This window comes from Rhinolophus sinicus, chromosome 1 (genome assembly GCF_057876585.1).
Source record: "Rhinolophus sinicus isolate RSI-liver-muscle chromosome 1, RSI-T2T, whole genome shotgun sequence".
Classification (NCBI taxonomy): Eukaryota; Metazoa; Chordata; class Mammalia; order Chiroptera; family Rhinolophidae; genus Rhinolophus; species Rhinolophus sinicus.
The window spans coordinates 193,000,348-193,072,436 of NC_142501.1; the positions used below are offsets into that span (position 1 = coordinate 193,000,348).

At 33.4% G+C, this 72,089-nt stretch overlaps 1 long non-coding RNA gene across 3 annotated transcripts; it reads right to left on the bottom strand.

Annotated features, from left to right (window-relative positions):
• Positions 1-48,595: 48,595 nt before the first annotated feature.
• On the bottom strand, positions 48,596-58,497 carry LOC109448487 (uncharacterized). Of its 3 annotated transcripts, XR_016019054.1 has the most exons (5): positions 58,274-58,497; positions 54,384-54,516; positions 49,416-49,600; positions 48,791-48,833; positions 48,596-48,698 (listed from the first exon to the last, which is right to left on the bottom strand). It is a non-coding gene; the product is annotated as an uncharacterized LOC109448487 (long non-coding RNA). The 3 variants fall into 3 exon arrangements; XR_016019053.1 differs by having other exon boundaries at positions 48,596-48,833; positions 58,274-58,495; XR_016019052.1 differs by having other exon boundaries at positions 48,596-49,600; positions 58,274-58,491.
• Positions 58,498-72,089: the final 13,592 nt, after the last annotated feature.

Below are 72,089 nucleotides of genomic sequence, written 5' to 3' on the forward strand. Positions count from 1 at the left end.
TAAAATTAAAAGCATATTTTAATTTTCAAATATATACAGGCTATATTTGAGAGTTTTAATATCATTGAGATTAATTTCATTGAGATTTAATGAAATTTAATTTAAATGAAATTCAATTTAATGAAATTTAAATTTCATTTTATTTCATTTCATTGAGATTTCAATGAAATTAATGATATTTCATTTCATTAAGATTAAGTATCCTCCACTTTCAAATTTGAAGGGGTTAAGTTTGTGTGTGATTCAGAACTAGGAAATTTAATGGTATTTATACTACTTACTATATTAATTATACTTTAAATTACAATATATGTTTTTAATTTTAGCATATAAGGACTGACTAAATTACATATATATGGAGTATAAACTTTAAATTTACATAAATACAGTTATTAATCAAATAAAACAATATGAAAATTTTAATTCTTATTACTCCCTTTTTATCCTTAAAGTTGTACCTAGCACTTTTCTTCATACTTTATCTTCCTTCAAATCTCATAGGAAATTTGATACAATGAAGATAATGAATTAGCATTGACAATAATACTAGTTTTCTTGTTGGAGCACCAATTAGAGACACATGAAATATTTCTAGAATCTTCATAAATTCCCATTGTGAGTGACATTATCAAACTGATTTAATAAAATAAGAAGACTTCAGAGAAATTTAATAATTATTTCAAATCTTAGCGACAAAAAGGGTCAAAGAAGGAATTTGAACACTGTGCTCTATCGCTAAACAGCATATATCCTTTCTATAACACCACGTTAATAATTATGCCTAAATTTCACAATCAAAGTGAACATACTTTCTATTATGAACTTCTTATTAAATGTTGGTGCAAGTATTCAGGCAATGGAAATGTCTAGATTTTTGCCTTGATTTAAAAAAAAAAACGGTTGTTGTTGTTTTTTTTTGTTTTGTTTTTTCAGTTCTAGGTATGCATTTGCTTTCAGTCAAATTTTGAAACAATTTGAAATGGGAAAATGAAACAAATATTTAGACACCAAAGCAAAATGTTTAAGAAGGGAAAAGTCTATCAGATTATCAATTAACAACAAAAGTAACCATTGCCCTGTTTCTCCGAAAATAAGAACTAGCCAGACAATCAGCTCTAATGCATCTTTTGGAGCAAAAATTAATATAAGACCCAGTCTTATATTATGTAAGACCGAGTATTATATTATATTATATTATATTATATTATATTATATTATATTATATTATATTATAGACCTGGATTATATTATAGTAAAATAAAATCAGGTCTTATATTAATTTTTGCTCCAAAACACGCATGCGAGCTGATTATCTGGCTAGGTCTTATTTTCAGGGAAACACGGAATGGAATATGGAATTTATTTTTTCTAATAGGGCAACACAATCCCTTTTCTGAAAGTGTACATTGGCTAAAGCATTTCAATTACAAATATCAAGATAAAAGCCAATTACATGTGGGTAATTACGTATAATGCACAGTTTGATATTCATGTTTCTAGCTATACTACTGAATAATAAAATCATAGAATTTAGAGATTCTAAAACAAATATAGTGTATTAAATAAAGCATACGCTATTCAGTTAGATGGCTTACAACCAACATAATATATCAAAATTTACTTCAACAACATGAAAAAAAATATTTTAAGAAGGTAGGTTCTTGTGACATTGGTCAGAGATTGTTTTTTCCTTTGTTTCTGCTGCTTAACTACTTACTTCAAGATCTTTGATAACTAAGAGGCTAAGTTTTAGAAATTTACTATTAACTAAAGGAATACATTGCATGACAGGAAATTGTTTAAAACGCCTTATAATTTTTCAAACATGCAACTCAAACTAGCTTGGGTTGTGTTTATTTCCTTTCCAACTCCCTGAAAATTCAATGTTTCTATATATAAAGAGATGATAAAAACTATCTTTCTGTTCATGCTCTTTCCCAGGTAAGGAAAGAATTTGTCAAACCACAGATTTAAGGCTTCAATTATCATCAAAATCTTGATAACTGCTGTCAAAAGTAGTCCCCATCTATGGGGGGAAAAAAAAAAGCATGTGACTGCTCTGTATGCCAGAGTGCTCAGCAGATAATTGTGGTAGAATTTTATGACATATTTGGCCCAGTGGAAGGCAGGACGATGAAGTTGATATTCAGTCAATACAATGTGATTTTTTTGGTTTGTTTTGTTTCTTCAGCAAGATGTATATTCATTCTGTAAAATGCTGTCCTCTGCTTATTTTTCATGCCAAATTGTAACACTCCCATATTCTCTCTTGATGTTCTAGGAAATTAAATGTAAATCAATGATTGCATAAATTTTTCATGTATTTTTTAAGCTATAATTGGTACAATACCAATGGAGCTTTAAAATATGTAGGGAATAGTGTATATTACTAAGATATCACATTTACTTTAGTTCTGACTTGGCTCCTCTGTGAAAGTTTACATTTAATCCCATATTTTTTCATGCTTCTAGTTTTCAATCTTTCTAATATTTTAGGGCATTAATTAACTAAAAATATTTTTTTTCCAGACAGAGTTGTTTTTACTAGATTACCAATGTGTATACTAATTTAATTTAGGTTTCCTTTTAATAGATACATTTTTCATAGAATTATCCAGGGGATGAAATAAGAATTCTGAAGTGGAAATAACAGACTCTTGCTTAAAGAAACTTTGCTTGCAATCCATACATATAAAAAGAATACAACATCAAGTGCTGAATAGACAAAAAACTTTCAAAGTTATCTGATTATTCTTATATGGGTTATGACATCATTGGGAAAGTGTCTGAACATATGCTAATTTGGGTGCCTGATAGTTAAGCTCAAAAAATCCCCTTGAGTTTTATCATAATCTATTGTTAAAATCTCAAAGCTATCTAATCACTGTGTTGTTTTGTCCACCTGAAACTAATACAAAAATAAATGAACAAATAATTTTTAAAAATCCCAACACTAATTGCTTTATGAACTATAAGCTTAACATGTGTGTGGGTGTAAGAAGCCTATACATACAAACATATACAAGTAAAAATAATGGCTATAGAAACACAGTTTATTTAGAGAAATAAATAGATTTAGGACTTGCTCTTTCATTATTGACCTTAGTAAACATTATACATCTCTTTTTATGCTAAAGGTTTTATGTTGTATGCACATGAGCATCTGCAACCACTGACTGGAAAACTACATGACTTGTGACTGTGTGGTTGTGATATCCATTGACATCCCCTCATGGAAGTTAACTACTCAGTTTCATGTCAGACCTCACCAATTATTAGCCCTATGAATAAGTATAATGACGAAGCGACACATAGCCTTTTCATCACAAGTGACACAGTGATTTGAATTTCTCCAAGATACACCATCTATATATTTTTTAATGTTCTGTGTATATATATATATATACACATACACATATATATGTATGTATATATATTTAAAGAAGTTGCCAGTATAAATCCCTCTGGTGCTTCCTTTGGCAACAGACCAAGAAACAACTTTAAGTGCTGAAACACTGAACGATGTTGACAAGGACACTTCAAAGAAGCTCAAGGGATTTTAAAAAATATGGTAATTTTTTTTCCCTTCTAGGTTCTGAAAACATGTTAAAAATAAAATGTACTGGCCTATTTTGTAATACTTATTTTGTAGGTAGAACACAAGAACGCAAAGTAAAGAGAATCTAAATCACTTCACAATAACTCAATGCATGAGGTAGAGTAGATTCAAACATTATTTTCTAGGACTTTTGTAAGACTGTATTAATAAGAAAACCGACTTATAAGGAAATGTCTTCCAAGAGCATCTTGCATACATTTTACAATTATTCAATGGATACTTCATGAATTGCAGACATTTTTTAGATTCTGAAACTAAGAACATAAGCATGTTTTCTCCTCTCAGGGAACTTACGGAACTAAATAGAGATGCATATTTAAAAAGGAAGTGCCAAGCTACATATATAATTACAAATTGTGGAAAGTCGGACTGAGGAAACACTGGAGGAAAAGAATATTGAGTGGGGTGTTGGTTGAATGAGATTAGTTGAAAAGCTCTTTTTGAGAAATGTGAACTAGGCTGAGCCTTTACAGACGAAAAGGATGAGCCAGAGAATGCGAGAGTGTGTATGGAATGTGGATACTCTATATCCAGGTAGAAAGAACAGCCTGATTGAGCCTAAAGTAGGAAATGCCTGTCCTGTTTAAGCAACTGTATGTAGACCAACATGTATATGCATACAAAGTAAAGTGAATAAGAGTGGTGGGATAATGTTATTATTTTTACATTAAGCAGCCAATTATCTTTAAAATATTTTAAAGATAAAAACATTTTTTAAAAATGTATCCACATATTTGCAATGTTCACTGCTCTTCATTTTCTTGTGCAGATCCAGATGTCCATCTGGAAGCATGTTCCTTCTTCCTGAAGTACTTCTTTTAACAATAGTACAAAAGCTGGAAGAAGAAAAGTGACTATCTAGTGCTCTCAGGTTCTTACATTATGCTTGAAGTGCAATAATACTCCTTAAAGGAATATGGTGATAAGTGAAAGATGTATATGATAAAACCTAAGGCAGATTTATAACACTGATAAGTATAGCTAATAATAAACAAAAAGACACAATAGAATCATAAAAAATTGCTCAGTTAATTTGAAATAAGGTCTAATAAGAGGGACAGACTACAAAGTTATTGACATAAGCAGACAAATAATGCAGGGTACTAGTCTTACAAATAGTTTGGATTTTATTGTAAGTGAGAATGGAAGGTCCTGATCACTTTTCAGTACAGAAGTAATAAAATATGATTTACTCTACCACAAATGATACAGAAAGACAGAAAAGAAACAGCATTTGGTGACTGCCTGAAAGAATACTAAGTTTTGGTGGCTGCCCAAAGACTGGATATTGAGAAGAGGCACTTTGATTTTGGGAGATGTGTTAGCTGGCTACGATTGTAATAAATAGACTAGGTTAAAACGTCTCCACTAACAACTCAGCTAACATAATAAATGTAGCATGCTGGTCCTTGCTGTGTCTGCACATTTTCTATCTAAATTAAAGAATAATTTAATTCAGAGTATTCTCAAACTAGCAGAGCTGCTCCGGGGCATTTGCAAACTCTCTCCTACAGATTTGAGCTAGGAACATTTACCTTTCACACAAACTGTGGTGAAAATTCCTTGCATATCTGTTAGGTATCTGAGGCTGAAGATCTCTCCTCCCCAACCCCACCCCTGCCTTACCCCCTTTTAAGTAATCAACTCACCCCTGCTAAAGGAATCAACTCCTTTAATACATATAATATTTTAACTTTAATTAATGGAAAATAAAATGACAGACAAACTTTAGTAAATCATTGCCTCAAAGTGCCTTTTCACATCTATCTCGTTACAAATATAAATATAATTGCCGTTTCAGACTTTGTTTCCAGGCCATAATGAAGAAAGAGGGCTGGATTTAAACTCCTGCCTTAAACATATCAACAAATAGACACAATATATGAAAACAAAAAAAATAGATTCAGACACTGGATAATTGGCAACACAGGACAGTGACTGTGAAAGAGTAAAAATAAATAAGGTGAGCCCTACAATTTTCCATTTACTACCTGGAGATAGTTTCTAATCTATAGAACTGGCAGGGCTAATCCAAACAGAAGCCAGATATCTCCTTGAACTGCGGAGATAGAACTGAGATTTTCAGGTGACCAGGCATTCAGAGTACACAGGGCAAATCCCTGTGAACTGTGAGAAGAGAGTTGCACAGAAAGCAAGCTCAGAACATCTGCAGAGCATTCCTTTCTAGACTTCAGGTGAGTCTTGGTCAGTGTTTATTTGTGAATATGCATTCTCAAGGTCAGGAAGAGAATGTTGAAAGGATACACCAGAAAGGAGAAAGAAGAATCATCAGAGCTCAGGGGCTAGAAGTAGTCTCTCCCCCACTAGCAAGGGTAAAAAAACATGCCGTGAATACATGGGACATCAGAGTACTAAGAAGGCTCTTGCCTCATTAGCAGACAGAAAAAAAAAAAAAAGAAAAAAAAAATGAACCTCAGACTAAAGATTTCTCTTGCCCTGGCTATCCAAGGATTAAAAATAAGCCTTGAAAGGAGTAATAAGCCCTGCTTCTGAGTAACTAACCTGTGTCCCAAAACAAAGATCAAGGGTACTTAACAGAATACAGAAGCATCTAGCACTCAAAACCTTAAATGTTGAAATATATTTGACATTTTTAAATGTTACATTTGTACTTAAAATATGATGATTTTATCCTCAGCTGTTTTCTTTCTCCATGTACTACCTATCCCTCTCCATTGTGACATGTTATATGTTCTCTTCATAGTTCCTTAATGTATCAATAACACTCACATTCTGTCTCAGCCAAACAGCCATTGTATATACCTCTATATGAAGCTTTTTTGTTTTATTTGAGACTTTCTAAAGTTTATTGAATTTTCCTCTAGAATTCCCTAGCATAGATTCCGCTTCCATAGTAATAGATTAAACTCCTAGTTAGAACAAACCCCCATAGATAATTGCTATAAACTTGGAACAAATTACCAAAAAAAATTTACATGGAGGCAGTCACGACTGAACAAAAACTAGGCAGTTGGCAGAAATGAGATGGCTAAATCTCTGATAGAAATTCACTATCATGTAAGCACAGGAAAGTGGGTGGGGATACTGAAAATATGAGGGCCAAAGAAATGGAGCCCAATTTCTGTGTATAAACTCTGCCCAAATCTCTGGCTGTGACAGCCATTCATTTGCAGGAGGATAACAGTTAAAGTTAAAAAACCTGAAGGGAAATTAGAGATGTCACTCAGTAAAGAGGATGCAGTGTGAGTCTAATCACATGTATTGTCTTCTTTTAAACAAAATGATTGGCATTCTTCCAAGGAATTCAATAGAATCTACCATGTAACATTCAAAATGTTCAAGATATTAGACAAAAGTACTCAGTATATTAAAAATCAGGAATACATAATCCACTTACACAAGAAAAGCCAATCAATGGGGAAAACCCAAGATGACCCAGATGTCGATATTAACAGAAAAAATATTTTCAAGCAGCTATAACAACTATGCTCAATGAAGTAAAGGGGAAAATAGACATAAGAAATCACAGCACAAAAATACAAACTATTAAAACAAACAAATGGAAAAACTTAAAACTAAAATATACAATCTTTGAAATGTCCTTGTTAATGAAGAACTATGAAAGCACATATTGAATTAGCCTATTTTATGTCTGTAGGTTATTTATACCTCGATATATTAATGGAACCTAAATACAAAGTTATTTTTAAATACTTCTCTTAAGAAAGACACAACAGATTATGTGTTATATAAGTTCCTTAGTAAGGTAGAAGAATTTTCATTACAAATATTTCAATTTTTGAAACAGCTCTGTTATTTGCCAATAATAAGCACTGTATCATTCTATAATATGGTACTTATTAAATGTCAAATCACCTCTTGTTTAGGTATAAGGGGATAAAATGTTTTCAATCTGCCCAGAAATGATTTATGCAGTAATATCTGTATGGTAATCGCTCAATAAATGATGAATAAGTGAATGAGTGAGTGAATAATTCTGTCTGTTATTAAGAGGAGTATAAAATGTAGAAATATGATCTGTGATTTAATCCTCTATTCTAGATATTGAAAAAAATGAATCACATATTGAATTTTATAAAAGCAATATATAAACATAAAGGTTGAAAACAGAGCAAAGTTGAATTGATGTTCTGTCATTCTTTCTACTGAGAAATAGAAATTATGTAAATGAAATAATTAGTAAAATATGTTATTAAACAAAATGAAAAGGAGATTCATAGAGGTGTTATCAACAAGCTACAATATCTAGTACATTAATACATACTACTTTTTAAAGTAAAAATAAGGTGCTTTAAAGTGCCAAATAAATACCCTAAAACTGTCTTCTATCCACCCTGTAGGAAAAGGTTTGTAGAGTTAGGTATAGAATGATATTAAATTAAATCTTAATATAAATATTCCCATTTGTTAAAATCCACATACAAGGACATTAATAATAGTGATCCCTATAGTGACACTATGAAAATGACTGAAATTACTTTTTAAGTCACCGGAAAATATAATCATAATTCAGTAAAATATATGTGTTCAGTTTTTTTCAAATTTGTATAATTTCTGTCAACCTGGGAGGCATTATTTTCTGAAAAGCTCAATCATTTGTTGCAAATTGCCTAAAACACAAACCCAACTCATTTTTGGCTTTGGTTAGTTAAACTGCAATAGCTAATGAAATGCTAATCCCAAAGCTTTCATCAGGCCAATTTCCGTGTAACTCCCTGATTTGAAAAATTGGCATACTAAAGCTGCACCATAGGGAAAAATTATATAATGAAGATTAAAGAACGGTCATTTTCACTGTTCCATTTTGGACTTAATTTCTTCATATAATATATAACATTATATATATATATATATGTATTTAAATTTACAAACATGTTTACTTATTTGTCAGAGTTATTTAGCAACTACTAGGTGTTGGGCATTATTCTGGGACTACAGTCTTTGACCTCAAGTACCATACATTGTAATAGTAAGAGAACAATAAAGAGCAAACAAGCTCTAGCTAGCTATCACATCACATAATGACGCATGTTATGGAGGAAAACAAAGCTTAAAGAAAAGTAATTCATTTGTTGGAGGTGTATGGGCAAAACCTTGTGTGGCACCTTAGACATTATTCCTTTTTCTTAGTCAAGACCTCACTTGCAGTAGGCAGTCCCACCTCCACTTTTGAACTTGGCTGAAATATCATACCATGAGGTAAAGGAGCAGAATTTCTGAGACCACTAATGGGTCAGATGAGGATACTCAAATCCATGAATGAGAGCTGTCTATGAGGGTGAGAACTGACCAACTTTGAAGATAATCCCTCTTCCTATGTCTCTTAAAATTAGTTTCCTCCTTGCAGCCTTTCATGAAAGACTGGTGCCTTGTGAATGTATTTCAGAGTAATTTGTTGACCGTAAGTCCATGCAGTAAATGTGGTAAAGGATCTTATCTCATTGCTTTTCTTTTCTTGCTTTCTTCATTTCCTGCTATTTCTCAAACTCCCCATGACTTAGAACTCCAAGCAACATGTTGGCACTTTAATCATTGTTGCAGGTACTGCTTTGCAGGAATACCTACTGCAGATATGAATAAGGAACAATATGACCTAGGTACTTCTTGGAAGTGCAGAATCTCTGGCCTTGCAGCATGCCTCCTAAAATAGACTCTGATTTTTTACATAATCCCCAGCTAATATGGATGCACATTTTGGGACACAACACTGGTTGATCCTCAAATGTATATGGAATTACAAGGGCCTCTAATGAGCAAAATAATCTAAACACACACACACACACACACACACACAGGAACACAACCACTAGAGAAAATAAATGAATTTAGCAAAGTGACAGTGTACCAGATCAACTCAGAAAAATCAGATTGGTTTCTACACACCAGCAATCAACAATTAAAATAGGATATTAAGGAAATGATCCAATATATAATAACAGAAAGAATAAAATACAAGGGATATATTTAACGAAGTTTAATCAAGGGGATTTATACACTGAAAAACTGTAAAATATTGATGAAAAAAATTAAAGAAAAGCCACTTTCATAGATTAGAAAACTTAATATTGTTAAGATGGCGCTACTGCACAAAACAACCTACAGATCCAATGCAATTCCTATCAAATGCCAACAGTACTTTTTGCAGCAATGGAAAAATTGATCTGCAAATTCATATGGAATTTCTTTTTATTATTGTTATTAAATTTATTGGGGTGACATTGGTTAGTAAAATTATATAGATTTCAAGTGTACAATTCTGCAATACATCATCTGTATATCACATTGTGTGTTCACCGATCATTTTGTATTTGACCCCCTTTACAACCTCCTCACTCCTTACACTCTGATAACCAATAAACTGTTGTATTTGTCTATGAGTTTTTGTTTATTTGTTTGTTTGTCTTATTCCTTTGTTGCTCTCAGTTTTATCCCACATATGAGTGAAGTCATATGGTTCCGAGCTTTTTCTGTCTTACTTATTTCACTTATCATAATAAACTAATGATCCATCCATGTTGTCGCAAATAGCAGTACTTTATCTATGGCAGAGTAGTATCCCACTGTGTATATATACCACATTTTCTTTATCCAATCATGTATCAAAGGACACTTTGGTTGTTTCCATGTCTTGGGCACTGTAAATAATGCTGCAGTGAACATTGGAGTACATATATCCTTATGATAAAATGTTTTCAGGTTTTTTTGCTGGATACCCAGGAGAGGGATTGCTGGGTCATATGGTAATTCTATTCTTAATTTTTTTAGGAAACTCCTTATTGTTTTCCATAGTGGCTGTACCAATTCACATCCCCAAGAACAGTGTATACAGGTTCCTTTTTCTCCACAGTCTGTACAACACTTATTATTTGTCTTGTTGATGACAGTCATTCTAATAAGCATGAGGTGATATCTCATTGTTGTTTTGATTTGCATTTCCATAATAGCTAGTGAAGTTGAACATTTTTTCATACATCTGTTGGCCGTTTGTATGCCTCCTTGGGAGAAGTGTCTGTTCAGGTCCTCTGCCCATTTTTTAATTGGATTGTTTTTTTTTTGTTGTTGTTGAGTCGTACAAGTTCTTTATATATTTTGGATATTAGCGCATTATTGGAAGGGTTGTTTGCAAATATCTTCTCCTGTTCATTGGCTGCCTCTTTGTTTTGTTGATGGCTTCTTTTGCTTTGCAGAGGCTTTTTAGTTTGATATAGTCCCATTCATTTATTTTAGCTTTTACTTCCCTTGTCTTTGAGGTCAAATTCATGGAATCCTCTTTGAACCCAAGGTCCATAAGTTTAGTACCCATGTTTTCTTCTATGCAGTTTATTGTTTCAGGTCTTATGTTTAGGTCTTTGATCCATTTTGAGTTAACTTTGGTACATGGTGACAGACAGCAGTTTAGTTTCATTGTTTTGTATGTGGCTTTCCAGTTTTCCCAGTACCATTTATTGAAAAGGCTTTTTTTTCTCCATTGTATGTTTCTGGCTTCTTATCAGATTTTGTTATCAGGGTAATGTTGGCCTCATAAAATGAGTTAGAAAGTATTGCCTCTTCTTCAGTTTTTGGAAGAGCTTGACAAAAAGGTAGCCATTTCTAATTACTGTACAGTAAGTCCTCACTAAGTTGTCTTGCAATAATGTGGAACGAAAATTATTTTTGTAATTTATCTCTAACTTACTCGATCTTTCTCATAGATTTCCACCAGTTTGCTACACAAGGTATAAATGAAAAGTAAACACATTATGTTGACTTTGTACATTTAGGCAAAATTAGCAAAGTCAACATAATGTGTTTATATATGTATATATATATATATATATATATATATGTGCTGCATCTATATATATGCTGTATATACAAATGCTACATTTATGCCATATATGTATGTGTATATATATATATATAAATGCCATATATATACACACACACATATATGTATGCTGTATCTATCTATCTATATATATATATATATATATATGCTATATATGTATATGTGTGTGTGTGTGTATATATGTGTGTGTGTATAATATATATACATGCTTTGAAATCTTAACTGCCATGGAAGAGCATCCAGAATGGGTTTCACCTTGTGCCCTGAGCTGCCAGGAGAGGCCCTGGCACCCGCCACGCTGAGCTGGAATAAGAGGGTTGTAAAAGAGTCACCTTACTTGCTTCTATTAATCTTACTCAGATGTATATAGAGCTGACATTTATTTCAATGTTTAATATTAGAAGTGTTTAAGTCTTTATTTAAAATTTTGGTGATATTTTTGTGACCAGAAATATACTGTAGTAACTTAACTATTGTTTATATCAATTAACCTATGGTAACACTGGTTTTGTTATGTGTTGTTTCACTTAAAATCAAAGTTTCTAAGCATCTATTGATGACATTAAGTGAGGGCTTACTGTACAGTAATTAAAAATGTCTACCTGTTTGTCAGTCAGGAGGATATTGGCGACTCTGGACAGCAGAGTTTCACTGGTGTGGTAGAGGAAGATGTCAGTGTGGACTGAGAATGGAAACATTAAGAAAACTAAGCTAGAAAGAGAAGTAGAAAAGTGGATTTAAGTTGCATGTCAAGAGGACTGGCTAAAGAAGGAAGGAGAGAGACAGCATACAAATTAGAGAAGATACAGGTTCGTTGAAAGATTTTTGTTAGACTTCTCATTGTTTGTTTGTTTGTTTTTTTATTTATTTAAAATAAGTTCACTGAAACATTTGTACTGGTTTAGAAGATCAGTGCAGATAAAGACACTCTTCAGTAACAGAGAGAAGAGAAAATGGAGGGAGATACTGACCTGTATCTATTCACCGAAATAAGACCTAGCTGGACAATCAGCTGTAATGCATCTTTTGGAGCAAAAATTAATATAAGAATGGTATATTATATTATACCTGGTATTATATTGTATTATATTATATTACATTATAACTGGTATTATATTATATTATTATATTATATTATATTATATTATATTATATTATATTATATTATATTATACTGGTCTTATAGTAAAATAAGACCAGGCCTTGTATTAGTTTTTGCTTCAAAAGACGCGTTAGAGCTGATTGTCCGGCTAGGTCTTATTTTGGGGAAAACACGGTAGTATGAATGAGAATTGCAGTTGAACAATGAGAAAACTTTTCATCCTAAATATTAAAAGGCTGTTTGTATTACTTGTCTGACTTGTCAAAGAGCAACAGTTCATTTATAATTAAGGTTAAATATTTTATTTAGTGTTGAATGCATCGTATGTAAATGCCAAATTCACCAAAAGCAACCATATTATATCCCCGTTTGAGGAACAGTAAATGAACACTAAGAACACACTTTTTTTTTTTCAAGAAAATTTGAGGAATTCCAAATTTGAAAAGTGTTACCATGAATCAATATTTTTATTGATGAGACTGCATGATTGTAATATGAGATTAAAATAGTGAGTTAGTGGGTAATGTAGTATTTAGCAACTAAGCAGTTCAGCTAGTAAAAACCTGAATTTTGTTGTTTTAACTAGAACTTATTAACTTTGCAGATTGCATTACTTACAAAATTGTTCTCTGTTTCATTTTAATATAAGCATAGTAACATTTATTTGCTTACTTCATGTCACTCACTGTCATTACTCACCTGAGAATCAAATAACCAAGTGGATTCTGTTACTCTAAATCTTATAGTATTTAAAGTATGTATTGACATTGAATGGTCACCCAGAGAATGAAATGTGTATAAAATGCTTATATTATGTTACCTTCAGTCTCACGTGGGAGACCCAAGAAAGCCACTGAGCAAATTCTTGTCTTCATTACAAACTCACGATTGTGATTCCAACCAAAATAATAATAATAATAATAATAATAACAGTAACAACAACAACAACAATATAGTTGATAGAACAATGTTCATCTATTCCAATTTAATTTTTTCAGTCATGACAAAAGAAGAAAATGATCGTATTAAAGAGAAAGTTGTTTTAGCAGATAGTTTACTCATGAATAGTAGATAAATGGGAGGAAAAATTTTAATTAAACTTCCCCTAGCCTCATCAGATTAACAGTGTTTAAAGCTGGTTTATTTATTGGGAAGGTCTGTCCTAGCTTTTCTGGATTAATCTCAATCATTTTCATTAGTGAAATCTTTAATCCATTCTTCATTACAAATGGAAGGGGAGCGATTGACATTTATTGGATCTAAGATATAATCTTGGGTTTTAAGCTGCTTTATGAATTATTTAGGCACAAGTATATTTGAAAATTTAAAGACCCAGAGTCCTGGAACAATAATATATCTGTTCTGATTTAACATTTTTTATAACATTCTGTGTAATATTATAACATCCATAGGGAGAGTGGTGTGTGTATATATGTATGTGTGTAAATATGTCTGTGGGTGTACATTCTTGTACTGTGTTTGCCAAGTCTATGTGTTTATACATATTTATAAATCAAATATAAAGGATTACCTTTCCAGAATTCACTAAACTGGGGAAATATTTGGCATATTTTTGTTATTTGTACTTATAGTTCAAACATTATTGAGCTCTTTCATTTAAATATCCCCTGAGGAAATGATGCAGTCTAGTGTCTGTTTTTGCAAATCCTAAGTTATAATTCACTATAGAATACACCTTGCATCCATCCCTCTTGTAATAAGCACTTCTTAAATGATAAATTTTCCAAAAGTTTATGCAGCCTACTGAAAACAATTATGGTATCAGTTTCCATGGCTGAAGCAGATACTTTTTCATCAGAAGAATTAAATGTAAAACATTCTGGATTAAACATGAAATCAAGAATCATGTATTTGGGTCCTTTCGTTGTTTTTTTTCTTTTGTTTTGCATGATTTGGGGAAGCCACTTAATCTAAGTTTGCAATTTATCACTTTTAAATGAATACAAAAGACTAGCTTTACTTAAAGGAGTGTTTCAAGTAGTCAATAACTGTAGATAAAATGGCTTAGAACTATTGAAAATAATGCCTTATAAATATCCCTGAGAGAATTTTCATAATTTTATTTGATGTGTTGAACAGCATGTATTTTAATAGATATGTGGCGAGGAAATTTATTTTTATTTCAGTTTTGAAAGGTGTTTGGTACATATAAAATGATGATACCATTATAAAGAAATTACATTAGTTATTATTTATGTCAGTTGATTTGGCTGGACTCATAAATAAAGGACATGTAAAAACACAAATATCTACAAAATACTGAAACACCTACTTAACATATTTCTTAAGTTTTTCTGATTTTTCATGAAAGTCTAAGAGAGCTTAAAAAAAATTCCCCTTTCTCTCTCATCTCACTATACTTTTATCAAGCATGTTCTTTTTCTTTCCTCTGTCATCATTTCTTTGTTGTTCCACATGCAATTTGTGCAACCTTGGGCAAAATAGTTTATCTTTTTGTGTTTCACTATTTTCATGTGTGCAGTAGGGATGAGAATTTTACTTCATAGGGTTGCTTTGAGCAATATGTAAGTTAGTATTAAAAAGCAGTTAGAAAAGCACTGGTAAGAATGAGTTCTTAATAATTTTCAGATAAATATTGGAAATCAACTATCGCATATTGCATTTTATATTGTTAGCACTTTCATACTAATTATATGAAAGGAATAATTTTATTTTTCAGAGAGATATGAGAAATTTTGTTCAAAAAAATGTACATGCATGTCTTACTTTAACAAGATGTTTTATTCTATTTCCTTAGGCATTCATCACATATTTATGTACTTTACTATGTATGCTACTTATTTGCCTATAATAAGTTATCCTGTGTCCTGAGCAGTACAGATACCAGAATATTCATGTAGTACATGATTTATCCAAATTCTAATCTCCCTTTCCCATAGTTCTGAATGGGATATCATCAACATAGTAGATTCTGGAATCTTGCCTGTAATTATAATTTTGAATGAGATTATATGTGTAAATAAATTAGTGCATTTATTTTAATGACAAAAAAATAATATCAGGATCATATTTTGTTCTCATTTTTTTCAAAATAGGTTGTCAGCAAAAAATATTAATAAGCAATATTCTACCTCAACTTCATTCATTTTTCTTTTGAGGGCCCCATAAAGAAAAACAAATTTAACCCAAATTTCCAAGTCAAATAGAGTTTATTATTTAACCTGTTGAGAAGCTCAAAGTCATGATTATATTCTGCTTTATTTCGATGGATTTTCACTTTTTTTTTTTTTTTGGATAGCTTAAGTTCTTTTAACATGCTATAATGGGAATTTGTCAATGAGCTATTTAAGAGTTTATTAATATTTTTCTTTCTGTTTTTACTTACTAATAAAATTATTGATTCTTTTTCTTCTATATTCCTATGACCTAATGTATAGTTAAAGGCTTATCAAAGTTGGCATTGGCTTTCTCACTTTATCATAAGAATTTAATTTATAATCTCCATAAGCCAGGAACATAGTCATTCAATATATAATCATTGAGAAAATTATTGTGCAAAGACTGAGACCATTGAATTCTCAATAAATTATACATCATGAGCTATAAGAGAAAATACTTTATAATCATTCCAGAAAAAGTTCCCAGTTTTCTTTTCCACAATACTTTCCTCTGAGAAGCTTCTACAGGCCATCAGGTAGAACCAAGAGCTAGGATTACACTGAGAAGCTCTATACCTGCATCATTCAGCCAGAATGGCGGAGGAGCAGGGTTCTTACTCCAGGGAGAAGCTTAAAGTTAAATATTCAAATATATGTGATTGCCCCAACTCCTTCTAAAAAGGGCAAGTCGCTCAACAAAATTAGTCTTATCTCAAATAATCAAGATGTAGAGGAAAATTCGAGAATGCTGTGCAAGTCTCCTTACTTCCCCAAATACTGTTAGTCTTCTGGAGATGAGAAGATAGGCAAGGTTTGTAATCACTTTTTCAGGTTCAACACTGTCATATTTAATTAATCATCATACTCACCCTTTTTTTCTTTTGTCCATTATCAAACAGGACACACGAGGCGAAACAGAGCCACAAATAATTCCATTTGTTTCTAATGAATATAAATCACGTCAGTGAGATTTTCATCAGTTTTGTAACTGCGCAGCAAATTCATTATTCAAGATCATGCTCAGTGATCTCATGTTTTGCTGTACACACTTATCCGAAATTCATTTCTAGATTTTCTTCCATGTTTTAAGATAGCTAAATCATATGTTGCTTCTTCTGTAATTATGATTGATTTTATATGCTTTTTCTCATTATGTTGTCATGAATAGAAGGTGAGGAAGGCTCCGGTAACTGAAATAATCAGGAATTGGTCCTTGATTCAATGACTGTTAGAACCTCTCTATCTGTCCAACCTTAACTGTGTTCTGGGGTTACCTCACTGTTACAGTTGCAGGAATGTAAATGTTCTACAGCCCTCTCCATCGTGTTTGCTTCCCTGATTTCTCTTCATAGTCTGGCTGACAAATAGATATTTCCTAAATTTATTAACACAACTCATTTTTTTACTGCTAACTAAAATTCTTCCAGCAGTAAAATATATGTACCTTTCTGCTATATACACCCTGTAGTGGACTGAATTATGATCCCCCAATGGTTATTTCCACTATGAACCTGTGAATGTAACTTTATTTATAAAAAATGATCTTTGCATATGTACCCAAATTACAGTACTTGAAGTGAGATAACCCTGGACTTAGGGTAGGCCCTAAGTCCAATGACAGGTATTCTTATCAGAGAAAGGCAGAGGGAAACTTGAGATCCAGAGACAAAGGGAAGAAGGTCAGGTGAAGACAGAAGCAGAGATTAAGTTTAATGCCACCACAAGCCAACGAAAATGTGCAGCTATCAGAAGCTGGAAAGGCAAAGAAGTATCCCCCCCCCCCCCGCCCGACCCTAGGCCTTTGGACAGAGTGTGGTCCTGAAAACACCTTTAATTTGGACTTTTGTCCTCCTTCCGAATTGTAAGAGAATACAGTTCTGTTGTTTTAAGCCACCACATCTGTGGTAATGGTACAGCAGCCCTAGAATACTAATACACTGATACTCAATGTACATATTCTTTGAATGATTATGATTGAATATATATGTTAAAGATAATAAGGAAAATGACCAAAATTCACACCGTGATTCTTGGCAAAGAGCTGTTTCTGAAATTACTTTTGTATTTTAATATTCAATTATTTGACAATTGTAACAGTAAAAATGCATGTATTTAAATATTCATTGAATAATTTTAGTGGAAAATGTATAATTATGTGAATTCAGAAACTAGATAGGAAATCAGAACACAGTAGGCTTTTATGGTTCATGATATAAAACTTATTGAAAATACAATTGCAAAAATCATTACTCGATAGTTTACCCAGCAATTATATGTTGAGTAACTATGCTCCTGGTCCATAGATCTTTATGACCAAATTCTTATGATAGTCAGATAAAAAAGAAAAAGCCAATTCTAAGTTTCAGAAAGAAGAATAGTTCCACAAAGTATGCATTGGTTTATCATCATTTTATCAGTGAGTTATGCATGTGGAACAGAGAGATGCCCTTAAAAATATACATGCTATTACAATACAACTAAATATCCCAACATAAATTAGCACTACACATCTAAGCAAAAGAATAACCCACCACGTATTCTAAAGTATATTTTTATGCTTGCTCTTTGTAGCCAAATGCCTTCTGAATACACATAAGCCACTTTCAGAGCCATCACAATTGGTGTTTTGAGGTTTGGGTTTTTGCTTTTATGCATGTGTGTGTGTGTGTGTGTGTGTGTGTGTGTGTGTGTGTGTATGTGTATATATATATATACATACATATATACATATATATGCACATATATGTATATATATGTGTGTGTGTGTGTGTGTGTATATATATATATATATATATATATATATATATATATATATATATATCACTGATTTAAAATGACAAATGTTTTAGATTTATACATCGTATACATGGTCTTGAATTCAATGAGAAATCTATTGCTTCATGGATTGGGATGCAAACAAGGTCTTTTAGTTTGTTTTCCAAATGAGTGAAAAGGTTCTTTTACACTGTAAAACAGTACTTGGAGTTTTCTGCACTGCCCTGTGTTTTGACTGTACAATGTTAATCTCTTTGCTGTTGATGCAGATTACAGTAGGGAGAGCCAGGACAGTTACAGTGAGGTCCTGACACCCTGGCAGGCAGCCTGGCTGCATATTGCAGGGCTCTAAATCTGCCTGTCAGGAGATGGGACACAAAGGTAACAACTGCCAGTTAAATCCAATTGCTTAAAGTAAATTGGACAAAATTTTGTTAGCCTCTTGCCTACCCTGGCCCAGAGCCACATCAGCAAGGGCAATGATGTTAAGTTTGGGATTGAACTTGTGGCTGAACAAAACTAATTCAGTAGTTGCTTCCAGCAACTGTGTTAGGCTGATTAAAAGCAGCTCCTTGGTCAACTCAAATTGTTTTATATATTGATGTTTTGTTGTTGCCAAATGAGTTGTAGTTTCCTGGAGAAGGGGATAGAGGTTCAAACAGCGATGTTTCATTCAGGGTGTTGAACAGAATGCCAGGCACCTGAAAGTGCACAATTTATATGGTTTGAACCAAACTGAATTAAATTGATTCTTTAATTCAAGCAAGCTTTGTTGACTCAGGCTTTCTCTTTAATTACAGAAACAAACTAAATAATATGTTAAAGATATGCTTTCTTAATTTACAGTCATGTAGCAATCTGGCATACCCTTTATCAGTTAAGCTGCCTAACTCCTAAAAACAGAAACTATGACAGGAAATTCAACTCCATTAATAATTTTTTGATTTAGGGATCTACGTGTATTCCTATTGTTGTGATGCAGTTCCTTCTGGCAAGAAGACAATAGGGCTAAAATGTGCTTGTTCTTCTCCATTGCTAGGCCACCGTAGGTTAGATATGTCAGTTTATATTCCTGGTATATGAAAAGCTCTACTAATGGGGCAGTTAGTAATGGAAGTGGTAGGTTCAATGTCACATCTTCATATCTTCATTTACTTCTACAGAAATTACCAAACTTCTAAAATGTATTTATATTTCTCATAATTCTTTTTTAAAACTAGTTACATAACAGGAGACAAAATTCATTCTTTTCATCAATCCCTACCCTCTCCTTTCAATCAGTCCATGTAGTCAGAAATGAAATTTAAACAGAGCCACTAATGGTGAGAAAGTATATTCACTCACACACACACACACACACACACACACACACACACACACACAGAAGCACAAAAAACAACAAAAATTGAATAATGCATGAAACAATACCACAACAACTCAAGTTAATTTCTTCAAAAAATGCTGTAAAATGTTTTCTTTTAGGATTTTAGAGAAAGCTTCCTTCCCTTGATAACTTTCACAGCCATGCTATTAATTGGATACTATTAATCTGCTATTTTGTTTTAATGTTTTTCACATTTTGTTATACTTAGTAGATATTTTTTTTTTAAATTAGTAAACCCCAAATCCAGCACTTAGTAAAAAGTCTTGTTGAATGAAAGAATACAGAATAATATCTATTAGATATGACATCAGAAAAGTCATTCCAGACATGGGAAGAGTATTCCCCAAAGCATAAATAACTCAAAGTGGTTTTGGAGAAATGGTGGTATCACCATGTCTATTAGGCAAACATACTGAGATTGTTCAAGTTATCAATTCTCTGTTTTGCAATTTTGGAAAATAATAGATCATTCTTAGAGCTAATATCTATGTATGTAGCTAAGTGAAGATGTTGACTAAGCCATTGTTTATAATGATCCTTTGTAATGCAACATAATTATTTCAAGCAAATCACCTAAAGATGTATTCCTTCATCTTCTTTGATGAATATTGACATAGACTTATACTGGTGGCTGGAGAATTAATATTGTACATAGAAGAGGCACTACTTTCAATGCATTTGAATTTCCAAATGTGAGTTTATGTGTGTGAGTGTGTATGCACACTGAAATAAAGGGTGGAGAATAGCTCGTTGTAAATCTTCCAAAGAGCAGAGTTGGTCACAAAAAGGTGATATTCATCTGACTGGCATTTGAAGCAGTGCAAATAGAAACAATTGGTTAAATTCAAGCACATACATTTGTTTTATATTGCTGTAATTTCCCTTGATAAAAACTCAGAGGAGTAAATAGAAGAGCAAAGTTAGGGTTCTCAGTGCCTAATAGGATAATGGCAACACTTTTACTGTTATCACAACAAGTTGAGTAGTGGGGACATGAAGGGGACAAAAAGTGTACAGCTGCTTTGTGGAAAAATTATTCGCAGTATTAACTCAGAGTTTTAACTTTACTTTCAGGTTTGACAGTCAATCTTGTTATGAGAATAACCTTATTGTTCCTCTGGCTCCTGTGGGTGCTTTGCTCAAAATAATTTGCTTAGAAGGCACAGCGACAGAATATAGTTTTACTCGTTCTTAATCAGCACGCCACAACACAAAAGTATTTACAGACTTGGAGGGACTTGTTAGCTGGTTGTCAGTCTCCAGTGAGATTTTCTTCTGTTTTGTTTTCCAACTTATACAGACCTTCTTCTTTGTTCTCGTCCTGTTTTTATTATGATAGCATATGTCAAATTCTTATGAGAAATATCTGGTAGATAATTTTATACAAATTATTTCTATGTTTAAAACTCAGAGGTGATTACAGTGCATACAATGGCATATACATTTATACAGTCAGGGGCTTGATGAAGGGGAGGGTTTTATCATTACTTAAAGTTATACTCAAACAAATAAGTCAAGTAAGACCAACTAAAAGCACGTAGGAGTTTGAAGTTACTTAAGAAGTTGACACATGGGGAAATCATTTCTCTATGTGATAGGAGCTTCCTAGTTTTTGAAGGGTTGGCTAGACCGACAACACTTGCCAAGTAGGAGATCTAAAAATTGTCAAATGGGCAGAGTTCTAAAATTTGTATTCAAAGAACTTCTGAACTGTGATACAGAAAAGAAGTCAGAGCCAGACACAAAAACAGATGACAGTTATGGATCAGTCAGAATGCAGGCAAAAAATTGCAAACTCCTATAAACACACAGATCTTGAACCATATGAAAACAAAAGTTAATTAATCAGACCCCATAGCTTGAAAACACAACCAAGAACAGTGGAACATATAGGACCATGGAGAACACTGTCTTTTTCTTTTTTAAAAAGCAGCTTTTTTGAAATATAATTCACTTGCAGTACAGTTCACCCACTTAAATATACAATTCAATGGTATTTAGGAGATTCACCAAGTTGTGTAACCATCACCATTAGCAGTCACTCCCCATTAGACCCAACCTTCCTCAGCCCCAGGCAACCACTGATCTATTTTCTATTTCTATAGATGCCTATTCTGCACAATCATATGGACAGAATTATACAATATGTGGTCCTCTGTGTCTGGCTTCTTTCACTTACAATGTTTTCATGGTTCACCCTGTTGTAGCAAGTATCAAATAGTTTACTTTTATTGACAAATAATATTCCATTGTAGAAATATATACATTTTGTGTATCCAGTCATCTGTTGATTGTTGTTTGGGTTGTTTCTACTTGTAGGCTATTATAAATAATGCTGCTAGGAACATTTATGTATAAGTTTTTGCGTGGTCATATGTTTTCAGTTTTCTTGGGTTTATACCTATAAGTAGAATTTCTGGGTCATACGGTAATTTGTATGTAACTATTTGAGGAGCTACCAAACTGTTTTTAAAAATGACTGCACTATTTTATATTTTCAATAGCAATCTGTGGGTTTTTCAGTTTCTCTACATTCTCCCCGACACTTTTTATTTGCTTTTTGACAATAGCTCTCTTTCGTGGGTGTGAAGTCATATCTTACTGTGGTTTTGATTTGTACTTCCCTGATGATTAACAAAGCTGAGTGTCTTTTCATGTGCTTATTTGTATATCTTCTGCAGAGAAATGTCTATTCACATCTATGTTCATTTTTAAATTGGGTTATTTATTTTATTTTTGAGTTTTAAAAGTTCTCTATATATTTACATCTTCCCTCATTTTTTAAGTAACTTTTTTAGAGCAGTTTTTAGGCTCATAACAAAAATAAGAGGAAGATAGAGAGATTGCCCATATACATCCTGCCCCCACACAGGACTATCCTCCCCCATTATCAACATCCCTTACCAGAATGGAGCATGTGTTACCACTGGTGAACCTACACTGACACATCATAATCACCCTAAGTCCATTGTTTACATTAGAGGTTACTTTTGGTTGTAAATTCAGTGGCTTATCAAATGTGTAATGACATGTACTGTGTTTCCCCGAAAATAAGACCTAGCCAGACCATTAGCTCTAATGCATCCTTTGGAGCAAAAATTAACATAAAACCCAGGATTATATTATATTGTATTATATCATTATATTATTATTATACTATATTGTATTATATTTATTATATTATATTATATTATATTATATTATATTATATTATATTATATTATATTATATTAAGACCAGGTTTTATATTATAGCAAAATAAAACCCAGTCTTATGTTATGTTATATAAGATTGGGTCTTATATTAAAATAAGACTGGTTCTTACATTAATTTTTGCTTCAAAAGATGCATTAGAACTGATGGTCCAGTTAGGTCTTATTTTCGGGGAAACAAGGTATCCATCATTAAAATATCATACAGAATATTTTCACTACCCTAAAAATTCTATGTGCAAACCCTTGATTTTGACTTGAGGTAATTACTGGGTGCTCCACATATTAAAGACATAAAAAGAATTAAATGATGCATTATTTATCACAGTGATTCAATTTAGCAACAGCCTTAAAATGCTAGATGTAAACAAAATTTTGACATTTAAACTATGCAACTCAAATTATATTAAAGTAAATTCTAAAACAATCCTTTTTCTCATTTTTTTATAAGATCAGGAATTATTTTTTTAAACATACAGTCCTATTTTATCTTTTCCAAGAAGAGCTACATTTGCATATTTGTTTTGCTTAAAGCACCTGCATGTATATTTAGATTGAGACAAATGATAAATACTTAAATATAATGCCTACTATTAAAAAGCAAGAAATTGTGTACTAACATTTACACATTATCTTTGCAGAGAAAATGTTAGGAAATAATTCTATAAAGTTCATTAAATTCTCTACCCAAGACATTGTATTATAATTAAATTAATACATCTATTTTTACTCTACATTGGCTAAAATGAACTTGTAGGGGATCTTTATTAAAACGAATAATCACAAGTTATTTTTCTGTCTTCCAAATGTGTCTTTACACACATAGGTAGACTTCTACTTTAACAAAGGCCATGATAATTTCAAGACATATCCTACCAAAGGCATTTCTGTGATCAGCAATTAGGCAAGCAACATTATATAAAAATTTCCTATATTAAAAAAAAAAGATATAAAAATGTAAACATTAGCTTTCATATTTAGATCCAACACTTCTATAATATATAAAAACTGTATTAGTATTTATTTCATGTTAATTAAAAAATGTTGACATATTTACAAAGCATCAAATTGATACTATTTTAGAGATATTTTGTCTGTTTGTAACATGTCCTGTCTGGATGTGAAGCTACAGAAACAAATCTTACATAATCTACAAATCTTCCAGGACAGTCCCAGGTCTTGAGTTAAATGATGTAAATTATTGTTTGATTTAGTTTATTCACAATTTGTTTTATCTTTATATGTATTGACTAACAAAAGCAAATATTGCTTTACACTTTGAGGGGAGTGAGAGTTGGAGATATGTAAAAAGACATATTCCTTAACCTTAAATTGCTGATAATGTAGCGGATCATTTGAGACTGCTAACTAACCACTCTGGGTCTGTTGCTAGGCAGTGTGGAAAAGAAGAATTGTGTTTGGAAATTATAATTCACTGAAGGGCCTCTCAGAACTTCCACATAGATAATGAAAGGAAAAGGTAAACTTCTTGATAAAAGCAAGAAAACTAATATTGAGTTTGTGTGAGAAGGCCTTTTTAGATTACACTCTCAGGTAAAGAAACCTGCTTCACGGCAAATGCTAAAAGAACAGAGCAGCGCTAGTAGTGGAAGGAAGTTATGGTGATCAACCTCAGTTCTGAGACCAATTACTAATGCAGAGAATATAGCAGCTCTGCATATTTTATAATAATTGATTCCCCGACTCCTTTTCTTCTACCTGTATTTGGTGGTGACTAATTTTGCAATTTAATTCCAAGTGGGAATAGGCGTGAATTGACATTTACAATATGGCGGCTGATAGGAGTTTGTGTTTATCTTATGTTAGCAATGAGCATGTCTTTATCTTTGTAAAGGAAATGATTGGATTTCAAATAGCCAAGGTAGTGTACTGTGCTTGTTAGTCTTAGTTTTCTTCATTCTTACTCATTCTCTATTCTTTTTTTAATTTTTTTTTATCCTGTTCTATACCCTAGGAGCTGACCTTCACAAAGTTTATCACCTGGGCTTCCTTTCTAACAGGCTTCAAACTGGATTCAGCCAATGAGAAGCATTCTAAGATATCAAAAAGCAAAAGGAGAGAGAAGTCAGGATATGTCTTCCTCACTTTCCTCCCTGCTTTAGTTGTGCCTCTGAAAGTGGCTTTAATCCTCTCTGATTACAGCTCCTGCAGTGTGGCCCCTCCTTCACTGAGCTCTAATGAGTAACAGTGACATGTTTCTTTCCCTTTGGCTCTAGGAATGGCCATGACTTTCCATTGTTAACAGTCACAGGGGGCCTCAACATTTATTGTTTCCACAGGTCTATACACACATGGCTAAAAGTTCCTTAGAAGTATATAGATAACTATTCCCTAATAGTTTCTTAAATAACTATTCCCAAAGTAGATCAATAAAATCTCATTATTTGAACCATCTGAGGTCTATGCTGGGCCTCTGAATATAGGGTACATGTAGGGGTGATGTCTTGCTAGGAGAAAGAATACGTTCTCCATCATATCTGGAAAAAAAGTACAAAATGATGTGTTCAAAAGTTACTGGTTTTGTAGATATGTGAGTGATTAAATGAGAGAACTAACATTTGATGGATTCTATTTTCTCAGTGATATAAAATAGGTCATCAGATCATAGTTGGTAGAGTGCAAGATAGAATAGCAGCTTTAATGAGAAAGAATATTTACTTTGGAAATTGAAAAAAAATGTCTAACCACTACAGGATCATGGTAGAATTTTCAGTCATAAATGAATGTCCAGATATGATCAGAGTCATAGATCTTTGGATGGAGAGTTTTCTGGAGTATCTGGATAGGCCCAATCTAATCATACAAGTCCTTAAAAACAGAGAATGTTCCCATCTATAGTTAGAGAGAAAGATGTGATTGCAGAAGAAGAATCAGGAAGAAGTGACATATGAAGGTTGCTGGAATTAAAAATGAAAGAAGGAGACTATGAGTCATGAAATGAGGCAGCCTGTAGAAACCCTAAATGACCTTCAGCTTAACAGCTAGAAAAAAAAATGAGGATGTTGTTTTCAAAAACACAAGGAACTAAATTCTGCCAACAACCTGTATGAGCCAGAATAGATTCTCCCCTAGAACCTCCTTGATTTTCAGCCCAGTAAACTCTATTATCAGTCTTCTGACCTACAGAACTATGAGATGATACATCTCATTTTTAAACCACTAAATGTATGGCAATTTTCTTATAGCAGTAATAGAAAACTAGTACATACTTCTTCCTGCAAGTCCCTCCATGGCCTCACAGATTGCCTTTTCCACCATGATAGCATTTTACACAGCATTGCTTGTGGTCAATTATGTGTTTTACAACAAAGAAAGTACAATGATGGGAACATGTCTATGGGATTAAGCAGTTTTGCTTCCAGTCCCATAACCAGAATTTGATGGATTATCACAAATACTTAGTGACTTATTTAAAAACTCAGTCATGGCACCAGTTGGAAGATGAGACCTTGAAAAAATGAGGCTCTATCATATAGGTACATTACATACTTTTGAGTCAGAGATGATTACATGGGCTGTCTCACCTGTAGTCAAATAAACAAGTACAGAAATCAAGGATGAAAGTAGAAGTGGTTTCTCTGTTAAACTATCTAACTATTAAACATAAAACTATTAGAGTGGTTTATCTATTAAATTGAAGTGGTTTCTCTAAAGTGAGACTGCCACCTGGCCATTTGGGGATCCAATGTTACTAAACCAACACACACACACACACATACACACACACACATACACACGCACACACACACGACTACTCTACTGGCTGGAGTGATTGATCACAATTACCAAAGGATGTTAAGTTGTTTGTTTGAAAACACAGACAAAAGAAGGCAATGTCTGGAACCCAAGGAATGTTATGGACTTCCTCTTAGTACTTCAGTTCCTAATAATTACAATTTTTGGAAAACTACGTCATCCCAAATTCAGGATTATAAAAGACTCAAACCCTTTGGGAATGCAGGATTGATCCAAGCTGAGGGTCTGACTGAGGGTAAGAGAAATAGGGAATGGAGAGTACAAGAAGTCAGACACAAAGACTAACAGTTTAGTTTATTTTCTCTTATCTTGTTGTGTGTGCATATTTGTAAATTAACTATTTTTTTCCTCTTCTCTTTTCTCCTCTTATTATTTATAGACAAGTCATTAGAGGTTAACTTATTGGAGATTAAAATAGTCAATGGGACTGTGATTGGATTTGAAGGGTAATTAATATAGTCAGAGAGACTCAATGACTGTTGGGACTGTCTCCACATTTTGGGAAAGGAAGTGTGAGAGCTTCTTCACCTGAATGAAAAATAGTAGAATCTTAAGTAGAAGTTAAGTGGGTTTAGAAGGGTGCATAAAGTAAGTAAAGGAGTGATCTGTGCAAACTTTCAATTTATTTCCTCACAGCTCCGAATCCACTCCTCTTTGCCGTACTTGTGCAATGTTAGGTTTTGTCAACAGAGGGCACTGAAAGGACACGACAAGGTTAGAGCAAATGAGGGGCTTGTGCCCTTTTTGTTTGGGTGCTGCTGTGGGCAGAAGAGTGTGCAGGAGGCCAAGTGGTCCTTACCTCAGCATAAACAGTGAAAAGTCTTATAGCCTGCTAGCCACCTCCACTGAGTTTCTCTGCCTCCAGTGGGACACTGTGGACCCTCTCATCACACCCTCTGGCAAGTTTCTTCATCGCTGGTAGGCTGCATGTTCCTGGGTTAGTATAGCCTTCTAAACTGAAGTCTAATACCTTATTTTTTTCCAGTTCTAAGTTTCTTCCATATTCACTTGTTCTTAGCCCATGAAGCAGCAGCTGCCACATGTATTGACTATTAATCTATTCCTAAGAGTCTTCTTTTATCCCTTTAATAGCTAGCCATTTTTTATTGTTAAGCACTCTTTATGTTAAATTTTAAATTTAAATTACTTGCATACTTTTATCTCCTAGCTGGACACTGATTGATACACATGTGTACTGGCTAAGAAAGACAAATTTTGATAACATAACCTAGAAAAATTTTTTACAACTTTAATAATTTAAAATGATCTAATCAAGACTAACAATTGTTGCAATAATGAATAATTTAAAATTTAATAATTAAGCATGATCATATATAAATTAAAGATAACACTTATATAATAAAACAGGCATGGGAATACCACACATATGTAGATTATAAATCCTAATATTCCTGTCATGTCCTGATAAAATTTAAGAATTCGGAGAAGTCATAAGGCACTTTAAACCAATGCGAATAAACCAATGTTCTATAAATTATAAAACATGCTATTATATTCAATTACCCTCCTTTTGATTTTGTTTCATTTTTTGAATTTCAGATATCTCCAAATATTATTTGATTAAAATGAGTGTGTGCTATGTAATGTACATTGTCAATCAAACTATGTCACATGTAAAGATCAAAAAATGTAAAATGATAAAGACTTGTCAGAGATGACATGGCATTGAAAGTCCATGGAACAATATGAATGTCCCTTGGAGTATCCAGGACAAAGCTCCTTTTAGTCTAAATTTTCATTATGTTTCATTTGTATATTTCTTTCTTTTATAAGATTTTTTTTCCCTTTTTAGTCTTATCAGGGTTACATATAAACATTAGTAGGACAAGGGCTTGATCCTCTCTTCAGATGACATGAGACAGCTTTACAGATACCACAGAAATCTGAGTCAATAATATGACAGTACAGACTATCAGTCTGAATAAAAAGGAATCATCAAGATCTGTACCATTTTACTGGATAGTTGAACCATCCATTAACACGGAAATACATTCATTTTCCTAAAGGAGATTATGGTCTAATTAGGAATACAAGAGAGCTCAGTAATCAACACAAATGTGTTCATGTAAAAACAAGTTATGACAAGGGTTAGTTGCAAGGGATCTAGGGATTATGCTGGCAGGCTGAGGAAAGAGGAAAAAATGTCAAGAAGAATGAATACAATACTGTGGAATATATTTTCATAGCTGATCAGATGCATAAGTTTAAGTGTCATCCATAGGCATTGTATACCCCAAAATCCTGTAAAAGCAAAAATGATGATATACATGGTTCAAATGTAGATGCTGCAAGAATTTATTCAAAGCACATCTGCTTCCTAAATTTCTTGTTGTAGGACAAAATAATAACAGAAAAACACAAGGATGAAAGGACAGTTGAGTTTTTAGGGTTTTCACAAAAATAGATCTTGCAAGTTAATGATTTCACATTTTAATGAGCAATCCATATCCCTTCATTATGGCAAACCTCTCTCTGCAACCTGATCTTCCTATATCAAGCCATATCTGCTCCCCAGGAAATGACCAATCTGAAATTCTCTAGTTAACAATTCACTTGTGTCTCTTGGGTAAACAACACATAGCTTGTTTCCAGGGATTACTTCATTTTGGGTCATTATACTCTAAAATTTATAGTTTAATTCATTTAAAGCCTGTATTTTGTCATTTTATTCTGAAAAAGTCTATCTCACATCTCACACTCCTAATAGGATGGGTATGGTTACTCTACAGAGTAATAACCATAGGCATTATTTCCTCATAACCACAAATTCAGCAATACTAATTATATTTAACACTTTTTTAAAGATAATACCAATAATTAATAATGGCATAGGTTTAATTTAACACAAACCAAATATGGTACCTCATCATCATTATTATCATTATTGTTATTACAGTTATACAAATCGTTATGTGGCAGAGAGTCCTAGCTGTTCATGACGTCCTCCTCTTCCTGGGCATGGAGTCAGTCTGTTTTTCCCAGCCTCCCTTGAACTGTCACAATCCGTGGGGTTGGGAGTTGATGTCGCATCTACCACTGATTGGAATGGATCATATAAGCTTCCCAGCTGTGCTGTTCCATCCTTTGTTGTCTCTTATCGTTGAAGTCTAGAGCAATCCCGGGAGCCGTGTACTGAAGATGATCAGTCAGCCGAGGTCCTGAGTATCTGCACAGAGTAAACGGCCCTGCTCCTGCCACCTCACCTTCTAAGAACACACAGATTCAGGAGCCTATTTTTTACAGAATATAGTATTGTTCTAACAACTTTCACTTATTACTAAACAACACACACACACACACTCACATTCAACTTCTGTATTTTGATACATCTTGTCTTACATAAAATGAGTGTGAATTTCAACTTACATGGATCTCAATTTGATCTGAATGGATCTTATATTCATATGCATATCAGATCACTGAACCTCAGTTTTCACTCCAGACCTGGCTAATTTCATCACATTGCAGATCTCCTTCCTCAGACTGAACCTTAGTCATTCCTTTCTTTTAAAAAAAAAATATTTAGCGCAACATTGCCTTCTTGAACTAGCAGGATGTCCCAGGCACACCCTCTTCACTGCCCCAAAATCCAGGACTTGCTACTCCCCAGAAGGCCCTGGGCTTCTTTAGTGAGGAATAGTATAATACCTGAATTATGGGCACAGGGGATATTAGGCAAAGAGAAGCTCTCAGGCTTCTAGCATTTCAGATGCTCCTGGTTAAACACCTGGCATTCGGAGACCATGTTACCATAAGGCAAAATTTTCTGTGATTCAGATTTATCCACATCAAGCAGGACTATTTCAAAGCCATGTGTTAGGAAATATCAGTGCTCCAGAACAGAGAGAATTCTTCAATTGTGGATAATTAATTTTTTGCTAATCTCAGTTTCATTAAAACTTTCCCTTTGTATATCACATTTTTAAATAGAAAACAAAGCACTTGTATTTATAAGTGATTTCATTTGGATAACACTTCAAAACTGTACACAACTTCTATGTTACATACAGATACTGAGACCTAGAAAAGCAAATGACAATTTCAGCAGTCTACAGTTGAACTCAGATCATCTCACCCCATATCCAGTCCTGTTTCTAACCTGTGTTATGTCTTATATTGCCCCACTCAAATATGAAAAGTTGTAGGGAGCCGGAGCATTAAGGGTTAAGAAAATGTAACTTCAAGCAGAGTTTGGGAGGATCACTAAGGGGAACTCCGATAAGCATGAAGAACAAACAGACACCTGCTACCCTGGGAATGGGAAAATATCTAAAGGTCTAAGAATAGTCAAGGCCAAACTTTTAAAAAACATAACTAATCTGTACTTGCTGCCTTAGCTGCTTTATGTAACCTTCTTGTTTTTGTGTGTATAAAAGAAAGCTGAAAAATAAAGTAGGCGCTGCAGTCTAATTAGAACTGCTCGCCCTCCCGATCCCATCTTTGTCTCTTGTCTATTTTTTTCTCAATCCTCACTCCCCACTTCAGGAACCGTTCGTCTCGTCGGCAGGCTCCGACAAAAAGTGATCTTCCTTTGTATTTAGAGAGTTATATCGGATCTCCATTGATGTAGTTGCCCTTGTAATATCTCCAAGGCAGTGCCCTTTCGACGTCACTCTGACTTGGACTGCTATCATTTCACCAACAATCCAGTTGTCTTTCTCTTGAGCTTCCGATTACATTTCCAGCCTCTCTTGCACTTACGTGTGACCATATAATTGGATTCTGCCAGGGAATTATGAGGAGTGTAGTGTGCTTTTTCCTGGCCAAGATTTGTAAGAAGCAGATGTCACTCCATGTATTCTTTGTCCTTCCATGGGCTGGATTGGATACTGATAATAACAAAACTCTAAAGGACAATAGCCACTCAAGATGAAAGAATCTGTTGTTCTTGGATAACACAAAGAGGAGAATCAATTGCCAACAAACATTCAAAGATTATGTTTAGGACCTATTAGATGAGCAACATTGTATTTGAGACATCATGCAATTTTTAATGTATTTGCTACCATTTCCTGCACATTATAGGATATCCAGTACAAAGAGTTTTCCTATTTTCTATTTTATGCTACATGTGTTCTTAAGTCTAAGATTGTCCTTCTACCTGCTTTATATAACTTTTATCATCTATTTCTGTGAGGATCTCTCCTTTTGTTTTCCCCTTATGTTCTTAGCTTCCAGCCTCACTTCTCTTGCATATGACGTACCGCATATCATCACATACAACATACTATTTTCATCATGTTTTTCATTAACTATAATATGTGCAGAAAGCAATCCAGAATACAATTGTTTCCAAATGTTTTGTTACTATGACCACAGTCAACTCTGTAGTTGAGATATAAAAGAGTACAAATCTGTGTCCCAATGGACAAATTTCATATGGAATATATCAAAGTGCATGGTCCTTTTCTTTACTAGCATGGTGATCCACAGCTTCAGAAATTCCAACTCTAGAACATTTATGCAACCATTGTGTACCTACTCCAACTTCATATTAAAATCATAACCCAAATAGTCACAATATTGTCCAAATAGATTAACATCAATTAGTTATATACTTTTCATGTCTAAATCCAAAAGCAGAATCTTACAGATCAAATGATTTTGAGTGCAAAAGTCCGAATTTCTCATATATATATTTTATATCTATTTTTCCCAATTTTTCATTCCATGGTGACTGCACTCCAAGTCAACATAGAAAAAGCTATAGTAACCAAAACATAACCCCTTTGAGTAAGGGTTGCATTATTTTTTATCTGTGGCTGTCCATAATAATCCAATAAACCATAGATAAATGTATTGATCCCCACATAATAAATAATGGGTAAAGGCAAAAATGTTTTTGAAGTTATTTGAATTTACATGTTAGACGTCTTCCAGTATTTGGTTAATTTATGTTGTTTCACTGAGGTGTTAAACTGATATAATTGGCCAATGCTATGTTCCACATTTCTTTCTTTTTATCTTTGTTTGGAGTCATAATGTGTCCATCTCTTGCAATTTCCTTTTGAGTCATAATTTACTGGATCATTCAGAAATACAAAATTAATTTGGAAGCAATATATTGGTATAGTACAATATTAGACAGAAAGTTTATTTTCTTCAAGTCAGTTCTTTAGCACCTGTGAATTTAAACTCACAGACTAATAATTAAGTTATGCCTCATTTGTAAGATGCATATTTCTGTGTATCGGAACAAGTCGCATCAAGTTATCTACTATATGGTATAAGCACAGAAAAATGTTCTTTGGATAAGTATTTGATTGGTAGATAATTTACCAGGTGTTGCTTGTTCTCGAGCAAGATTATGTGATGAGTCCCCCTGCCCCCACATCATTTTATAGTTTCCATTATCTTCCTATCCTTTAATTCTTCTGTTATACATACATTTTCTTTTCTTTTGTTCTTTTCTTTGTTTTTACATAAATTTTCTTAAATAGACTTATTTCTCTTTGAATCCACCTTTCCTTCCTCCTTAATTACCCACTACCCAGCATGTTTAACCAACATTACCAAACCTCACCTTTTCTCTTCTGATCGTCCAGTAACATCCAGTATCCTGGATACTGGATCCCACTTCCCAAGGCACATCATAATTTGAGGAAGAATCTGAAAATTCCTCTATTATATATTCACACATGTATAATAACAGTCTTGGGTCATACCCCTGCACCCACACACCTGCAAAACAGGCTTGCACTTACCCTTAGTTCTTAAAATCAGTGTTTGCAAATCTGTGTATTTCGACCTCTTGACCAGAGCATGTGAACCCTGTTATATTTTACCCCAACTGACCATAATGTAGGATAATGTGGATAAACATATACAGTAAGTGCATATTTATTAGATTTGACCACCTACTAGAATTTTTCTATTCCTATATTTGTCATTTTTACTGAGGGTGGTGCTGGAAACACCAAGACGCCCCATATGCACATGACAAGAATACTTTGCTAGCCTGAGTTTATAATTATACTAGATTCCCCACTATGATCGTTCATGAAACAACATATATCACCCTAAACCTGCATTTATAATTTAATCTTTTTTTTAAAGAATATTGTAAGCAATGTGAATTTGCTTTGTGAAGTACCCCTTTCCTGTTAAAATTTTATTTTTTATTCTAAGTAGCTTTGGATAAAGCAGAAATTTCATCTTTCCTTAATTTAAACAACTAGTTATCTTGAAAGCTGCAAATTCTTTCAAAGATATACTTTGGCACTATGGCTGTAGGATTCCTTAATACCTTAAAGTGAGAATGCTATTTTCACCACATTTTGATTAACATACACATATCTGTGTGCGTTCAAATAATGATCCTTGCTTTTGTCAATTTTGGGATATTCTCATATTATTCTTTAACAAATATTTTCACTAGCAAATAAATTTTCCTGAAATTTCTATTAACTAAATAATAATAACTGGAAAATGTTGATGACCTACATGCAAATAATATCTAATTCCTACACAATTTAGAAAGGCACATATTATGCATATTTTTCGGTTAAAGAAACTGAGTCTCCAAGAGTTGAAATATTTAAACCATGATGCCATAGCAAATGAATGGTAGACACAGGTTTGCAATCCATATTTGTTTGACTCCAAAGGTCACTTCCACTCCTAAATATTTAAACTCTTATCTATGAAAAGAAAAACTTGTAATCACATTTAATTCTATTTATCATTTTTGTCCGCTTATTATTAACGTACTCTATGTATCACTAAGAGCTAAATATCAGTTGGTATTTTTTAAGCTAACACATGCTGATGTACTCTGAAATGTTTAGAAATGAGTTGCTCTGAAACTTAACACAACATTCCTGTATAAGTTTTCTCCAAGTACAAGGTTATTCTGACATTTACTATCCATTTTACAAGAAAAAAATTTAAAGAGGCAATTAGCATATTTTCTGATTTACCTGAGAGTTAGAAGTTCCCTACTGTTCGTCATTTAGAAAGTAGGTGTACCTATTTGAAGTGACACTTTTTTTCTCCCGAATATTTTCTGGTATACACTTCCTGGCATTTCATTAAGGGTGAATTACCTTCTCATTACACATTTCAGTGGATAAAATGAAGATCTGTAACATGGGGCATGCACAGGGAAAGGCAATGTGGCTGTGCTTTAAAGCAGGTCATTCTTCCCTCTAAGGAAAGTTATGTAAATTTTTTCACCTAATTTGATTGAGAATTTAAGTTGCAGTAGATATTTTATATACATCACTATAATTAGTGTAACATTCTCTAAAAATAATGAAGAACATATAAATTATAAAATGGCATTTATTAAATTCCTAATGATTTTACTTTGTTTTCTTAATTTATTAATCTGGAATAGATAACCAATGCTAGTACAGAGAGGCAAGAACATGAGTTGACCAGTGACTTGCCATGAATATCATTAACTTATCTGAGTCATTATCAACAAATATAGCCTCTTCTGATTTTACCTAATGTGCAATATACAGCAGGTCCTTGAATAATGTGGTTTCGTTCAAGGACATTTTATTATAATGTTGATGAGGAGAAAAAAAAAAAAAAATCCTGCCAGGCCCACTGTCTGTGTGGAGTCTGCACATTCTCCCCATGCCTGCCTAGGTTTTCTACATGGAGTCTGGTGTCTTTCCACATCCCAAAGATGTGCATGTGAGTTGAATTGGTATGTCTAAATTGCCCCAGTCTGAGTGTGTGTGTGTGTGTGTGTGAGTGGCCCTGTGATGGCAGATCATCCTGTGCAGGGTGGGTCCTGCCTTGCACCCTGAGCTACCTGGATAGGCTCTGGCCCCCCAGGGCCCTGAATTGGAATAAGCAATTTAGAAAATAATGCCTTACTTGTTTCTATTAATCTTTCTTAAATGTATGTATAGCTCACATTTATTTCAATGTTTAATATTAGAAGTGTTTCGGATCTTTATGTAGAAGTTTGGTGATGTTTCTGTATTCAGAAATCTGTAGTAGAATTTAACACTTGTTTATATCAATTGTCCTATGATAAATTTAGTTTATTTATATGTCATTACATTTAAAGTCAGTTTCCAAGAACCTATCAATGACTTTCAATGAGGATTTACTCTACTCAGCCATTGTGCTATTTTATCACTAGAACTTCATAATTATGAACAGTAGCAATTCGTATTAAATGACAAAGTCAAAAATATCTGATTCTTTAACCCTATTAAATCAAGAAAATATCCATGAAAAGATTATATGTTCTATTAACTTTAAAGAGGAGGAATATTGGTTATAATGTTTGCGAGAAAGAAGAATAAAGGAAAAATGTAACCCAATCTAATAATATATTCATCACTCTAATCAATTATTAAACACACTAATTCCTAATAAGTTAAAGACATAGGTGATGGAAATAAGAAAGTGCATTTTAGGAAAAGGAACTAATGAGAACAAGGAAAGGACTACATTGTGGAAATAATAAACTAGGAAGATAAATTGCATTTTTAAACTAATGCAAATGACTGTAAGAGTAAAAAGAACACTTAGGGATGAGGCAACAATTAGAATTAAAATAAGACTATTTGGGAATAGCAATGTTGGATAGAGACTGAAAAGTAACAGAAAAATTGAAGAATTAGAAGACCAGTAATGCTCGTCAATTTTGATTTTAGATTAAGAGGCTGCCCAAATTGGTCAAGTGTTTAAAAAAGGTCATGTCAGATGTGAAATATGTGTTAAATTTGGCAATTAAGATCTGATTGGCAATATTTTAAAGCAAATGAGAATGATGAGAGGAAGCCATATTTCAGAGGGATAATGAATAAATGGGAAGTGAAAGAAAGAAAGAAATCCTAGATAGTATAAATACTGCTATTTCTTTCAAAAGTCTAGAATTGATGAGAAAGAGGAAAAAGACGTAGTAGCTATTACATGCTAAAGGAAAATTAAGAGTAGTTTTTCGTTTTGCTTTTTTATTGTGTATGTTTTTTTAAAAAAAAAATAGGTGAAAAGAGTGTGTTTTTAAGTTGAAAGGAATGAGTCAAGGAATAGGGAGTGCTTAGCCTCTTAAAAAGGCCAGAAAAGGGCATATTTAATAGAAGAGGGTCTGAAGAAGTGAGAGGGAATGGAGTCAAGACAGGTAGGTAAAGAAGACTTAATCCTTGTGACAGAAAGTGGCAATTGTGGTAGGAACTCCCTAGACATGTATGTGGATAGTCAATAGGAAGCTGAAAGAAGCAGATGAATATGATCAGATTTGTTTTAGGAAATAACTTTAATTGAATACACATAATTCTTTGACACTGTGTAGGTGGGCTAAAGGAGATACAGTGGTACCTCGGTTTTCGAATGTAATCCATTCCAGAAGACTGTTCGAGTTCTGAAATGTTCGAAAACAGCTGACAGCTAGGCCTCAGGATCTTGCACTCAGTGGAAGCGCGTGACATATCGACTTCCAAGGCATATCTTACCAAAGCATTTACTTCCAGGTTTACAGCATTCGTAAACCGAAATGTTCATCGACAGAGACGTTTGAAAATCGAGGTACTACTGTAATTTCTTGGAATTTGGTAGATATGGCAGGAGGCTATCGGCTAGACATCATGTCCGACACCTCAGAAAGAGCTGACATCTCTTTCACTATTACTCCCCTTCGTAGGTAATGTGTATTTGTACTTACTCTAAGAAATTGTTGTACCTATTTTTATGAGTGTGACAAAATTTATGTTTTATAAATATCTGAGATATTTAGTTTGTAAATAATAGTCACCTTTATATCAGTGATACACAGGAGGCCAAATAATCAAAAGAAAATTTCTCTTTTGAAATTTTCTCATCAAAAGGAAAAAATCAAAAGATAAATGTCTCATTAAGGTTATTTGAATAGATCTCTGAAATTCTACATCTCCTTATAATACCTCATTATTTTCTCTTCAAAGAAAGTTTTGTGTTAGATTTTCTATGAAGAATGGTTATTTTTATTGAGATACCTACTCGTTTTTTTTTTATTTTTGTTATATAATATGTTCAATTCATATTTCACATTTTTAAGAGGTATCTACATTCTTTAAAACAACAACAACAGCAACAACAACAAAACCTAAGATAGTTTCACATACATTTCAACAAATGGAAAAGAAAGAAATAAAGCAATCCCTAAGGAATTTGATATACCTCTATTACATGGATCAAATTCCTATCCAGATGTATTGTGAAATGCTCTGGTAGGTACTTGAGTTTGTATTAAATATAAAAATTTGAATAGAAATGTACTGTTTAAAAGAAAAACCGACATTCGTTTTTACCCCCCATTTGGAACCTCACTACAGATAATGTCATAGAGAATTTGATTTCACAGGTTTCCATAGCTGATAGCAGTGGCTAAGTTCCAGAATCAGACTTGAACCCCTTAGTTTATTTCCAAAGTCATTGCTATAAAGCAAAGTGTGCTCATAGTCTCTATTAAACATTATAGTGTCATTGAACAGACAAGATTTACACTCAGGAAACTTGTTTTTAAAATGTATAAATATATGTAAAGAATGAGATTTTGAAAGTATTACATAGAGATACAGAAAATAAGTTGAAAATTAGGACCTGAGTTTTTCATTTGGTAAAGAAAGACTTCACAGAGTGTCCCAAATTGAACTGAGATGAATAAAGAGTGGGTTTTGATTAGGTAGAAATTACTAGTTGGATAAAGAGGAGAAAGGCCAGAAAACAAGAGAAGGAGAATAAGCACAAGAGCAGGACGAGTGTAGGTGTGTGTGCATGCGCACTACTCGCAGGATATCTGAAGGTGACCCTTAGCTGTGTAAAATATTTGGCAGCTAAGAATCTATAACTTGATCCCTTCCATTGTGCTTCCCACCTGAAAAGTCCTGACCTGCCCTTGTGTCCATCTCTGAGGCCACCTCTAAATGAGACCCTTCCAGCTAAAGATCAACCACTTCTGGTAAAAGAGGACTCACGGGAGTATTTCCCATAGAGAGACAGGCAGCTTCAAGAGTGGCACTTCAACAAGTAATTTCCTTTTATAAACAGTAGAAATGTGCAAATATTTAATTGGTAAATATTTTTTCTAGGAATAATCTTTGATGATTCATTTATTTTAAAGAAATCTTTGAAGATATTCTTTTTTTCTTTTTCTCCAAGTGGTACATTTTGCTTCGAATTATTTGTGGGACAAAACAAGGTATGCATAAGTAAATAAAACACTAAGAAGTTCGGCCTTATGAAGAGAATTTTGCTGTCAAAACTGTCAGTTTCACAAAAAGCATACTGATTTACTGGATGAGGATGTTGAATTATGTCATTTAAGCTCCAGACATTTCAGGTAGGCAGGGACATTTTCTTCCATGTATTTATAATTAGTATCATAAATGTGAATTAGAAAAATGTGTAAGTGTGGACAGTATGAAAGAATGTGTGTATCTATCTATCTATCTATCTATCTATCTATCTATCCATTATCAGGAAAAGAAAGATATAATAGAGTGAATAGGGTTATGTTACTTCCCCTTTCATTTCCTAATCCAAGGTCTCAGTCATTCATTAAATAGGGTTTCAAGTACATTTTCTTTTCCTTAGGAAGAATAATCATAGCTTTTATCCAGTTCTCAAAAGGATTTTCCACTAGGCTAAAAATTACTGTCTCAGTGTTATTAAAGTCATAAAGATCAATTATATTAGCTAGGAGAAATTATGCCATTTTGTTTCTGATGACTCAACTAAAATGATGATTAGAAAATATGGTAGGTATTCTCATCATAGAAGAGAAGTAAGTGCAGGAAAATTATTTGTAAATTTAAAATGAATTATTCTCCGAATTACAATAACCTATTAGAATATTCCAATAGCAATTGTTTCTTACCCCAAACTGAAAGGTCGGGGTGGGAGGAATAAAAGAAGTACACTTCCTCTCTGTTGGCAAACTGGTTCCAAACTCCTGTCAGATGATATTTTTGTTCTTTGGAACTGAAACATAAAGGACCGCATTATCCAGCTATTTACAGAAAAGCAGCCGCCTGGGTACACTATTCGGAATCGGTTTTAATAAAAGAGGTGATTTCCATTAGGTTTGATTCTTACTACAAGGTCTCCCTCTATTCTCAAATCAGATTGACTCTCCCCTTAGAAAGCAAAGCTTTTTAACCTTGCAAATCTCATCCGTGGGCTAAAGATCAATCGGTACCAATAAAAGAGGATTCACAGGAGTACTTCCCCATAGAGATCCAGACAGCTTCAAGAGTAGTACTTCAAACAAGTAATTTACTGTTATAAACAGTATAAATAAGACAGAAATAGGAAGAAGTTCACAGACTCACAGCATTTCGCTTTTTTACAGCACTCTGGATATTTTATTTTATGCAGGAGGTCTGCAAGCTGCTGCAGTTGCTTAACTATGGGAGGTCTCCAAGATGTTCAGATGTAATTCAGATAAGTCAAGTGTCCCTCCTCATTGGAGCTTTATTTAAGATACTATAGCCTCAAGGTGGTACTTTGCTATCTTAATAGCTATAAATTGGTAGCTGCTGTTTCTGGGACATCTATTTTTTAAATAATAGAATACTAATGATTTCTTAATAAATATCATAATTTACTATTGACCCAAAGTTGCATTATTTGTCTTTTTTATCTATAGTAGCACTTCCCAAGTGCATTGCAACAATGTACTGAATGACTTCAGTGAACCCTTAATATGATAATACATATTTAAATCTTCAAGTGAGATAGCATACGAGGTGTGACAATTAAGTTTGCGAACTTGTTGCAGTGATGTTGCTAACCTTTTTTTATATCAGAGGGAGTATTCATTATGAATTTGTACGAACTAGACAAACAGTTAACCAAGTTTACTATTTGCAAGTGCTGAAAAGGTTGTGTGAAAAAGTTAAATGACCTGAACTTTTTGCCAACAATTCTTGGCTCTTGCATCACAACAATGTACCAGCTCACATGGCACTGTCTGTGAGGGAGTTTTTAGCCAGTAAACAAATAACTATATTGGAACACCCTCCCTACTCACATGATCTGACCCCAAGGACTTCTTTCTTTACCTGAAGATAAAGGACATACTGAAAGTAATACATTTGATGACATTCAGGACATCAAGAATAATATGATGACAGCTTTGAAGGCCATTTCAGAAAAAGAGTTCCAAAATTGCTTTGAAGGGTGGTCTAGGCACTGGCATTGGTGAATAACTTCCCAGGGCGAAGGTGACCATAGTGATATTCAGCAATGAGGTATGTAGCACTTTTTCTTGGATGAGTTCGCGAACTTAATTGGCATACCTTGTATATTGTCTGTTAAACTCATTGAGGACAAACATTTTTTTTTTCCTCTTTTTGGAGAGCATCTCTCAGGACTTACATTAATCTGATAAAACTGTTGGAAATACTGATCTCCATCATGTTATTGGATAATTCATGCCACATAACTTTCTTCAAGTAAAAATGGAAAAAAAATACCAAGAACAATCCATTCACTTACTTACCCCGTCTCTGATATATTGTTGATAGTAGAGTCCCGACTAGAATTAGGATCCAAATTGAAAATCCTTCTTATAATGCTTTGCCTTTAGGGAATAATTTCAACTCCCAATGATGTTCTCCAGAGTGGAAGATATAACTAAAATTTCCAATCATTACTAAATTCCCCCAACAGAAATGGTCAATGATTTTTATCTCCTCTTTTTAATTCCAGAGTCTCATGTTATGTAAAACTGTAATGCCTAATTATGCTGTAACAGCAGTATAGCCACCTGATGTTAAGCAATTAAATCCAAACTGAAAAAAAATTAGTAAAATAAACAGCTATTTTCAAAAGCATGTACTTTTATACCAAGTAATAAAAATCCTGATAAATTAACTAGCTTTGCAGTATTACTCTGAATAATCAGGATCTTTGTCACTACATAGACATCTTTTAAAGTAGTATTAAATTTCAGTTTACCTGTTTCTTGTTTTTTTTTTCATTCAGCACAAATTACTTAAATATCTGTACGTGGTAATCGCTTCTCGGCCTTTTGGCTAAGATCAAGTGTACGTGGTATGTGACACATCCTGTCCACAGAAAACTTTCAGAGGATTGAGTCCAAATGACCTGTCAGCTTTTTTTCCAGCAGTCCAGCATAAAACCAACATTTTAAATGTGTCCTCTAAATGAATATATTAATATCTACTTGTATCTCAAATGAATCTAATCTTTTTGACCTCCATTAATGTATTTCCTTCTTTAAGAACTGCCATTGTAAGTATCTAGCCAAACAGAATATTGCATTTACACTATGTATTTCAATGAGAATAAAAAGGTGCTTATTTAAACTGAAAATAAACTTGTGTAACATGAAGTAGCTGAATAGTTTCCCTAAATGAATTAACTTGCACTTTTCATTAGCATATAAGTCACACATCTATCAAATATCAGCATAGGTAGAGCTTGGTGAACTTAAGAAAAACTGATGATAGATATGGCCCATACAGCAAAACTCAGTTTTGAACACTAGTTCACATTCAAACTGACTTCAACAAACTTCCTTAAGGAAAGAGTTAGATTAGTTCTTTGTGACCTAATGTATGATTAAATTTTTGTCATAATTTGATAAGCCCTTAATTACATTTGCAGAAACATTAACTGAAAATATCACCACACCTGGATAGTTACTCTTTCTTAACATCAAGAAAAAAGCTTCTGGCATTTCAACTTTTCAGTTCACAACATCAAATTTATATTGACACCTATAATTTTATGATGAATCTAGATACAGACTACAATTTCATCATGCTTAATAAATCATTTCTTTTTGCTAGTTTAAAAATGATAGGTAGTTATGTTTCACAAAGAAACCAATGCCAGGTGCTAAAACCAGGTGTGATGTAAGTGGTTTAAATACAACTTAACAGATAAATAGATGCAAAATGTCCATCTTCAATAAGATATTTTTTAAGTCTAAATGCCTTTATTCTATCTAAAAGCATCAATTCCTAAAGCAAGGTACACTTCATATATTGTATGCTCCTAAAATAGTATTAAATCTAGAATAATTCACTACAATTTATAAATATTATCTATTTTATACATATTAATCTTTATATTTCAGCATACTATATAACATATATACACTGTATTTTGTATGTTCATAATGCATTTAATTCTTATGGAAATGTAGTAGCATATTCAAACTGTCAATAAAATTAAAATCAAAGTCAATCTGATTTCTACTTGAACTGGTCAATATAAATCTGGTCAATATACTCTTAAAAAGGCAATCTGCACAATTTTGGTGACAATCTTTTCTTGCTATCCAAGAAATGATTCACCTAGACAATTCCACATTTCTCAACTTGACAAGTAAGTGAAGATACAGATTCTTACAAATACTCAGCATTTTTAAACCTGCTTTAAAATTGCTTCTAATATATACACACACACACATATATATATATATACATATACATGTATATATGTACACATATATATACATATGTGTATACATACATATATATATATACATATATATACATATGTGTATACATACACATATATATATATATATATATATATATATATACACATATATATATATTTCATTGTAATCATGTTTCTATTGTAATCATGTTGTGATGGCAGCCATGATAATTTTAGACACTTCAGATTCAGAACTAGGTAAACAAGAATACTGTGATAGAGTTGTTTTACTTTAAATATACTAAAAATACCATTTTTCCCATCTTGGAAGTTCAATATGGTGAAATGAATTAAACTAAATCACAAATTTCCTGTACAATTTTCTTTGTTTTTAAACTCGTGACAGCACATATCTCATGAATCTGTTTTAATTGGAGACAATTTTATTTTTTAAATTTACAATATGTATTTAACCTTTTGCCTACTTCATGTCGTATATAAGGGTTGCCCGTATAAAATTAACAGCTTTCTTAACAATATCCTGTAATGAGATTGATCTCAGATGCTCTGAAGCCCAATCTTTGGATTCTTTATTCATCAACATCTATTCATTTTAGCCAGGAGAAGAGTACATGCTCAACTGTAAAGGAAACCGCTTGTCAGTAAGAATTAGGTACATGTGATATATTTGATGAAATGGAAACTTAAATCTAAAATATCTTCTGTTTTTGAAGGGAAGGCATTAATATTCAGGGGAAGGAATTATTTTGTTTAAAATATGTCTGCAGACAAATATTTAGGCTTATATTTAAATATTCTTATGTAGTCAATTCTTGAGATTCTGCAATTGTTGAGGAAATTATTCACATGAAAAAGTCTGAAACATAGGCTGATTTTCCAAAACTATGTAAGTAACAACAAAGTTGAATAATGTCGTTATCAAGAGATGCTATTGTGCTATTCGGTTGGTACAAAAGCAATTGCGTTTTTTTTCAAAAAAAATTTTTCACCTTTTAAACTACAATTACTTTTGCACCACCCGAATAGTTAAGTGCACAATAGTGGGTACATTTTCATGTGGCTCTTAATGCCAGGCAACCTGCATAGCTTCAGTTCCATGTCAAGTGAGGGAATAACTGTAGAAATAATTATTCCAGAGAACTGACTTCTTAGGTAAACACATTTTTAAATTTTGCTGAGTTAGTAATATAACATATTCAGGATAGATATTAAGTAAGAATGAAATAAAATGATCTGCTAAGATTTTTTTGTACAGTCTGTGATCTTCATCTATTTTAGGACATACTCATGAAATCTCTAGTGAAAAATATATATCCTTTAAGATTAGTTCTCCACATAATCCCTTATTCAGAAGAGTAATTATATTTATTATTTTAAATTAAATAACCTTAATGAAATCAATGAAATTTATGCAGCAGCCACTATGTACAGAGTTCTAGGATTCAAGGAGCAGGATGTGACTTGTAAGTTACTAAAATGTCCTGAATTACCCTAATGTGTTCCTGACATCACTTCAGCTTTTCAGTATGATTTTCCCCCAAGCAGGGCAGCTTTGGTTGATTTCGGCCTAAGGTAAAAGTGTGTTTCCATCAATGTTGACAGATTCACCAGCTGTCATTAATGTTTACTGGAACATTTACCAAACTTCTAAGTGTACTTTTGGGGTCTCAGAAAGAGAATATATCAGCAAAAGAAGTTTGAGGATTTTTGGTGAAACAAAAGCAGGAGGTTTGTTTACTGCAAGTCATGCATATAACCATAACTAAACTATTATTATATACAGTTATAGATATATAGTTATAGTGACGACTATAACTATAAATAACTACGCCTATAGTTGGATGTGTATGTATGCATGCTTAGATTTCCAAAAGGAGGATGGAGTATAAATATCTCTCAAATTTCTTATAAACTGTTTTATTTGATTTTTGTGTGTGTGTGTGTGTAGAACATGAAAAAGAAAAACATGTTGAAAAATGCTGGATTGGATAAATTATTTTGAGAAGGTAAAATAAACAGAAGTACTCTTCTGCTTGTGGATTCATGAAGCCTGGAACTAGAGTAATGTGGGCGTTTCAGTCTGGTCACCAGAGTCAGCTTATAAAATGGCACATTGCTTCTGCCATAAGTAATTTTCTATGCAAGCAAAAGATACCTATTGCTTATGATGTAATATCTACTGTTATCATCTCCAAAATATTGTTATGTTCATTGCTGAGATGTCAATGTCACTGAGAAAATATACCATTTGTCTCTGATATCTGGTTTAATGGTTGTTCCAAATACACATATTCTTGTTCCCTCAATGGAGAATTTTCTACACACAAAACAAGGAAATCATCAGTATTTAACATGATTATCGTTTTATTTCTTATGTGGCAAAATATGTATTTTGTCCCTGAATTAATGCTTATGATAATATTCTGCTACTAAATGCACATGAAGTATTTAACCAGTGATATAATTTACTTTGCTCTTTGTACATAGCAGCTTCATATTTGCATATATTTTGCCTGTACAAGCAAAGTGAAACAAACCACCAAGCAATTATATGATTTGTTCATTCATTCAAAACAGAAAGGGAGGGGAGATAATTCCCATAAAATAAATTTGGCATATTCACTTAGATAACAGGATGGCTTTGATTATCCAATGAGATTGCTGCTTTTGTCTCTCAGATGCAGCACTTATCCCAAAATGTCTTCCTTCATATTTTTTTATAAATAGATATGTTTTGCTCTCTCTAATGATTTTATACTTGTTTGTATCTCTATTACTATTTATGTAACAAAATATATTTCCCTATCCCTAGATATAGTCAGATAAATATTATTAAATTAGATGATCATATTTTATCAGAGTAAAATGCAGCTGCTGAATTGATAAGTGTAAATATTTATCATTGTTATTTTAATTTTTATGAAAGTTTTTAAAAAGTGAACATGTCATTTTGTACGTGTATAGATTCACCACTTTAAGACTAAACTCCACTCTATGTATCATATGATACATATATACACATATATTAATATGTCTATATACATATATGTATATATAAAATCTTCAAGATGTATTTTCTTTTTATGATAGGTTTATTAAATAAACTCTAAATTCACAGATTATGATAATTGTATGTTTTTTGAAATTAAGGATGAAGTACAACCTTTGTAATCATTTTCATTGTGTTTCTACCTTTTTGCAGTCATGCTTTTAGAATTTATACTAACCTCTTGTAAAATTAGTAGTCCTCTTTCTGCTTACCTTGTGGATCTAAAATAGTGTTATAAAACCAGCAGTACACATAAGGACATTCCGTTTAATCCCTTCCACTCTTATCACTCCTCCACATCCCATCCAGTCCCCATCCTGCGCCACTTCCCAAAGTTTTCTTCACTGTCGTTATTTCACAGTTTTGAAACCAAAAGTATGCATAGCTACCGAGAAAACTTCAATACTTTTTCTTTTGGTTTGTCTTGTGGCAGTTCTTTTTTTTTTTTTTTTTTTTGTACATTGCCACTTTTCCAATTCAAATTTAATCACCTTTTTACAATTCAAATTTCTCCTTAAGGCATCAGAAAGTTCATCATTCCCTTAAAAAAAAAAATGTGTTTTTTCAATAAAACCAACATTACTGGAAAAAATAAAGGTAAATCAAGAAAATCTGCATGGAAGGGCCAACTTGAATTGAGAATGAGTAAACAAGTCAAATGAGTTACAAGATACACCCTTATTCCCAAATCACTCTGCATTCTTAACAAGTCAGTCTAAATATACATACTAAATTATACGTACAGATATTCCCTTCTAAGAAGCAACTTTCTAAAAATCTTCAATTATAGCCACACCATAGTAATTGCCTCACCATACTGATGGAAATGCAATCTCATTTATTTTGTTATGTGATCTGGAACTCAGACTTCATTACATTTAGTATTCAAAGATGCCTGAAAAATTATGTTATAGCTATTTTTATTTTATATCTAGAAATAAATTTGCTAATATTATTTTCTTCTTTTTTTCCTTTCTCCCTTATATAGTCAGCCATCAAATTCTACTGATATGGTTCCTATAACAAATTAATCTTTTAAATCCTCATTCATATATGTTTCCTCTCCATAAAACTAATTATGGTATTTAAATAAGAATATAACCTTGACAGAGTGTCCCAATGATAACATTGTAATAAAAATCTCAATACAAAGGGCAGTTTAAGTAATTTGACAAGATAACACAGTGACAGACCAGGTTCTCACCACACACCTTCAGATTCCAATGAAAGTGTTTTTGTTTTAATTTTTTAATTCTCCTAGTTTCTAACTATTGTCACTTAACATATTTGCCTCTGACAGATTAGTCTGAATGAAATTTCAAATTTTAGTTTTCTAATGCCCTAGACATGGTCACATTCTTCAACAAGAACTCACTGAACTTAGTTTAAAAGGAAGATTCCCCCCAGGCTTTAAGGTTTTCATAATGTGGCCCAAGCTTGCTTTAATATGTATTCCTCCACCACTACTCTACACAAACCAAATAACAACTTTATAATTAGTTCTTCAACTACTTCAGAAATAATTTTGAGACTTACATTAAAGGGCTAGTTAAAAATAAATCTCCCAAAACCTTTGAAATTATCTCCAGAAACATGATTTAAATTGTTTAATTTTGAAGTATACCTAAATCTTTCTCCACAATGGACTTACTTGTATTCAACATTTCCAAATAGTAGATTTAAATACCATATATTTTATTTTTCAATTCATTATTTTATTTTATTTTTTTATTAAATTCTGTCCACTGGGCAAAAGTTTTCTTCTGCAGTGGCAGTTCATTTTTATACTCAGGATCATTTGATTAGTATTCCAACATTTTGCAATTTTTGATAAGTCTGTCAAAATTATCAGTGGATATACACTGAGAAGATAAAATAAGATGTATGATGGTTTTTGTCTTAAAATATTTACTGTGGACACTAAGTGGGAAAGCATATGTTAGTCAAACCATTTGATTTTCAAATTGTATTTATTAATTTTGTTTGCCCTGAATAAAGTAAAATCAAGATAGTTTACAAAATTATAAACAGTTAAATATAATTATTTTGGAGATGAAAAATAATATTTGGGTAAACTGAAACCATCAATTGATATGTAAATTATATGAATCATGAGAGATTTCAGTGGAAACTCATGTTATATCATACTGCACAATATTTTTTGAGCTGAAAAATAAGCTGGATGTGAGCCTCCCTCTGGAGCAAAATAAATATACTTATATGACAATGTCTTGAATAACAATGCTGAAACATGTAGTTTTAGTTTTATGGATATTATAACAATTCTGTATCAGAAAGAGGATGACTTTTGCAACAAGTAGGTTTATTTAAAATGATTCATATTTGAGGAAGAACTAAAAAAGAACCCAACCAATAATATAATTATCGGGAGGTCCACTTAGATCCTGCAAGAAAAATTAGACAATTGTGGGAATGGATGCATTACATATGCCTCAGTTCATTCTTTATGAGCATTACTTATCAGATAGGAGCTTACCATATGATTTGGGTAGTTCCAGATGATATTCCCTTGAAAGAGCCTAGAGTAGGGCACAAGCAACATAAATAATTTGGGGAGCACCCATATATATCAAAGATCAACTAAAGTAAGTTAACATTTACTTTTGAAAACTAAGGGGTTTATTAAATGCAACTAGACTAGATTGTTGTGTGTTATGTGCTGAGTTAAAATAAATAAGTAAAATGTGTATTTGATTTATAAATTATAAATTGTAGGACCCTGTGGAAATACGTTATCTTTAGGTTATTTTCTGCTGAATATTATTTAACTCATGAGACCGTTCAACAATTTATATCTAGGAAAAATGATAACATACAATTCAATGCCAGGCAATTTGGTTGTCAACATCAGGTTATAGGAGATCAAGTGTTTGTTATCAATCAAAAAAGTTCATTATCTCTAGAGAGCAGACAACTGCCTGTCATGTCTTTGTTTTTGAGTAGTGTGGAATTTTTTTTTTAAAAAGGCAAAAAATTCTTCTTTTCTAAAATATACTTTTTTGACTCCTTTTATAAGCCTGAGTTATTTAATTTAAAAGATTATTGTGACACTAAACATAATCTTACTATATGATTCAGCAATTGCACTTTTTGGTACTTACCCAAAAGAGTTGAAAACCTAAGTTCACACAAAACCTGCACCTGGATGTTTATAGCAGCTTGATTCACAGTTCCCAAAACTTGGAAGCAATCAAGATGTCTTCAGCAGGTGAATGGATAAGTAAACTGTGGTACATCCAAATGATGGAATATTATTCAGCACTAAAAAGACATGAGCTATCAAGCCCTAAAAAGACATGGAATAAGCATAAATATATATTACTAAGTGAAAGAAGCCAATTTGAAAGGCTATATACTGTATGATTCCAACTAGTCATGTGCAACTTAAAAATGGGGATACATTCTGAGAAAATCCTTTGGCGATTTTTTCTTTGTACGGACATCATAGAGTTTACTTACACAAACCTAGATGGTATAGCCTACTACCCATCTAGGCTATATGATATAGCCTATTGATCCTAGGCTGTAAGGCTGTGCAGCATGTTACTGTACAAAACAACATGAGATTAAATCAAGTTCAAGGGAAAAGTATGCTATCAAGAGATGTAGTGAGCACAAGCATGAGGCTGCTGCTGGAATAATACGGCATACAGTTTTACAGCAAACTGTTTTATAAGTAAAAAGAGTACAATCTAAAATAATAATAAAAAGTATAGTATAGTTAATGCATAAACCAGTACATAGTTATTTACTCTCACTCTCATGTATTATGTACATAATTAATTGTATGTGCTGTATTTTTATACGACTGGCAGCACAGTAGGTTTTTTACACCAGCATCACCACAAATACATTAGTAATGCATTGTCCTACGGTATTGCAATGGCTATGACTCACTGGGCAATAGGGATTCTTCAGCTCTATTATAATCTTACATGATCACCATCGTATATGCAGTCCATCGTTGACTGAAATGTTGTTATGGGGCACATGACTGCATATAACATTTTGGAAAAGGCAAAAGTATGGAGATGGTATCAAGATCCGTGATTGCTGGATGTTAGGAGGGAAGGAGGAATGAATAAATGGAGAACATTGAATTTTTAGGGGTGTGAAAATGTCCTGCATGATACTATCGTGGTGGATATATGTCATTAGCATTTGTCCAAACCTATAGAATAACGAGAGCAAGAGTGAATTCTAATGTCAACTGTGAGCTTTCGGTGATACTGATGTTGTCAGTGGAGTTTCATCAATTTTAGCAAATGTATGTCTCTGATGTTGATAATGGGAGAAGCTATGAATGCCTGGGGTCAGGGTGTATGTGGGAAATCTAAGTACCTACTGCCCGATTTTGCTGTGAATCTAAAACTGTTCTAAAAACTAAAACAATAATAATAATAATAATAATAATAATAATAATCTAGTAAAACTCTTAAAAAGTATTTTTTATAAACACACACACATTTAAAACATTTTTCTAACCAATAGATGATTTGATATAGTATACTGATATATAAAATATTATACTGATAATTGCATATCCCATTGTTACATAAAATTGTAAAGCTATACGGTAGATAAAAGCTAAATTTCAAAAAATTGAAGTTTAGATGTTATTTTTAATTGAGTATGAATATGAACTTCACTCCTTACCATATATCATGACATAACATATATTCAGTATTACATTTATAAATTTTGAAGAAAGCACCTCATTAACAATGATGTACCTGATTTCCATGTGTACCTTATTTACAAATCTGGTACACACATATGGCAAATTGTTGTTTCAAGTCTGCTACAACGAGACTGGTTATCAATGGTAATTCAGAGATTTTTGTCAGCGGGGAATAATGGTTCTTTGATTATATGTTAAACATAAATAATTGCAGTTTCTAAATAAATGGTCTGAAAAATATCACATTAATAAATGAATAAATAACTTCTTAAAACAGATGGTCATAATCAAATAATGAGGACGAATATTGTGTAAATGCCATTTGGAAAGAGTCGTAAAGATAAATGGATCAAAGTAAAGTTACCTATAAAATTACCTATATTTTACCTGTAAATTCTTTTTAAGCTTCTTATTTAAGCACTTCTGCTCTTTTCTGTTTTATGTTGCATATCTATGTTTGCATGCATTTTTTCAAGTGGAGGTGGTTTGTTGTCTTATAAAAGGTCTTGGCAGAGTGAGGAAATTTGCGTCTTTAATTTACTGTCTTATATTGACTAAAACTAGTTACTCTGAGAGCTCTCGACCTTGGCTTCATCAACTGTAAAACAAGAAATTTGTATTATATAGTTTCTGAAGTCATTTCTACTGTTACAGTTCTGTGACTTCTATGGATTTATATTTGATTCCTTAAGTAGTAAAGAAGTCATTGAGAATCACTTGAGGAAAGCATTTTTTTCTCTCCTCAATCTAACTCCTTTTGTTGTCCTGTTTTTTTTACCCTCAAACACTCAAATGTTGAGTAATTAGTACAATGTCATTAGTTTTCGAAACAGTGTGTTTCTCTTCTTTTTCTTTTCTATTTTAAATTCTACCTATGTATCAAAGAACCTTAACAACATTTATCAGATACTACCAAAATATAACACCAGAGAAGTAGCTATCATATTTTCACTGCCAAGTGTCTTCCAAGCACTGTGCATGGCACATGTAAACCTCATATATAATTCTTACAGCCTCCCTGAAAGAGTAATATGTATTTACACTCTAAAAATTAAGAAATCAAGACTGGAAAGAGGTTAAAATTATGCCCAGAGCCAGACATCATTAAATTGCAGGGACTGATTTAGACTTAAGCCAGCCTAATTCAAAAGTTATGTTTCTTCCTACTGTACCACACTGAATATAAGAGTCACTGTTACAAAGTGAATGCTTAAATAGTCTCAAGGCATTTGTCAAGTAAAGGATGTTAAGGCAAATCATTTACTTTTTATTGATATAGCCAGTTTATTTTATTTTTGGATGTCACTGGATAATTGTAAATGTGTCTTTCATCCAGGCCAAACTAGGTTATAAGCTCCTTGAGAGTAGGAACCAGGGTTATCAGGATGATTTCCTTCATTCTCAGTACCTGGCCTATTAACTTCCACTCAGAACCTCTCTCTAAATACCAGTTTATACCGAATTGAAGACTGTGCTAACTCCTTTTGATTATTTATTATATGTGTTTTAAAATAAAGCTATTATTGAAAGACTTACTATTGTTTAAAAGAAAATACTTGACTAATGAAGATATTTGTTACAAATCATCATTGAAAGAACATTGGTTTGAGTTAATGGGATGTAACACTCAATATTGTCTACAATGTGAGAAAAGTCTTGGGTCCACGGGGTGCAGTTTCACATGTATTATATGACATCATGGACAAAATGGTGTTAAACCTATGTTCCCTATCTAAAATCGTGTGCCTTTAAACCAACTCTGAAATAACCAATGGCAATGTTTCAGTAAACGCAAATAGATACATAATACTTTGTTGAATTTATTTTAAGAAATGGGGATGAAGAAACTGGAAAAGATAACTTCTAATATCTCAGAAAATTCTTACATTGAGTGACTTAAGGCCTTTGATTTTTAATTTACGAAGTTCACTATGAAACATGTAGCAAGAAGAAAGTTATATTCACAACATAGTGCTGACAGTAGTATGAAAATTATGTCAATAAAGATTTTTTTTTAAAAGACTTCTATTTTAGCAAAGGGAAAAAATTCAAAAATATGTAAGTAAATCATTCCTTTCGAAAGGGGAACCCCATAAATGAGTAATAATACAAAAAGTAAGTTCATGAAATTCATAAAATTGAATTTTATGAAGCAGTTAATTCAATAAGTTAAACAAGAAACAGTTAATTCAATAAAGTAAACAGTTAATTCAATAAATTAAATGAAATACTGTGTGAGATAATTGTTTAATTAAAAATTATATAAGTGATAAATCAACTTCATGTATCATTTTTCTTACAAGAAGTTATTTTACATCAGTGATTCTTTAAGTTTCAATTTCTCCATTTGTGACTAAAAATAAACAAATAAAATATTTTTGAAGGAAATAGCATGTCTTGAAAAGAAAATCAAGTAGAAATCAGTAACGTATTGTTTTTCAAATGCAAGCAAAAGTTATTTGGTGAATAAGGAATGAAAATATCTCTCTCGTTTGTCTTTTTATTCTCTCATTTGCTTACTAAATATTTGACCATTTGCTATTTGGAAGTCCTTTATTAGTACCTTTAGATACATTATGTTGAAAATTGACATTTTGTCATCTGGTGTTTCTCACTAAAGCTCTAGATACTGCTTGCAGGGTGAAGAATTGTTATGGCTCTGGAGCTTTGGCGAAAGCTTTGCTTTCCTCACTGAGGTGGAAAAGAAGGTCACCGACGGGGAAATTATTTTAATGATTTATCATGAACTTGAAATTGTATACGGTGGGCGTAAATGAGTCGTGCCTATCGAAACGCGATAAGATCCATGGTTTTCGTTTCCAGTGTGTTGAATGACTGTAGGAGTTGGGGTACTGGGGGGAGAAACCAGAACAGTAGGAGGAGGCTGTCAGCCGAATGTATGAAACTGAGATTATGGGGGGAGAGTGTTGAAATATTATAGAGAACAAGAATGGGCTTTGATAAGTTAGTGGGTAACTGAGTTCATGTAGAGCACAAGATTACTGGAGGAGAAAAAGGAAAGGAATTAAGAATTCAAGTTTTGGAAGAATCTGCCTCTTTGATTTTGAAATCTATATTTCTATAAAACTCTTTCTTCACTTAAACTCTGAATGGTAAATATGCAACCTCTCATTCCTAATTTTGGTTGTATCTACTATTTGTGCAATATATATATATATATATATATATATAAAATATATTTTAATATGGTGCTGCATGCATATTTCCTTCCAGGTAAACTCAGAATAATTTCTTGTACAAACTATCGTCCATATTGAGTGCCAGCGTTTTTCTCATGCCTAGCTTCTACGTAATGATTCCATGGCTACTGACAACACAGCTTCCTTGCCTGTTACCTGCTGTTTTTTTCCAGGGAAGATGAATTTACCTCTGCAAAGTCTGAACGTGGAGACGAATGAGTTCACATTCACTTAGGAACCATGATCCACATGAAGAACCAGCCTGCCATTCTTTTAGATCAAGTCCTCTGCCATTAGTTTTGCTTCTTCTTTTTCAAACATCTGAAAAGTTTAGACCATATGCTTATTAGACGGCTTTTCAGATACTCAGTTTTAAGAAATAATGTGTACATGGTAGCCAAAGGTACCACTTTAAAATGTACTACAGTGCCTGCTAAGAATGAGCAAATTCTTCCCCTGATCACCTAAGTTCTGATATTTTCCGGATATTTCTTTTCAACATGTCTGAATGTTCTCCATGGGTAAAAGAAAAGTGGATAGGCTTAGACATAAAATTACATAATTATTCACATATGGTACTTTATCCTTCTTATCTGTGTAAATGTTTTAGCTCAGTTAATAGTCCCTTTTCAGAATCTGTACAAAGCACAAGACCTTGAATATCACAGGCACTCAACAAATACTTTGTGTGAATTAATGTGAGATCACTGTGAGCCTCAGAATATCAAGTCTGTTGATATTGTTTAGTGTAGATAACAAGGCCAAGGGTAAATCTCACTTTCATTGGGAAATAATCAAGTAGACGTCTTTAACTCCTTCCTATGTTTGATCACATGGTCTCTCTCTTAAATTTTGGTACAGTCTTCTGAGATTGGGTTTCCTGGTACTCTAGACTCAACACTTGTTCCTTTCAAACAAAAATAAAAATAAATGTATACAGAACTCACAATTCCATGTCACTAATTGTTAGAAAAATACATGTATTTTGTGAACAAATTCACAACAAAATGGAGAGACTGAAAGCGGAATTAATGCCTAAAATTTGGAGGTTTTTTGATATTAGATTAATTAAATTTCTGAGAGTACCAGACCCTCTTATTTTTTAGTGCCTCATGCAGTCATATCTTCCATATACCTCTCTGAAAACCCAGTGAAATAATAAAAGTCTTGCATTTGATTGTTAAGATAAAGTATTGATTTATTTAATTACAGCATGTATTAGAAGCTGAATTTGTAAATATACCAGATTTTTTTAAACAAGTCAATTCTATCCTTAATTACAAGAAACAGTTTTATAAATATACAACAGGCATGTCATATAGTTTAACAGACCTTTAAGTAAACTAATGATGAAATTATTATCTTAAAACATGGGCAAAAATGTAGCCATCTAAGTCTCAAAATTAGCTTAAATATTAGGTGTTTTTGTATTATTCCAAATTTGAGTGTTCTTGGCATACTGGTATACTCTAGTTGCTTATAGTTTCCTGGTCTCCCATCTTTTATAGCAAAGATGTCACCCACTTTTTTTATGCACCTGGACTTAGGGTATGTACTATTTGACTTAAGTTAGAGAAGATTAGCTTTCTCAGTAAAACCTACTGGGATAGGGTTGGGGAGTCAGTCTTCAGCATCAATAATAGAGTCCTCTATCTACACTGAAGCCATTCAGAATCAAACATTCATGTTTAAAATATTTAACCTCAAACTATAGTATGAAATGGAGTTCATGGGTGTGGTATCACATTGCAGTGTAGGCCTGGTACTCCCCCTGGTTTAGGTGCGATGACATATCCTTACTCAGTCCCGCATGGTCTGAATTTAATCTGCCAGCTCTGGCCACCTGGCAAAATACTGTCAACAATAAACAAAAATGGACACAAGTTCCAGTGGTAAGGATAGGGTTTACCCAGTAATAGTATTGCAATAGGAAAGAGGGTCCAGTGTAAATTGAACCCAAATCTGTGAAACAAAATGCTGGGAACTTTAAGTCTGGCATGTGCTACTAACAGAGAGATGCTGATAGTTGTTAAGGAGGGTTAGTCCACCTGATTAGACCACTTGCACTTGTTAACTGCTGCTCATCCAGAGAAGAAATAAACCATCTCTAGGACAGAAAGCAGTGGTGTAAGTCAAGAGAGGAGCCTTACCAAGTTAGGCCCTGTTCTCCCACAGGGACTGGGAGAGAGAGTCTGAGAGTTACCTCCCTAAAAGTTTGCATTTCAAAGCGCCAACTTTCTCAGGTCCTTGAGGAAACAGTTTTGGGTGGTAGATATACATCTCAAAGGGCAGAAGAAGAATTTTAAATTGCCAGATTTCTAAAGTCACTTCTCTAAAAGGAGTTTGGGGACTTCTCAGGCTATCAGGAAGATTTATTGGGAATAAACAGTAAATATTCCTGACAGCATTGAGCTTTCTCAGGCATGCATTTGGGGCTGGGGGGATGGGGTCATCCTAGGGACAGGTTTTAAGCTGCTAGAAGCCATGCTGCACTTTGCTCAAGTCTCTTAGTACAGAGGTTTGAACAGAACTCATCTGCCGAGAGTTCTGCAGTTCTCAGCGTTATTAGCCTTGGCTGGATTGTTTTCTCTTTCATTACATTTGATTTGACTGATTTGACTGATGTATCTCAACTGTAGTTATATATTACAACTACAAAACACAAAGTGAAGGTGGTGGATTAAATATAAAGTGATGTATTTGTTAATACATTATGCAACAAAGTCTAGTGATTCCACACCAGGTACCATTTTTCCCCCATTTTCTCGCTGGTTTATTTGTTTGATTAAACACTGCGTTGATTAAATTATCATTCTTTAATCAAAATTGTGTAAGCTTATCTATGTTTTTCATGCCACTGTGTATCAGTGTGTCCTAAAGGACATGTCTTAGTCTAGTGTTGGGGCCAAGATTTGAGCAAGGAAAGTTCAGGACTCTGACCACAGCTCCAATGTTAAGTCATTGAGCAAACTGAAGAAATATCCTTAGCGTTTACGTCTCTGCTCTCCGGTCCAATAGATGAGGAGTGTTTAATTAAATAATCTCTATAAAACAGTTTTGGCCTCAAAACTCTGTGAATTTATGAGTCTAATTTAACTACTTTGTTAAATCTGTCTATAGGCCATAAAGTATACTAAAAGCTGTGTGGCATGCCAAAAGATGCAGCACTTTCTCAAACTTGAAAAAGTAAGTAAAGCATGATAGCTTTATGGAGGCACCTTCTGTGGGAGTGAAGGGATATTTCTTACTTCAAAATAATTGAGATCGGTCGCAAGGATGCCCTAAATTCATTTAATTATTTGGAACATTTTTTTCTGCACTGCCCATATGTGACATAATTTATTTCAAGTCAGATATTTATAACCAGAATACATTATTCAGTCACTTGTTTAGTCACTCAGTTATTAATTTAATCATTTTTTTATTCCACAGCTTTTAAAAAATTTGTGGAAAGTCCCATCATATTTTACTGAATGAAGATATAGAACTTCGCAACAATAATAATAGTCCATATTTTTTTGCAACTCTCTATAGTCAGGCATACAGGATAAATATTTGGAACATAAAATATGGACAATCACCAAATTGACTTCACTTTGTACTAGTCAGTTTTTAAATTGCCCAAATACGAAAGCTATATTTTAATGCTTTCATTTTTCAGTATTTGCCTCATCTGGCAAGTTTAAACATAAGTATATATTAACTAGATTATATGTGTACATTTTTTTCTGATTAAAAAAGCCATACATATTCATTGCTGAGCATTAGAGAAATACTCCAATAGTATTTTTCTAATGAGAATATTTCCAAAGAAAATATGAATAAAAAGAGCATATTATAAAACACTAAAATATTTATATTATCTCCATTTCCAACGTAATGTTTTCAATTCAGAGATGCAATCTGCAGAACCCTATTATACATATACCATCTGCCCAAGAACCAGAACTAGAGTTGTCCTACTGAGTGGTGTTAAAAGAACCACTGGCCCTCTAAAGTACACATAGGGTGTGTCAATCCATTCTATATATGGATGCCCAGAATTTGACACAGCTGTAACTATTTTATTTTTACTTACATGAATTTCTCAGTGTCCGTCTCTTTTCCAACATCAAAGCAACACCATTAAGCCCAGCAAGCTGTAATTCTCTCTCTTGGATCTTTCACTCCTCTTGGCCCTTTCTCAACGGTTTGGATGTTACTTGTCAATTAATATTCAGCTTCTTTTTAATCAACTTTTCATCCTTCCTTATAAACCAAGCCTTTTTGCGTATGATTCTCAGATCTGGACCATGGACAAAAGGTTTAATAACTGCTGTATTTTTTAAAAGGATCTGATGATGAATCCCCAAGTTTTCTATAGAGAGGAATGAGGTCATGAGACAAAGAAGAACAAAGACCTTTTCAGTGCTCAGGACAAGATGTAATTTCACCAGGAACTGAGTTCAAGGAGCTTCAGATAATTGTGTAAAGTGGAAAATACCAGTTCTACTTGCACATCTTCCTAACAAAAGTCTGAAGATGATTCGGGGTTTGTGATACGACACATTTCATTTAGGCAGATTTAAAATAATCAGAACAGTACATATATTCTATTTTGTCAATATATTTAAATGTGTGTTTTTTTTTAATTAGATGTTCTCTGAGGGCCTGGGTAAGCCTTTGGGAGAAATCAATCGTGATGATATGATACATATTAGGAGATAAAAATGCCAAAGAAATAATCAGACATGAAAAAGCCTCAAGATACTAAAGAAAGACATGGTCTAGGCTGTACATTTTCACCTGTGAATATTCGTGCTTCATAGTGACTCAAAACGAAAGATGTAAATAGTGTTAATTCACTTCTAGTTTGTTTTATTTATTTTCTGCTGAGAGGAGTCTAACTCTGTTCTCGTAACATTTGCTATGTATTATATTCGTAATCTTGATCATGTTGTATAACAACAAAGCTGAGTTTCCAACAACTTATTAGGTTGCAAACTTGAATGTAGACCCCATATATTTAAAAATGGTATCTAGACCATGGCTATCATGAACCAGGGCCATATTTCACTCTGGTTGAAGCCACAGAGGTGCCTGCACCACAGGGGTATTAGTTCATTGGCTATCAGTGGAATGGGGACTCAGTATTGAATAATGATAATGAGTACGGGTTTTGTTTACTTATCTTCCTCACCTGTCGAACAATGTGTCACATAATATCTGTATCACATAATTATAAAAATTTAAACCGTATATTTGAAGCCAGTGCAAATTTCCTGATATTCTCTGTAAGCACTTAGGAACATTTGGCTGTTTTTATTGAGGAGGTTTTTTTCTAGATTACAGGTGTTCTGGAACCTTCTCTCTTTCCCTCAAAAACTAAGAAACATAAACTGCAGCAGTTTTCAGGACACAGCAATAGATACAGAGAAACTATTCTCTGGGAAATAGATAGCAGTGGCAAACATTTGGCAGAGTATACTAAAGGAAACCAGACCTCTGCTAGTTCACTACAATTAATACAGACAATTATGGATATGGAAACATTTGATGAAGAGTCTGTACTTAACTTATGATTTGTATGATATTATAGGCAAAAAAAAAAGACAAAAATGTCTCTGATATTGATGTGAAATTACTAAAAGAATGTGCTTATTCTGATGCGGGATTTTGTGAGTCATGAAGAGGAGGAGGCATTAAATGAATGAGTACATGGAGATGGCCCTGAACCTGAAAGACAAACTAAGAAAAACAAGTCAAATCAGATCAGGCAGATCCTTGTGACTAACCGCATCACCATTCCCTAACAGATACCAGAATGCTTATTAATAATTCCCTGTTAGCAACGTTTTTTCCTCTGTACGAGTAGGTTTGTTGAAGTTTTTGTTTGTATAAAAGGTAGTGTGATTTGCTAATGCTTGTTTAAGTGTCTACATAAAATTCCAAATCAAAGACTTTTCCAGAGGTTGTACAGGATGACTATCTAAACCTAATGGATAGAATGTTACTAAAAATTTGCAGCCAACATTCAAATGTTCACTATTAGATCAACTAATAACTTATGCTTTTCGTTTGTTTGTTTATTTCTTTGTCAGCCATTTCAAATTCTCACATTTCTGTATGGGCAAACTGTTAAGCCTACATATTCTGTTAATGATAGTGTTAAGAGAATTGTGGAGAATGACTAAAGTTAGAGAAACTGCTATCATCTTAAACAAAATTACATATAGGAAAGAAAAAAAAACTGTCCTGGGATAACACCTGTCAGGAACTCTTCACAATGACTACAAGTTTTTTGAGGAAGATACTGGGGCAGGATAGATAGCCTGGAAATGGACAATCTCCTCCAGGGTACAACCTGAGGCGCCTCACTGGTTACACAAGTAACAAGTGATTGTATCTGGCACCTGCAGCTGGAGAAGAACAAGCACCAGTTTCATCCTTTAACTAACTGTAATATCATCCTCATTTACACTGCTGTCACTATGACTCCCAGCATGCATCTGATGCCATGACAATTCCGGAGGAGCCAAATAAGGAAGAAGGAACGTGAAACTGAGGATCCCACCTACTGGGAAGAAACTGATGAGTCTCATCAATGGGATGTCACCAAAACCTGCCCCAGGAAGATATAAATATCCTTGGTCAGGACATTCTCCTTGGACTCAGGGTCCGAGTTTGCCCACACTTCCTTCTCAAGTGTGTACTTTCTTTTCAATAAACTCCCTGTGCTTTCCTGTGTCTGTCTTGCTCTTGAATTCTTTCTTGTGTGAAGACAAGAGTCTGGTCACCACTGCTGCTCCCGGTTGAGTCCTCTCTTGGACATCTCCGTGAATCTCCAAAAAAGATCAAGTGATTAACCTTCTTAGCCCAAAGACCCTGTCTGCTCAACTTTCACTCATTAGTCTGAGGTTATTTTTGGACTCCTGCATTCAATTATCACTTTAGTCCTTGAAGTGTTCTGTGTTTTTAAGCTAGGTTCATTTACCTTTGTTAAAAATAAAATGTTATATAAATACTGTGTTTCCCCCAAAATAAAACCTAGCTAGACCATCAGCTCTAATGCATCCTTTGGAACAAAAATTAATATAAGATCTTATTTTAATATAAGACCGGGTATAACATAATATAATGTAATATAATATAATATAACATAATACAATACAATACAATACCGGGCCTTATATAATATAATATAGTATAAGACCAGGTCTTATATTCATTTTTGCTCTAAAAGATGCATTAGAGCTGATGGTCTGGCCAAGTCTTATTTTCACGGAGCTATAAAACTGGCAAGAGAGTTTTTTCAAAAGGTTAGGATCTAAAAGGGCATAGAAATAAGTTTTTTTAGTAAAGCTCTAAGAAAAGGTGATGAAAAGCTTAGAGTGAGGAAAATATCTGTCTAAAGTTTAGTCAGGCTGAGAGGAACATTAAGCTGTCTGTTCTGCCAATTAAGTTTGCGAACTCATCCTAAAAAAAGTGCTACATACCTCATTGCTGAATATCACTACGGTCACCTTCAAAGTACTCCCTATGGGAAGCTATGCACCAACACAGTGCCTAGTCCACCTTTCAAAGCAATTTTTGAACCCTTTTCCTGGAGTGGCCATCAGAACTGTTGTCGTATTACCCTGATGTCCTGAATGTCGTTAAAATGTCTTCCTTTCAATATTTCCTTTATCTTTGGGTAAAGAAAGAAGTAATCGGGGGCCAGATCAGGTGACTAGGGAGGGTGTTCCAATATGATTATTTGTTTACTGGCTAAAAACTACCTCACAGACAGTGCCACGTGAGCTGGTCTTTGTGATGTGAGAGCCATGAATTGTTGGCGAAAAGTTCAGGTTGTTTTCGTCTAACTTTTTCACACAGCCTTTTTAGCACTTCCAAACTGTTAACTGTCCAGTTGGTACAAATTCATAATGAATAATCCCTCTGATATCAAAAGAGATCATTTTAACTCTTTATTTGGACTGACAGAACTTTTTTGGTCGTGAATAATTGGCCAACTTCCATTATGCACATTGACGCTTTGTTTCAGGGTCATATTGGTATACCCATATTTCATCACCTGTCATCACATGTCCTTAAACATTGTGTTGCCTTTCCAAAAGGTCTTAGCAAACTTCGACTCTCCTTTGCTCTAATTCATTGGTGAGCTCCTTTCGGACCATTTTTGCACACACCTTTCTCATAACGAGATTTTCAGTTAAAATTTTCCTAACTATTTCTCTATTGATGTTTTCTTGGACTGCTATGCTCCTCACAGTCAACCAACAATTTGACACACAGTTCGATGAATTTTTGCAATGTTTTTGTCAGTTCTGCTTGTTACTGGCTGCCCTGACCTCTCTTCATCAGTGACGTAGTCTCTCCCTTCAGAAAAACGTTTAATCCATATGTACACTGCCATTCTTTTCATGGTGTTATTACCCATAAACTTGGAATAACATGTCCCTGATTTCTCTTCCACTCTTGCCAAGTTTAACAAGAAGTTTAATGTTTGTTCATTGCTCTAATTCAAGTTCAGACATTCTCACGACGGCACACAAAAACATGCAACAAGAAAAATGAACACCACTCAGCAAGATACTGCCACATGTTGACAAGAACAGAGCTGTGAGACACTGATATACCAAGGTTATGAAACCTTACCGAGCTGTTTGTACTGTGCTGCCAATGTAAGTACAAGGTGGCATGTTCACAAACTTAATTGTCAGACATTGCATAATAGAGAGTACCCTTCCTGAGGGCAGTGAGAGACTGAGTGTACAAAGCAACAAAGGCCAGACCATTTATAATCGGACTGATCCATAACCTCTGTAACAACTACATCAGGACTGGTTCAATAACTAATAGCTTCCTTGATTTCTGCTCCCACTTCCAACTTAGAACCAATGACAGTAATCCAAACATGCTCCAGTAATGAATTACATAGGAAGCCCTGCTTCTTGTTAGCCAGCTTCAGGTTCCCCATGCCAAGAGTCTCCAATCAGAGCAGATTTGAAGCCTTCATGTGTTTTACCATAAAGCTTCCCCACTCTTCTGCCTGCCTTTGATGCTACCAAATATGAGTCATGGTGTCTGACTCCCTTGCTATATAAAGCTTTAAATAAACACTTTTCTTGTTCTCATTTGCTTGGTCTTCCCATATCAGTAGAAAATCATCATCTAGACATGTTGGTGATTAATAACATGAACTGAGTCCCTTTAGGAGAGTGTTAGTTCCTGTGCAGACAGCGTGGTTTGCTGGAGAAAGCATATGACAAGAAGTCAATAAAATAGCTTATCTCTCATTCCAAATCACTTATTTTTGACCTTAGACAATTCAGTGTGTTGGGTCCTGTATTCTTACCTCTATTTTTGGAGTAATACATCAGTGTAAGAGTTGTTTGAATATGAAGTTAGATGGTAATGTTTGTGAACTTTGTCTCTGTCCCTAAGTCAGACGCCCAGTGTCTTGAGGGATCCACTGATCTATGCCCTCAGTGCTAAAACGATTCAAATGAACCTGAAAATGCTGCACAGAAAAATTGGTTAAAAATTCTTTGTTGCTATCTATAGCGATTGTGCTGAAGAAGTGTGAATTCTCGTGCAATAGCCAGAGAAAGTCTCCAGGGACAATTGGTCAAGACAGAGGAAAAAAACCAAAAGGCCCTTGTGCCAGCCATTGTTATGCAACTGAATCTGCAAAAGTCCAAACAGTGGTCTGGGGTACCCACCAAAGGCTCCAGGTTGTTCTGCAAGTAATGACTTACGGCCACTGAAGCAGCTATGCAGTTTTGTTTTCTTTTAAGTAGTTTTTCTTTTCTCTAAATTGTGTAGTAACTAGATAATACATGATACAGTTTTCTTTCCACAGCTGTTCTAAATTCTCCTGGATTCTGACACTCCAACTGGGCATCCCACCACCACAGATAAACTCCTGTATTATTAGTTTCTTGTTTAACTTTCCAGAATACTGTGTGTGTGTGTGTGTGTGTGTGTGTGTGTGTGTGTGTGTGTGTGTATTTTACTGTTTTATATAAAGCATAAGTTAGTATATCCTTTGTTGGACACCTTGCTTTTTTCATTTAACATTATATTTTCGTGGTCTTCACCTATCTGTACATAGACAGCCTCTTTAATCTTCATATATGTGTGTATTTGTGTATGTATGTAATATTTTAAAAATTAGTTGACTTTAAAGATATGGTACAGTTTAACATATACCTACTGGAGTGCATTTGTCTATTCCAGGATTTCATTATTGTGAACAATGCTGTAATAAATAAATGAGTTCATTGTCATTTCAATTTTGTGCATATCTATTCCTTTCTGAATGTCTAATGTGTATCTCGAATTTTACAATAAATTTCTGATGGTGGAATCACTGAGTTAGAAGGTATGTACAGACATTATGTATAGACATAGATATGGACCTAGACCTAGATCTAAACCTAAACCTGGATGGATATAGATATGGATATGGATATGAGTATGGAGATGGAGATAGAGAGACAGATAGAGATACAGGCATAGGTATATAGATATAGATGTCAATATATCAATAGACACATATACATACGTATGTAATTAAAAATACTATATATATATATATATTACCTTTTATTCATATTTTACAAACATAAAACCTCAGACCAAGTGAAGTTAAGAAACATTGTTGAAATTTATAAAAATTTTGAAACATTTTTATAAGAAAAAGTTCCAAATGGGAGATCCTCAATTTTACTCAGGTCTGTCTGACTCCGAACTGAGCTTTTAAGCACCATGCACTTGATCTCGTTATCTAAAAATGCATTTGGACAGTCAAGGTTCAAATGTATTGCATTTGGACATACAAAACACAAGCCTGGCCACACAAGACTCACGTACAATGAAGTATTTGTGCAATACATGCTTAATTTTGTATAAATATACAAGCAAGTGGAAAGTTATGGATGTCTCCATGGGAGCAGAGATTTTCTGCATGCCCCATAGACATCTAAATGTCCATACGTATCATTCATAAAGAAATATTATGGTAACTACTATAGCTAAAACATGGCAAAAATCTCAGAGGCATATAAATGGTTGAAATAATAATCTGTGGCATAGCTATGTATATATCAGGAATATGGCTTTGATAATGGAATGAAGAATGGAAATAATTAAATTTTTATACACAATGCAAAATGATAGGCAACAAAAAGTGTTGTTTGATAAATTCTTAGTAAAATTGTGGTTGACTTTCATTATTTTCTGTATAATGTACTTTGCAATAGAGGACCCTTGCTGACCTCCTTATAAAAACACAATAAAACAGATCAACCAAACAGGTATGAAAACTGTTATTTTTCCCTTACATTTTGACTTAGTGATAACCTCTAGTTAATCAAAAAGCAAATCAAAATGTGACTGGGAATTCTCAATCTGTTAAACATTTCTCAACATTCATATAACTGAGCATGAGAATCAAATAGTGCCCAATGATCAGTGTGTTTGTTGACTGTGGAAAGCAACTATTTTTCAATAAACTGTTTGGCTATACTTATCAATCCGACTACTTTGTGTTTTCATCCTCCTTAACGAATTCAAACTTTTATTTTCATTAAACTTAAACTGAAAAACATTAATGCTCATGGGGTAGAATTAAAATAAAAGCATTTCAAAACTTTATTGGTTTTTGATTGCCAGGTTCCAAATTCTTTATGTGAAAGATGGATATTTGTACTTTGTAGTAAAAAGCAACATTAAGATTGAAAGTATGTCTACGATATTATGGCTTTGTACATTTGACAGTGTTGAAGTTGATTAATCTTATTTTTTTTTCCTCTGCCTATCACATTAGCTATATTGATGATGGAGAAATTAGAAACTATAAAACACTGAATAATTATATGGGCATGACATTCCAAAAGGATTTGGCACAAATCTGCAATCACTTGCATCAAAATAAATTAAAATTGAATGATGTATTGCTTATATCCGCCGAGTATCCTGCAAATACGTTAAGTAGAAAAAAAACAAATGTAGTATTTGTTTTTGGTTAAGGATGTAGCAATCCCCACATAGTTCCCCTTATTTCAATTTTGCCCTACATTTCTAGAAAATGCTACTAAATATTTAAACAACTTCCAAGATTAAAAAAAAAATGTTTCTTTTAAAATCAATTGTGTGTTGCTTTTATGGGTGTTGGTATGTGTATAGGTGTGCATGCATGTGTCTTGCCTTTTAGCATGACATGATGGATGTATCAGGTAATAGGAACTGAGATAGTGTTTTAATGTGAGGGTTTGTTTATCTGGCTAGGAGTTAGGCTGTGTTGACTATATGCTGGAACTGTAGGTTTCAGAGGCTTCATTTTCCTTCAGTGTTTTTATTTCTTTTGTGTGTGTCCCCTGTTGTCTTTGGTTTTCCTTGGAAACTCCTTCTTAAATAAAGTCCGGGCCTTGAAGAACTTTCAGTTGTATTCCCCTGTTATTACACAAGAGCCCTGTGGATGTATTGCTAAGATGTTGGGAGAGGGAAGTGTTCAGTAAACCTATGATTAAGCTTCAGTCTCTTGACTGTTCTATGCCCCTGTTCTGTGACCTTCATAAGTGCTTCTTAGCTTTCCTCTCCCTCCTTAGTTGGAATAAGAAGGTGAGAGGGGGCTGGAGTTGGGGAGTGTCTTTCCCCCACATTGGATAAAGCTCCTGTGAAGTCATTTCTTTTTCTGGGCCTTTGTTGTCGAGAGCATGCTGGGCTTATTTCAAAATGATTACTCTTTCCCATGGGTATATAGCAAAATGGTTACTGTTTTCCCTTTCCTGGCCAAACAAAAGAGGATTTTTCTCTGATCTTCGTTGGGACAACTTGGGTGTGTTTTTGGAGGTAAAACCTCAAAGTATGGGGCACCTCCTTAGCCTGGGCAACTAGGAGTTTTTTAGATTTTCAAGCTAGTCCACATTCAACTTCCAGCAATTCATTGGAATTCCTGTGTAGAAACCCCAGGGACTTCTGCTTCAGGTAAGCTGATCTATATTCCCTGAATTCACCTGTCTCTCTAGTTTTAGGGTGGCACCTTGTCCTGGGACCTCAGTTATCTGATGGATCTAAGTTGTATTTCAACTTGTTCAGTTTCTTTTCTTGCTGTGGGGTAGAGATGATTTGCAAGCACTTTACATGTTGGAAAGAAAACTGGAATTTAACTGTGATATTTTTAAACATCTTGCAAATTACAATGCTTACTTAAAAAATGTTAGAGTAAAATATGTATTTCAGTGAGGTATGTCAAGAGTGATCTCAGGATTTAGTATCTCTGCATTCTTTTTATTATTCTGAGGGCACCTGTATTCAGAGTGTTCCAAATTAAATTTAATTGAATATAATAAATAACAATCATTGAAGCATGTCTTATGTACCAATTGCTGAGTGGAATCAGTTTAGACCAAGATTCAGTCTCCAGGTTGGTTCTAGAGAACTCTTTGGCCTTTGAAAGCCTGAGCTTTATATGTGACCTTTGTGCTATATATTAACTAACAGAAAAGAAGAAAAGAACTGTGCTGAATACAGAAGAAAATATTGTAATTCATAATGAAAACCCAAAAGTATCTGCCAAAAGCAGTGATAGTGAAAATGCTATATTTGGTGACTTAGAAAAGATACATGATTTTATTTATTTATTTATTTATTTATTTATCTATTTATTTATTTATTTATTTATTTATTTATTTTGGGGGAAGGGGAACAGGATTTTATTGGGGAACAGTGTGTACTTCCAGGACTTTTTTCCAAGTCAAATTGTCCTATCAATCTTAGTTGTGGCAGGCGCAGCTCAGCTCCAGGTCCAGTCATCGTTTCTAGTTGCAGGGGGCATAGCCCACCATCCCTTGAGGGAGTCCAACCGGCAACCTTGTGGTTGAGAGGGCGCACTCCAATCAACTGAGCCATCCCGGCGCTCAGCGGTAGCTCAGCGGTAGCTCAGCAGCAGCTCAGCTCAAGGTGCTGTGTTCAATCTTAGTTGCAGGGGGCACTGCCCACCATCCCTTGCGGGACTCGAGGAGTTGAACTAGCAACCTTGTGGTTGAGAGCCCACTGGCCCATGTGGGAATCGAACCGGCAGCATTCGGAGTTCGGAGCATGGAGCTCTAACTGCCTGAGCCACCAGGCCGGGCCGACCCCGATATATGATTTTAATAAGTGATAATACTTTGCTGTGCCTAAGACCATTTTATTCCAAAACATAAAAATATCTAGTTAATTCCCGACCAAGATTAACTTCTTCATGAATACCATAGTACAAATGCTTAGTGAGCCAGTAGAGAAAAAAAATGAACATAATATAATGTTGTATACAGTACATAATGCCATTTAGACCTCACAGGTATCTTTCCTTAAAATTCAAACTCATGAATTTGCCTTAAGAGTTCAGAATTAATGAGGCTTTTGCAAGATACTATTAACCACTTTCATAAATAATTTCCTGTGAAAAAATGGAATATTTCTAATACCTACTAAGCATAACTATCTAGTAAAATTTTCAGTTAAATGTGATCTTTCTTAGGAGACATTATGAGCCCAAGTAGGTAATGAGTAGATAGTGCTGTAAAATACACCATAGGGCCTACTCTTGTAAATAATCTTGTTTTGTTAATAATTGAATTTTATATTAAAACAATTATTGTTAACTTCCACATCTAATATCAAATATGAAACATGTTACTTTATTTCTTGTAAGTATATTTTATTAGAAAATTTGCATTTGCTTGGTAAAGATAGCATTTTAATGTAATCCTTTATAGAAGATACAGTATTCTCATACGGATAACAAAAGTCAAGAAATGTCTACTTGTTTTCTTAATGAATTAAAACCAATAGATTTATGAAGAGTGTTCTAAAACCACTGTGATTCTCTAACAAAGGGGCCAAAACAAATTATAATTTCATTCCTAATTCTAAGGCATTCAACTAACATGCCAACATACGCTAAGGTCTATATCCTCCTCAAAGGTAAATTATTAAATGTTGAAAAAGAGATTTTGCTTTATATTACAGAACTCAGAGAAATGAACACAAATTTGTAGACAATTAAATTCTGATTAGAAATTATTAGTGTCTTAATAAATTTATATTTCAAACAGGTTCAAAGCAAAAACAGTGTATCACCATTTTTTTCCTTTCTTTTTTTAATTTCCTCATGATGTTCAGAAATAAGATCAAGAAAAATACATGAGAAATTTAGATCTTTAATGTCCTGCTTGTCTATGGTTAATACAAAACCTTATTCCAAATTTCCATTTAGAATTTTCTCTGGTATGCATTTGATTTTAGGTCAGATAATGTCCTCATTCTCTGGAATTTCCACCAAATAGTAAGTAACAGAGTAGACAGTAACTCCTAGGGAAGTATTTAAACAAAGATAAAAGTTGCAGATAAATAAAGAAACCTCTGAAATCAACTTTAAAGAGACAAGATCTACAATGCATGAAGAATGTCACTTTCATTGAGAAAAATAGCAAGAAATGAAAATAGAATAAAAAGTTTGGTCAAATCATAAAATACTTCTGATTATGAAGACTCTCTGTGAAACTTCCACTGTTTTTAAAACTAATTAGTTGTGCAGCTGTTAAACATGGATCATTCTGATTCTTAATCCTACATAATATTTTAGTGTGCAGTAAGACTGTATTTCTTGAAAGGCAAAGAAGGACATAGGACCTTTTTCTAAATTTGTCTTGATAGCTTTTACCTCAGAATGCAGATGTGGAAATCTCTAGCCTAACCTACCTTCATTAGTCTATTAAGATAATTAAATAGTAGTAAACATGTAAAGGGATTTAGCACTGAGTGTTAGTAATGGTAGGATTTCAATAATAGTAACGTTTCATATTGTGCTGAGGAAAACCATGCAAAACAAGTCCAGAAATAAAACTCACAGATTTGTAAAGAAAATCCAGAAATGTATGTAAGTTCTTACCATCTGAGGTAATAAGTGTGTGTGTGTGTGTGTGTGTGTGTGTGTGTGTGTGTGTGTGTGAGTGTCCCAATTTTTGGTCAAATACCAATCTAAATGTTGTTATGAAGGTAATTTTTAGGTGTGATTGACATTTAGGACTTCAAGTAAAACATAGTCCCTTCCATAATGTGGATGGACTTCATTCAGTCAGTTCAAGGCCTTAAGAAAAAAGATTGAAATCACCCAAGGAACAAGGAATTCTGCCTCCACACCTACTTTAGACTCAAGCAGCAACGTCAGTTCTTACCTGCATCTCAAACCTGTTGGTCTACCGTACAGATTTTGAACTTGTCAGCCCTCACAATTGTGTGAGCTGATTTTTTAAAATATCTCAAAACAATGTATGATTTTACATATGATAAATATAGTATAATAAAAATAATGTAATATAATGTAACATATCATAACATAATATAATTAATATATACCATATTGGTTATGTTTCACTGGAGAATTCTAAATAATAAAGTAAGCTTTCTCAGTCTTTTTTTTTTTTCTGAAAATAATATATTCTTATCTTCCTCAATCTTAAATGACACTATTGCATTGCAGATAGAGAATTCCAGGCTGCTGTTTTTTTCTCCAACTTTTCCCACAACCATGCCTACCAATCTTCCCACTATGAAGCACTCTGAAGATACTTATTTTGATGCTTTTTAGCCCTGATTGTTTGTAATGAAAGATTCTATCAATTTGTCATTATATTTTATAATTTTATTTTCATGTTTTTTTTCTGAATTTGCCATATTTTCTTGTTGTATTTGATGCATCTTACCATGATAGTTATAGATTTGTTTTCATTTATTCCTTCATGAGATTTTATGTATTCAAATTGCTAACTTATTTCTATGTTTAATTATGAATAATTAGTAAGTACTACCATTATTTTGAATATTGCCTTTCCTAATTTATTTTTTGAACACTAGTTGTCATAGAGTGAACATTATCATCTATCAATATTTCCTCATGCCTTTTAAGTACTCATTCGTGTGTGTGTGTGTTTTCCCATTGCCCTCTGTGTAGCATTTTCTTTTTCATTTCCATCCAGTTCATTAATTTTCTCTCCATTTGTGTCTGACATTTTTAAGCTGATGTGTTGAATTTCACTTTAATAATTAACATTTCAAGAAGTATATTTTTATATGCAGGGCTCCTGAAATGCTGACCTTTCTTTTAAGTGTATTTCCTATTCTTTGTCACATGAATTTTAACACATTAATGTTATATTGTTCAAATATCATGTTTAATTGAGAAGATGATTACTCTTAACTTCTCTTTACTTTGTAACTTATAATTCACTTCATACTCAGTTACTTCCTATCATATATTGTAATTTTAAATTTTGAATTCATCATTGTAGAGGTGTCCTTTTCTGAATTGAAGTCATGCACTATGAAAGTGTCCTGACAGCAATTTTATGTGTGTGTATCCTGCAACTCTAGCTTTCCAGTCATGCTGGAATACTGAGTATGGTAATTTCTTGATTAGGTTTATGATGCATGCAGTTTTTGTAATTTGGAATGCATACAGATCTAGCACTTAATTTCTCCCAGATAAACTTGTTAGCATCACTTTTGTAGGATTTTATTATGTGCAATTGACTTTTACTTTTATTTCTAAGTCTATGGGAAGAGAGTTGGCTTTCTTGTTTTTGTTTTTGTTTTTCCCCCATTGGAGGTCATAGTATATATAGTTTTTGTTTGTGTTGGCTTTTGCTTTGTTTTGGTTCAAGAATCAAGTAGCATTTTCAGGCTATGGGATTTACATCCTAAGTACTGAATTCCAAATCCCAGATTACTTTAACAGAGACCATGGCTGCTATTTTAAAGCTTTATTAAAGTAATCTTTCCCATTATCTACCTAAGTATCACAATTTTATCCAATTTCCATGATCTAGTGTGCAATTCAGTTTATTGCTTTGGTTTTGAGTTGC